At 36.0% G+C, this 72,089-nt stretch overlaps 2 protein-coding genes across 2 annotated transcripts; both read right to left on the bottom strand.

Annotated features, from left to right (window-relative positions):
- Positions 1 to 17,818: 17,818 nt before the first annotated feature.
- On the bottom strand, positions 17,819 to 32,009 carry LOC127105874 (uncharacterized). The gene is made up of 3 exons (XM_051043089.1): positions 31,797 to 32,009; positions 18,056 to 18,733; positions 17,819 to 17,872 (listed from the first exon to the last, which is right to left on the bottom strand). Exons 1-3 carry the CDS (start codon positions 32,007 to 32,009, stop codon positions 17,819 to 17,821), a joined length of 945 nt encoding a protein of 314 aa, XP_050899046.1.
- A 4,530-nt stretch (positions 32,010 to 36,539) lies between these two features.
- On the bottom strand, positions 36,540 to 52,908 carry LOC127105886 (uncharacterized). The gene is made up of 4 exons (XM_051043096.1): positions 52,857 to 52,908; positions 52,698 to 52,766; positions 52,262 to 52,338; positions 36,540 to 37,481 (listed from the first exon to the last, which is right to left on the bottom strand). The coding sequence occupies exons 1-4, from the start codon at positions 52,906 to 52,908 to the stop codon at positions 36,540 to 36,542; spliced, it is 1,140 nt and encodes a 379-aa protein (XP_050899053.1).
- Positions 52,909 to 72,089: the final 19,181 nt, after the last annotated feature.

Raw genomic sequence — 72,089 nt, forward strand, 5'->3', positions numbered from 1 at the left:
TAATAATAATAATAAAATTTCCAATTATTTAATTAAATTAATAAATAAATTATTAACTCAATTTAAATAATTATTTTATTATTATCGGGGTGTTACAACTCTCCCCCACTAAAAGAGTTTTCGTCCTCGAAAACATACCTCAAGCGAACAACTCTGGGTAAGATTCCTTCATCTTACTCTCCAGTTCCCAAGTCACGTTGCCACCTGCTGGTCCTCCCCAAGCTACCTTCACCAAGGCAATCTCTTTACCCCGCAACTGCTTCAACCCTCGATCCTCGATCCTCATAGGTGATGTTTCAACAGTCAGGTTATCTCTCACCTGTACATCATCTACTTGGACTACATGCGACGGATCATGAATGTACCTCCTCAACTGAGACACATGAAAAACCTCATGCAAATTCGCAAGCGACGGCGGTAAAGCGACACGATAGGCTACCTCCCCTATCCTCTCCAAAATCTGATAAGGACCAATAAATCGAGGTGTCAACTTCTTCGACTTCAAAGCTCGCCCAACACCAGTTATCGGAGTAACACGAAGAAACACATGATCTCCCTCTTGGAACTCAAGTGACTTCCTCCTCTTATCATGATAACTCTTCTGACGACTCTGAGCAATTCTCATCTTCTCCTGAATCATCTTAATCTTTTCCGTAGTTTGTTGAACAATCTCCGGTCCAACCACAACACTCTCACCGGACTCATACCAACACAAAGGTGTCCGACATCTCCTACCATACAAAGCTTCAAACGGTGCCATACCAATGCTCGAATGAAAACTATTGTTGTAGGTAAACTCAATCAAAGGTAAATAACAATCCCAAGCACCTCCCTTTTCCAAAACACAAGCTCTCAAAAGATCCTCTAATGACTGAATCGTCCTCTCAGTCTGACCATCAGTCTGCGGGTGATATGCAGAACTCAATCTCAGCTTAGTTCCCAAAGCCCTCTGCAAACCTTCCCAGAACTTCGATGTAAATCTAGGATCCCTGTCCGAAACAATACTCGACGGAATACCATGCAAACTTACAATCTTCTCAATATACAACTCAGCCAATCTCTCTAACGGATAATCCATTCTGATCGGAATGAAATGAGCCGACTTTGTCAGTCTATCGACAATCGCCCAAATAGCTTCAAAATTCTTATTTGTCCTCGGTAAACCAGAAACAAAATCCATACTGATACTATCCCACTTCCACTTTGGAATAGCCAACGGTTGCATTAGCCCAGACGGCTTCTGATGCTCAATCTTCGACTTCTGACACGTCAAACAGGAATAAACAAAACTCGCAATTTCTCTTTTCATTCCCGGCCACCAAAATAACTTCTTCAAATCATGATACATCTTTGTAGCTCCAGGATGAATACTCAAGCCACTACGATGTCCTTCCTCAAGGATACTCTTCTTAAGTTCGGTAACATCCGGAATACACACCCGATTACCAAATTTCAAAACACCATTCTCATCAACTCTGAATTCACCACCTTGGCCTTGATTCACTAAAGTCAACTTATCAACCAAAAACACATCGGATTTCTGACCCTCTCTGATCTCATCCAGAATACCACTCGTTAACTTCAACATTCCCAATTTAACACTATTGTGAGTACTCTCACACACTAAACTCAAATCTCTAAACTGCTCAATTAAATCCAATTCCCTAACCATTAACATAGACATATGTAATGATTTCCGACTCAATGCATCAGCCACTACGTTTGCTTTACCCGGATGGTAATTCAAACCAAAGTCATAATCCTTCAGAAACTCTAACCATCTTCTCTGTCTCATATTCAGCTCTTTCTGATCAAACAAATACTTTAAACTTTTATGGTCACTGAAAACCTCAAATCTTGATCCATACAAGTAATGCCTCCATAACTTCAGAACAAATACCACAGCTGCCAACTCTAAATCGTGCGTCGGATAGTTCCTCTCATGAACTCTCAGTTGTCTCGAAGCATAAGCTATAACCTGCTTATTCTGCATCAACACACCACCCAAACCCAACAATGAAGCATCACAGTAAACCTCAAATGGTTTCGACGAACTCGGTAATATCAGAATAGGAGCAGTAGTCAACCTTCTCTTTAATTCTTGGAAACCTTCTTCACATTTCGAGTCCCAAACAAACGCTTGCCCCTTTCTAGTCAACATCGTCAACGGTAACGCCAACTTAGAAAATCCCTCAATGAACTTCCTATAATAACCAGCCAAACCAAGAAAACTTCGAATCTCAGCAACAGACTTCGGAGCTTCCCACTTAGACACCGCTTCTATCTTAGAAGGATCAACAGCAACACCACCTCTTGAAATCACATGACCAAGAAAACTAACCTCCTCTAACCAAAATTCACACTTAGACAGTTTAGCAAATAACTTCTTTTCTCGGAGAACTTCTAAAACCACTCTCAAATGCTCAGCATGCTCTTCTCCAGATTTCGAATACACCAAAATGTCATCAATAAACACCACAACAAACTTATCTAGGTACGGATGGAAAATCCTATTCATATACTCCATAAATACTCCAGGCGTATTAGTCACACCAAAAGGCATTACAGAATACTCATAATGTCCATACCTTGTTCTGAAGGCAGTCTTCTGAATATCCTCAGTTTTCACACGTATCTGATGATACCCAGATCTCAAATCTATCTTGCAGAACACACTCGCACCAACCAACTGATCCATCAAATCATCAATCCTCGGCAAAGGATACCGATTCTTGATTGTCACTTTATTCAGTTGCCTGTAGTCCACACACAACCTCATAGTACCTTCTTTCTTCTTAACCAACAACACTGGTGCACCCCACGGTGACACACTCGGACGAATAAATTTCTTATCCAACAGATCTTCCAACTGACTCTTCAATTCAGCTAACTCAACAGCAGACATACGGTACGGAGCCATCGATATCGGTCTAGTACCAGGTATCAAATCAATCGAGAACTCAACTTCACGCTCTGGCGGCAATTCATTCACTTCTTCCGGAAACACATCAGGAAAATCACACACCACTGCTAGATCGCCAATTGCCAGTTTATCTTTAGCCTCTAAAGTCGCGAACAGCATAAACAACTCTGCCCCATCTGCTACTTCCTCATTCACCTGCCTGGCTGATAGAAACAAACTCTTTCCTTCTTCAATCTCAGGAAATATCACCGTCTTATCAAAACAATTGATAGAAACTCGGTTAAACACCAACCAGTTCATACCCAGAATAACATCAATCTGCACTAGTGGAAGACACACAAGGTCTATCCCAAAGTCTCTACCAAAAATACTCAAAGGACAATTCAAACAAACTGAAGTAGTAGTCACTGAACCCTTCGCAGGAGTATCAATCACCATACTTCCAAGCATCTCAGATATCTCTAACTTAAGTTTCACAGCACAATCCAAAGATATAAAGGAATGAGTAGCACCTGTGTCAATAATAGCTACAAGAGGAAAGCCATTAATATAACACGTACCTCGGATCAAACGATCATCTGCAGAAGTCTCAGAACCCGATAAAGCAAAGACCTTGCCTCCTGACTGATTCTCTTTCTTCGGCTTAGGACACTGTGGACTGATATGACCCAACTCTCCACAGTTGAAACAAGTCACAGTCTTCAACCGGCACTCTGCAGCCAAGTGACCACCTTTTCCACACTTGAAACACTTCATTTCAGCACTGGTACACTCATGGACACGATGTCCAGCCCGACCACATCTATAACACTTAGCAGGAGCACTAGAGTCTCCCCCACTAGGCCTCTTCATCCCACTCTGCTTCTGGAAACCTTTGCCAGCTGCATACGGTTTTCCACGATCATTCTGATTCTTGCCTTTCCTATCAACCCTCTGCTGATAGCTCTCTGCTCTGGCTTTGGAATCCTGTTCAAAAATCCTGCAACAGTCAACCAAGTCAGAAAACACTCTGATCCGCTGATATCCAATAGCCTGTTTGATCTCGGGACACAACCCGTTCTCAAACTTCACACATTTCGAAAATTCTCCAGCAGCCTCATTATAGGGAGTGTAATACTTTGACAGCTCTGTGAACTTCGCAGCATACTCAGTAACAGACCTGTTACCCTGCTTCAATTCCAAAAACTCTATCTCTTTCTTTCCTCTGACATCCTCTGGAAAGTACTTCCTCAGGAATCTCTCTCTGAACACATCCCAAGTGATTTCAGCATTCCCAGCAGTTTCCAACTCAGTGCGGGTAGCAACCCACCAATCATCAGCTTCTTCTGACAGCATATGCGTACCGAACCTGACCTTCTGGTTATCGGCACACTCCGTCACTCGGAAGATCCTCTCTATCTCCTTCAACCACTTCTGAGCGCCATCTGGATCGTATGCCCCCTTGAACATTGGAGGATTGTTCTTCTGGAACTCACTCAGTTGACGTGCAGCTCCCATTCCCACAACATTCGGATTTCCTCCAAGTACTCCAGCCAGCATACCCAGAGCCTCAGCAATCGCAGCATCATCTCTACCTCTTCCAGCCATCTCTATTCTGAAAACCCAAACAAACTAAAACAATGAGTACTGATAGGGTTACACAACACCTATACCGTACAGGGGAAATAGAATAATTACGACTCGACTCGACCGACTATGCTCTGATACCACTAATGTAACACCCTACTAAAAGAAAACCCCAAATATTTAATTAAAAATAATAAACATATAACAATCAGAGTAATTATGCCCTTCAAGGGTGTCACACACAATCTTCCACACTATTCAACAATATGACGGTCATGCTCTTTTATTTATTCAAAACATAAACATTTGCATAAAACGCAGCGGATAGAGATCTCCTCAATCATGTAAAACATGTAACATTCACATGTAAATTATTCAACAACATAAAACATCCCATCCCGATGTTACATCTATCAGAGCACGACCCACTAAGGAGACTACACTAGACTCCAAGCATTCGCTTCTACTCAACTCATTTCTCGTTACCTGAAAAATGGTTGTAAGGGTGAGTTCCTCAATCAATATAATAAGCATTATAGAATATAATGTCATGTTAAGTAACTTAACACATTAATCACCCTAATCGCAACATACAATCAGTAACAGCACATCAGCTCAACATCACGCTCAACACCAATATAAAGCACAAGTAAAATCTCAAATCATACTCCATAACAACACAAACACACGTATAATATTGGAATACATCCATTCATATTATACGCCATACATACATTATGCAATGAGACTCCACACATGCGGTACCGACTATTCTTGAACATATAGTTCAAGCTCACCGATCCCTCCAGATACGGCTACTAAGCTCACTAGTCCCACTCATTTGAGACCTAGTGACTCACTCACTAATTCCTCACCATGGGAATTAGCTACAGCCCCGAAGGCTAGACTATGCACACTAATCATCTAGCATGCAAACATCAACAACAAATCCACAATGATTCACTCACTAATTCCTCACCATGGGAATTAGCTACAGCCCCAAGGCTATGCTATGCACGCTAATCATCTAGCAATGCAGCATCAACAACAATTCACAATGGACATATGCTCACACTCTAAGCCATACAACAGTCCATTCACAGATACATGCATAATATATACATTCATAGCATCATACATCATCAACACATGTATCAACACATCATTATCATGTCAATCAATTAAACACAGTATTAGCACACTCTACTAATACCTATACTGCTCAAAACAGCGGGAAATAATCCCTATTTCATCATACGCCAACATAGGCCAACTCTCAATTATGTACACAACATTAAAAAGCCAATTTTTCCACTCTGCAACAGTGTTAACCGGTTAACGCCCTGGGTTAACCGGTTAACGCAGGCAAAACACGCTCACTGCCCAAAACTTAACAGTGTTAACCGGTTAACGCCCTGGGTTAACCGGTTAACGCAGGCAAAACAGCACCAATTCTCAATTCGTAACAGTGTTAACCGGTTAACACCCTGGGTTAACCGGTTAACGCAGACAAAATAGCAGTTCTTGCGCTAACACAAGGCAGAATGCAGAATTCTCCGCATTTTCCGCCGTTGGAGGACTTCCGGACCTCCGATTCCGATTCCGTAAAAAGCTATACGTTCGGAATTTCACAACTAACCCAAACACAGATTCAATTACAGTCTAAATACAATTTATCCAACATAATTCTTCAGCATCAACAATCCCAATTAGGGTCAAATTAACGGCTTATCACTACCCATCACATATTATCCCATAATACCCATTAATCGACAATAAACCCCCCTTACCTGATTAATCCGGCAAATCTTTGAGCTCCAAGCTTTTCTCTCTTCAACCTTCAGCCCTTGCTCTGTCTCTGTGCCCTTTTCCTCTTTCACGATCGTTTCTCTGTTTCACGTGAAAACCTTTTTCCAAAATGAGACTTTCCTCTTATTTCCAACATATATATATTTTCCAAATAATAATAATAATCCAGTAATAATAATAATAAAATTTCCAATTATTTAATTAAATTAATAAATAAATTATTAACTCAATTTAAATAATTATTTTATTATTATCGGGGTGTTACACACTATGTCCTAAATAGGCCAAGATGGGTTAAATGTTCTACGATCCTCAGCTTTTCGGACCCTAAATCATAGATAGTAATTCCTAACCACAAATAACTTATGTGACATTCATAAATCCAAAGGGTCTCAACTGAGTATATGGGTCTCAAAACCAACTTGTTAAGGACTACTCCACACAAGTCGAACATGACTATACCATCCTCATATCTTAATTGCACTCAAGTTCGGGTTAGAACTTATCTCACCACTCAGAGACCACCAAGCACAACAAGCAGATTATATCACACATATAAATATACATACATCACATACACAATTATATACACACACACACAAAAAAGTAGGCTAAACCCACTGGAGACTACTCCCCAGCAGAGTCGCCACTTAATTTCTGTAGCGGTAAATTCATGATCATCAAGCTATGGATAAGCTAGACGTCAATAAAACCAGAGTCGCCACCGCGCTTTTATTGTTTCCAAGAAAAAGGGAAAAGTACAAACAAAACCTAAAAGATAAGAAGTTTTCAAATCAAAACTAATAAAATGCCAAAGATTACAGGTAAGGGGGTTGGCTACACAGAGGGAAGGTGTTAGCACCCAAAGTGTCCTAGGTACTCCTAGGGAGCCCTTTCTTGTGCGCATATGTGTTTTTGTACAAATGATGTTTGCAATAAAATAGAGTGGAGGGATGAGAAAAGAATTCATTAATTATATTTTTGTATTTTACAAGACCTTCGGAGTTGTGCCTACGTACCAACATAAAATGAGGGATCAAAACCTCGTAGTTCGTGGTAACAATTTCAAAGTGAGTGCATTACTTTTAACAAAATTTTAAGTTTAACAAAGGCACAAAAGTTTGAATGGATTTTAGTTCTTTTTGGCTTTTGAAATTTTAAGTCAAGTATAGTTAAGTTTATTTACAAGTTTGATTAAGAAAATAAGTTTGAAAATGCAATGGCATAGGGCCAAAGTTTCTAGTTTGCAATATGGTCTATGTTTAGAAAACACAAGCAAATAAGATTTTAAAAGGAGGGAGAGATTTTGAAATTAAAGAATTGGGGAAGAGATGAAGAGACTAATCCTAAGCACAAATTTAAAAGTAGAGAGTTGAAAAGATCTGACCAATGGGTTGCAATCCAATAGACAAGAATGTCATATAGAAACCCAAATTTCCCTTAGACTTTAGAATCCAGCAATATCAATACACAAATAGAAAGATGAAGAGCAAGGCATCAAATAAAGATAGCCACATCCAAGCTTAGCAACTCCATGATCTTCTTCAAAATTTCCCATGTATCAGATGACTTCAAAGATGGCATTAGACACAGGTTCAAAATAACAACTTCAATATGATCATGTTCCAGATGAACTCAAATGGATCTTCGATATTGTATCAGATGAATGTTCACTTCACAAGCAATTGGTTTCATGAAAGTTGGCATTGACCATGTCCTTTGCATAGGGAGTGTTGGCTAAATTCTAAGTCCAATAGTCTCAGATCAAACCAACAGTCCACACCAAATGTTTTTTAGGGTTTTTGTTCTTATTATGTACATTAAGGTCAAAAGACCACATAAACAAACAAGTATATACAAACACAATATATCACAAATTATGGCCCAAGTGGGCAAAGTGAAAATGACATTAAGTAAACAAATTGAATGGTATGAATAATGGCAAATGAATTAAAAGCTCAAAATTAAAGTGTATAAAAGTAAATGATTTGAACTTAAATGTTAGTTGTTAGTTGATTAGAAGTTAGTATTGCTTTTTCTTTATTTTTATTTAAGTCATTCTTTGGAGAACACTCAACCCACTTATCACAAGCATGGATCCTTGAACCAAGACATCTTCCAAAGGAAGGAAAAAAGGCCAAGTTTCCACACAATACCATGAAAGAGGGGAGACTTACAATCTCACTTACTAGAATGCTATGCCTTTTTATGTCACAAATTTAGCGCTATGTTAAGCAATCGTAATTGGACTTATATAGAAGTCACAACTATTGGATATCGGGCAATAGAATTTTGGTGTTAATTCATGTTAGAGACATAATGTAATGGACTATGCTCAGGAAACATACCACACACAAAAAGAATATGCAAAGTGGTGGGCCTAATCTCATCCATATCATGTTGATTTTGCAATCAACTAGCCTTAGGATATAGAGATATCATAGGTCCATGATATGAATGAATAAAGAAGGGGAATAAGATGAAGAGGGAGGGGGAATGGATCAATCACAAATTGGTCAAAGGAGGACTTATAATGGTTGGTCAATTTCCTAAAACCTCATCAAAACACCAAATAAATGGCCATGAGATTTATCATAGGTCAAACAAGGTCAAAGGACCTTGGAGAAAAAATTTCATAATTTTTGGAAACTTAAAAGTATTTTTAAACAATTAAAAATATTCACAAAACTAATTAAATCATGAAAAATATTAACAATGATCCAAAAAATATTTTTAATTCAGAAAATGAAAGAGGAATTTATTTAATTTTTTTTGGTGAAACTCTCATATTTTTTTGGATCAATATTAAAACTAATATGAATTAATTAAAATAACACAAATAAAATGAAAATCAAATAATCAGAAAAAACGTGGACCACTTGATCTCCCTCATTAATTAAGGTGGCAAATCAAGTGGATCCAAATGCGCGTTCCACCAGGATTTGAGTCAGCGCGACACAAACAAGGTATTCAAAACCAACGCTCGTGATTAGATTAATTCAAACAGATCATGTGGCTCTGGACCATGCCAACTCATCACCGGAGCAAAACTCCGGTTACCTTCTCAGGCGAGCCTCACCGGACTGGTCCACTCATCACCATCACTAAAATAAAAAAGAAGGACATGATTTTAAAGTAAAAATGGCACTGATCACGAATCTGACTTCAATTCATCCTAACTCCATGTATATTGAGAGATACATGGAGTTGAAATTTGAGGTACATGATCTGAGTTGCTTCGATTTGACCTCAAAGCAACTCAATCTTCTTGCCTACATTGGTAGGACTTCAGACAACCAAGGAACCAAGAGAATTATGGAGAATTTAGTGAGAATCGAAGAGATGAAAAATTCTGGAAAATACCTTCAATGCAGTGTAGAATTCGATTGCTCTTGCTTGATCTCACTCATGAAGCTTGCAGAAGTAGATTAGAATCAACCAAAGGCTTTGGATCCCTGGAGTTTTAAATCTCAAAATAGTGAGATTCAAACTCAATTTTCAAAGAAAATTCTCAGGTTTCTCCTTTCAAATGGAAGGGTTTAGGGTATTGGAGAAAAGTTGGCGCGAGGGGATCCTCAATTCTAATGCAAATGGCTTATATTTATAGTTGTAGCTCATGTTATTTGCACCTTCAAATTAAACTTCCAAATTTGGCAATGGATGATGCATGCTTGCATGGGCATGTACATGCCCATGAAGTCACTCCTTTTGGTCCATAATCAAGTGTGAATGAGTCTGAAATCAACTTAGAATGCAAGGCAAATGTGTATGATTGTTTGAAGTTTTGATTTTGCCAAAAGATGATGCCATGTTCAAGCCATGAGTAGACCATTCAAATCTTGTCCAAAAATGGATGAAATTGGACTTTTTGGAAAGGTTAGATCAAGAGGAACAACTCTTATGTTGAACACTTTTCCATTTTAAGCTTTTATCATGGTGAATTTTGAGGTGGAAGTTTCAAAATTTTAACATATCAAAACAATTTCTAAGTGTCAAGCCATATGTTCACTTATTCCACCTTGACTAACTTTTCATGTGAGCTTCAAATGAGAAAAGTCCCTTCATCAAAGTTGTCTCTATCTCAAAGTAATTCAAAATGGTCATAAATTTGACCTCATTTGAATTTGATATGAAGGCGTTATGCATTTTTGAAGTTGAGGAAAATCACTTGTTCAATGGTATTGGTCCAAAATGACCTATAATGTATCCTCATATCACATGCTCATAAAAGTTTAATTAGCTCTTCCTACAAACATAAATATTTAATTATACACCTTGAATTTGATTTTACAACTTGTAAATCTTTCATCTCATAAAAATTGAGCAAGTTATGGCCTTGGGAAGTTGACCTCCAAATTAGGGTTTAAACAAAATGACCTATAATCTTTCACCATAAACATGACTTTCCAAGCAAAACTAGCACTAGACCTAAACATGAAAGTTGTTTGGAATGTCATTTAGAGTAACTTTTCTCTTGGAATAATTTTCATATGACAAAATTTGTAGGAGATAGGATCTAGGGAACCCTAGTTTTGATCTGATGAATTCCTCTAGTCAACCACCATGAACCAACTTGCTAGCTTGCCATTCTCTTGACTTTTGGGACTCATGGGAGATCATATATGCATAAGATGATGTATTTTTAAGTATACCTTTAATTATTTGACCATTTGTTGAAGAAGCTTGGTGAAGAAGTTACACAAGATACCCAGATGAACTAGGGTTTCCAAGGCAAACCAATCCCAAACTTTTGATGATTTAATGATCAAAATAACATATGAAGCTCATGGGGACTCATATATTAAGTCTAAAGCCATTGTGGACCATTCCTTGATTGTGCTCTTGGCAATGAGAGTTTTAAACCCTAGATGTGAGCTTGATAGATCAAAGGTGATCATGTGCCTTACCTACAAAATAGTTAGACAAATGCAAAGACATATTTTTGGTATTTTGGTTAGTAAATGATAAAATACAAAGTATAATATAGTCAAATGATGCTTGGTGATCTCTCCCAATACAAACCCATTGAAAAAGGGGTAAGGAGGATGCAAATGTGTGATCCCAATGCTAATGCATATGATGAGATAGCATGAGGGATCTTAGGGTCAAAATTGGGGTCTTACAGTAATAATTTGATGTCATCATATAATTGGTGAAGATTAAGCTTCCCAATTTTCTCGGCTTTCACCTTGAAAAGGACTCAGCTTATTCCAAAAGCCTCCTGGCTACCTTGACTTTCATCTAGAAAGGGACTCAGTTTAAATATCCATTTGGTATGTCACATGAAAAAAGTTCCCTCTATGGAGAAAATTGATTTGCGTTGCTGGTTATTGCAAGATTACCCTCATTAGCTGGGGAAAACAATATTTGTTGCTTTGCATAATCTGTTGGGAAAACACTGACACAGTGTTCTCAAAAATACCTTGAATGTATAATTCAAAACTGGTAATCGATTGCTGTGGAGTTTCTTACTCATTGAATACTTAGTCCATATGATAAGAGATTGCAAGGGGACCAAAATTCAATCCAGAAACGAGCTGGAGAGAAAGGGTCAAATAAGACTTTGGCTGAGGAAACAAGCTCAGCTAGGAGATATCCCTTTATTATTTTTGGAGAGGAATGAAACAAGACCCCGATTGGGGATTAGCCCAGACAGGATATTTGGCAGAGCATGACTCAGCTACAAACAAATGAACTCTGTCGAGATGAAAGATTATGTCGGGACTCTTTATGAGTCTGACTCTATTGGGGAGATCAATCACTGTGTATATGAAAATTTACCAGAGTATGACTCGGTGGGGGATGGTCTATTCATCCACTATGCATATGAATATGAGAATGATTTAATTAGGCAATGATTTTACTGATGCATTATGATTGTTTAATGCATGAAAATGTTATGCAAATGCTAACAAAACTGATGCAATAAATAAGCAGTAATAACAAGAGATAGTAAGGAGTATATTTCGACACAGGAACTCTACTACTTCATATATCCATGAAAGCCATCTTCAAGGGATTCAATATATCATGCTCTGCATTGGGGAATGAGTTGCATCACTTTCCATTCTTCTTGGGAAAACAGTGCGTCAAACTTTGCTCTGCTTGGGGAATGTAAAGGGAATACACCCCCTTTGCTAAGGGATAATGATGTAATATCCTCTACTCTGTTTGGGGAAAACATAGATCCAACTTCTATCCATATGGCTCGAAGGATTTTATAGATCAATTTCCAGAACTGCTGAGGATTCAGAGACTCTACCAAGGAGTATCTTGAGAGGTTTATCAGTGTTATAGGGAATTCCTATCAAAAGGTTTCCTGTCCATGTGGGTAATTCCTTATAGGGAAAAGATCCTTCAACATTGGTTCCTCTACTGGGTTATGCAAAACCTAACCACTGTATGGGGATAAGAGATATGATTTACTTTCGTTGGGGAATTTTCATAATCATCAACTGCTCTGGGGGAAAAGAAATGATCAAACTCTGAGCAACAAAGCTTGAAGAATTTTACAGATCAATTTCTAATGTTCAAACGATGTAGTTGCTGGGGGAAGAAAGGATACGACCTTTTGGCAACCCACAAGACTTCCCTGGGGAAGACATGGTTTAAGCAATCGAGACGCTGTAACACCCCTAATTTATTTAATTATTTTTATTTAATTATAGCATTTTATGAATTATTTGATAATTTATTTATGTGATATTGGTATGTTTTTAGGTGTTTTTTGATGTTCTAGAGTATTCGAGAGTATTTTAATAATTTAATAATTATTAAAATATTTGGTTAAGAGCGGTAGATTTTATTTAATTATTTTAAATAGCGATAATAATTATTTGAGGTTTATAAATATTAGTATTTAATTCTTTAAATATAGTGTGACACATTATGTTAAAAATATATTTTCTTTTTAAAATCAAATAAATATTTTGTTTAAATATTAAAGGTGTGACGCTTAATTGAATAATTATTTAATTTAATATTTATTTTATTTTATTTATCAATTAAATAAATATTTTATTTGGGACTAAATATTTGGGAATTAATCTTAACCTTTGATTAAACATAATATATATCGTATCGTAAGGGTAAGGGAGTTAGAGTAAAAATTAAGGTTTGAGGCATATCCCTAGACGACGCATCTGAGTCTAGGGAGACCATTTTGGGAGCGATCCTGAGGCAGCGGTTTGGAGAGGGAGGAATATCAAGATCTTGAAAGCTCAATCGATAAGGTAAGGGGAGAGATTGTTTACTGTAAGGTGGGTTTTAGGCAGCAGAATGATGAGAGTTCCTTTACCCTCCTATCAACGTCATGTTATTGTTATTTCCATCTCTGTGAAATGTATCAAATCAAAATACAAGTATTTTATCATGTTGATTTGCTCTGACCATATGGGGTTTTGTCCAACCCCTTTGGTATGTATGATTTTGTATGAATAATATGTTTTATATTGAAATTTTGGTTCTGGGAGTCGACCATCGTTACGATCTGTGCCCAAATGGGATAATCCCATTTGGTCACTTCTGGTGATCGATATGATTTTTGGTGATCGATATCATTTTTGGATCAATAAAATGGTTTTTGGTGATTTGTTAATAAAATTGAATTTTGATGTTAAATCACATTATAATATTGAAGGTTTATGATTGTTTTATTAAAAAGCATCGATCCCCGAATGTTTGACCAAATTGATTTTCCCCAAACCCCATTCGTCAATTCTATATGATAATATCTCAAGTGTTTATAGGGTTAATCTCATTTGGTCAATCTTTGTCCTTTATTTTTATGATTTTGTTAACCATAACTCTTTTGGGGGAAATCTAAAAACTCTAAAATTAATCTTTTGGGGGAAAATTATAACTTTTTTGAATTTGTCATTGGGAACGGTATGTTGTAAGAATTCGATATTGGGAGACGGAAACTTGGAAAATCGGAGGTAGGAGGATTGGTTGCACGTATCGAATGAGAAGTCGTGCTTCATAGCGGTTCAGCGGAATTTGTCGCAAGTTTGACGTCTGATGTCAGAATAAGTCTTATTATATCTTTTAGCCGTTTAAGCTCGTTTAAGTTCCAAAAAGAACATTTTACTATTTTCTGAAATTTTAGCAATTTATGTTTTATTTGTTTTATTTATTTATTTTGTTTATGATTAAAACTCATAAGACTCATTAGAGTTTCTTTATTTTATATATTTAAAGACCTTTGGAAATGCCATAAGGATTAACCTTTTGATTATAATAAATTTCAAAGTTTTCTACAATCTTTATGGTGAATAATAATATTTTTTATAAATTAAGTTAAAACTAACAAAATATTTGTTCTTAGTTGAAATTGTGATAAAATAATCCTAAAGTAATTAAATATATCTTTTATAAAATATTATAAAAATATTAGTATATTTAACTCACTTTTAGGAATATAATTAACTAAATAATTTTGGGTGTAAGAAAAATAAATATATTGTTTAATAAACAAAATTTTAGGTGATTTGAATTTGGGTGATCCTTATTGGATAATTTGTGGTTCGTGAATGGAACCTATTTTGGTGATATCCTTTGGGATAATTTTGGTGTTTATAAGTATTATTATACATAATTTTGGTGAATTGTGATGTGTGTCCATGAAATGCATATTCGTGATTCATATTACCATGCATTCATGTATTTTGGAGTTTAGGTGAGACTTCGGTCCATTTTGGTGGCCTCAGATCCATTGATGGGATCGTTGGTCTTGGTGGAAAAGACGAGGGGTGAGTCTCATATCCATTGGTGGGGATCGTTGGTCTAGGTAGAAAGGACCAGAGACTAGTGAAATAAAATCAGTAACATTCCTCTGATTCCACAATATATTTTTGGTACCACATGCATATAGGTGATGGAGTTGGTATATCATTTATGTATGATTATTGTGTTTCTTTAATGTCATTTTGTTGCTGAAATCACAATGTTACTATATGTAAGTATATTCTCACCCCTTTCTTGTTTGCTTGGTTTTGTGGTGTGCTTTGCACAGGTGGTTACCAGAATCGAGGTTCGTTGTTGCAGTGAGATGGCTATTGCCTCCCAGCAAACTTTTATCTTCCTTATATTCTAGTTTTCGAATAAGAATACTCTGATTTGTAACACTGGAGATAAGGGAATTCGTTTGTATTACTTTGATTTGTTTGCAATTAACTATTATGAGATTTTGATTATGATGTATTGATTCAGTTCTATTCAGACATGTTTTATGGTGTTTCTAAATAAATTTCCATTGTGAAATTTATGTTGTTTTATGATTTATGAAGTATTTATAATGGAGTAACATCCTTTTCTTGTTATTTTTATTTAAAATCTATTATCTGAGGTTTAGGATGTTACATAGTGGTATTAGAGCCAGACCTCTCCTAGTACGATGTGGTTCGAGAACGAACCAAGCGGAAGCTGGTGGACATGTAACACCCGAGACCGGAGAGGGCGGAGAGTGGTTCCATGTAATACCTGAGAGCGAGGGAGTGGTTGTCGGTGCACGAGGCATGACAATGAGACACTCCTAGTAGCTTCTAGTGAAAACCCGAATTCACATCGGAATGAGAGGGATCTTGAGGCTGTGCAGGTATGAGACTGCATGGTTGAAGGAAGGCTTATAAGGATTAATCGGTACTACCTATACTAACAAGATGCATCGTCTTTTTGGTAGCCCAACAAATAAGAACTCCCTAGTTAAGCGTGCTTGACTTGGAGTAGTATTTGGATGGGTGACCTTCTAGGAAGTTTCTTGGAAAGCGTGTGAGTGAGGACAAAACATGTTGAAAAGACTCATGTTAGTTTGTGGGGTCAGTCGGTAATCCTGAAAGCAATCTGAGGCGTTACAGACTCCGCTGGGGAAAGATATGATTTGACCGATGTTTCTATCGGGGAACATATGATTCACTTTTAGCGATCAATGGGACTTTACTAGAGATAGGTATCTTTTCTCGATTGATAGCAAAATGGATGCCCCATTACATGGCCTTTCGACTAGCTTGGGAATCACTAGTTAAGGTAGTACTAATCCCGGCGTGTAGCCATAGTGAATCGAATCCCAACAATTTTCAAAAGTTGAATCAAGACATATGATCAATTCCATCATCTCGGAAAAGTAGTATAAATTCCTTTCGACCATGCTATATTAAGTTATTTGAAACAAATTTATTTTGAAAAACAACAGACATTTTTATTAAAAATTTGTTACAAGAATTAACATCAAAGATAAAAGAAAATTTTTCATAGAATAAAAGTAAGAACATATATGAGCAGATATTTGAGTTTTATTGCAAGAATGGTAGTTCGCAAAGGGAGGAACTCCATGGATTTATACAAACGTGGAAAATGGTAATTGGGAAGGGCTATGTTGAATCGCAATGGCCATTATTCTCCCTCCTACTTTGAATACTCGAGTACAAAGTTGTTGTCTTCAATAGAAGTCTTGTCAAGATGCAGTTACTTGACATTTGTCCTTTTGTTTTGCATAGATTGCCCCAAGGGGGTATTTAATCTACCGGGATGATTATTTTGTTTTTGTCCCTTTCATTTTGACTGGACCGCCATTTCGGGTTTTCAATCCATCAGGATTGCTCCCTTTTTACTAAGACGCCCTTTCAGGTTTTTGACTTATCGAGCATTCTTTTATATTTAGGCATAGTATTTCTTGACTGCATCTGAATTGACTGGACAAGGGAGCTCTTCTCCATCCATAGTCGTAAGAATTAGAGCACCTCCTGAGAAATATTTCTTAACGACATATGGGCCTTCATTGTTTGGCGTCCATTTTCCCCTAGCATCATATTGACCGGGCAGGATCTTCTTTAGCACGAGATCCCCTTCGATTAATATGCGAGATTCAACCTTCTTGTCAAAAGCCTTCTTCAACCTTTGTTGGTACAACTGACCATGGCACAAGGCTTTGAGGCGCTTCTCTTCAATTAAATTCAACTGATCATATCTGGTTTGACACCGTGTATCAGTCAGCTTCGCTTCCATTAAGACTCGCAATGATGGGATCTCGACTTCTATTAGAAGTACTACTTCCATGCCATATAAAAGAGAGCGGGGGGTTTCCCCGGTCGAAGTGCGCACTGAGGTAAGGTATCCATGCAAAGCGTATGGCAACATCTCGTGCCAATTCTTGTAGGTGACAACCATCATTTTAAGGATCTTTTTGATATTCTTGTTCGCAACTTCAACTGCCCCATTCATCTTGGATCTGTAAGGAGAAGAATTGTGGTGCTCAATCTTGAATTCTTCGCACAGCTCGATGACAAGATTATTATTCAAATTATACCCATTATCTGTGATGATCTTACTCGGCACACCATATCTATTGATGATATTGTTCTTCAAGAACCTGACTACCACCTGCTTGGTAACATTTGCATATGATGCGGCTTCAACCCATTTATCGAAGTAATCAATTGCCACAAGAATAAACCGATGCCCATTAGACGCCTTCGGTTCAATCATATCGATCATATCAATGCCCCACATTGCAAAGGGCCATGGTCAAGTGATCACATTCAAAGGTGTAGGAGGTACGTGTATGATGTCTGCATATATCTGACATTTATGGCATTTTCTAGCATACTAGTAACAATATGACTCCATGGTCAGCCAATAATAACCATCTCTGAGCATCTTTCTTGCCATAGAATGTCCATTAGCGTGCGTGCCAAAAGACCCTTCACGTACTTCTGCCATTAACATGTCTGCTTTGTGTCTGTCCATGCATCTGAGCAAGACCATGTCAAAGTTTCTTTTGTAGAGAACATCTCCATTCAAGAAGAAATTAGCTGACAACCGCCTCAAGGTCTTCTTATCTTTGTTAGATGCCCCAAGCGGGTACTCTTTCTTCTTAAGAAAACACTTGATATCATAGAACCACAGTTTATCATCTGACACAGCTTCGACATTGAAGATGTATGCAGGTTTATTACATGTCTGGATAGTGATGGAAGGAGCTTCTCTATGCAAATTCATCTGATACATAGAGGACAATGTAGCAAGAACATTTGCTATCTGGTTCTCATCTCGAGGGATATGATGGAATTCTACTTTAGTAAAGAAAGTAGACAATCTTCTGGCATAATCTCTATATGGGATCAAACCCGGATGACGAGTTTCCCGCTCTCCTTTAATTTGATTGATGATAAGAGCTGAGTTACCGAACACTTCAAGAAATTTGATACGCATATCAATAGCCTCTTCCAAACCAAGGATGCATACCTCATATTCTACGATGTTGTTGGTGCAATCAAAATCTACCCTTGTTGCAAAAGGTATATGTGAACCTCGAGGAGTAATAATTACAGCTCTTATGCCATGTCCATACGCGTTGACAGTGCCATCAAACAATAAACCCCAAATGGATCCAGGCTCAGGACCTTTTTCAATAGGTGGCTCATCATTGTCTTTCATTCTCTAAGCCATAACATCTTCATCAGGAAAGTTAAACTGCACAGATTGAGGATCCTCAACAGGCTGATGTGCCAAATAATCAACGAGGATACTCCATTTGAAAACTTTTTGGGTGTGATACTCAAGGTCATACTCAGATAATAGCATTTGCCAACTGAAGCTAGCAGAAATATACCTGAACGTATCGCACGCTCGAACATACAACAGAGTTGCCATCGAACTTTATTTATTCCTGAAGGAAAGGGAAAACATTGATAAAACCTGGGGGAAAGAGATATGTTGGGTAAGGAAGTCAGTTATGCAAGGGGAAGGTATTAACACCCCAAACATCCATGGTACTCCATGGGAACCATTTTGATTGCTCTCGCTCGAATAGGTGTTATATCTAAAGATTACTCGTAAAAGAAAGAGGAATAGGTAAAATGCTCGGTGAGGATTGGGGCCCTCATGCCTACGTATCCTCATAGTGCAATGAGGATTTCAGAGCTCCGTAGTTTGGAGAACTAATGGTGGGAGATGAAAAGAAGTGTGATAAAGGTATGGTATGAACCAAAGAATAGTGTTTTGACTCCAACAAGGGTGAAAAGATGAACCCAAGAGTAAGGTGGCTATTACCAGTACGTGGGCTAGCAGGGCTGCCGCTATAGGGTAATTCCAAAAATACGACGAAATAAGTGTTTGAAGGTATGGCCCAAACATCTCTTGGTTCACAGGGTGACGCGAGAAGGAGCACAAAGAGGTAGTGTATTTGGCTCAAAGATAACTGGCATGTCACACGGAGTGAAGGAAGGTAGAATATGAAAGTATCATGGAGATAAACGGGATGAAGTGACCAAAGTCATAGAATTGAGTATTTGGAAATAAGTGACTGAAGAAGTATTGTTTAAACCAAAAGGTGAAAGTGTATTGGAATCCATAAGAGAAATGGGATTTGTACCATAGAGGGAAACAACTTTAACCGATACGTGGACTAGCATGGCTGCCACTATAGGATGATTAGCCAAAAACAAAGACTGAATTAAGTGTTTGGGCATAGTCCCAGACAACACTAGGTAGAAATGCGGACTTTTCGTTAGGCGTCCTAAAAGGGTGTATATGGAATTCCAAAGAAAGTGTATTTCGATGTCAAAGAGACAGTATGTCACTGGGTGAACGATTTATGATTGAAGGTAGATAATGGATTGTGAAAGGTATGAATGATGCCCTAAAGTGGAAGGAGTAATAATTAGAAGTATGCTCGCCAAGGATTCGCGTCCTCGTGCCTACGTATTCTCATCATGCAATGAGAAAATCAGAGCAATCGTAGTTCGTGGAACCACGAGAAGAGAGATAGATATACAGTGATGAAAAGTATGACTTGTACCAACAGAATGGTATCAAGGTAACCCACAAATGGATGGAACTTGGAATTGAAGAGTAAATAGGCATTTAACAGTATGTGGGCTAGCATGGCTGCTGCTATAGGGTAAAGCCGAAAACAAAGACTGAATTAAGTGTATGGGTTCCAACCAAACAACTCTTGATTCGCAAGAAGAACTGCCGCTATATCGTCCTAAAAGGGTATAGGCGGGGCCCAAGAGGAAGTATTGTTGTGTACAAGGGACAGTATATGACTGGATGTGGAACCAACCGTTCGAGATCAAGAAGGATAGTATCTTTGATCCAAGAAGGAGATAGACTCTGAATCAAAGAGCAAGGTAGGAATTTACTAGTATGTGGGATAGCATGGTTGCCGCTATAGGGTAAAGCCAAAAACAAAGACTGAAATAAGTGATTGGGCATAGTCCCAAATAACTCTCGATTGATGAGGTGGGTTGCCGCTAAATCATCCTAAAAGGATGTACAAGGAGTCCAAGGAGAAGTATGGTTGATCTCAAAAAGATGGTAATGATTGATGAATGAAGAATAATTGATTGATAAATAGTGTAGCTCGCGAAGAAACTGGATTCTCCTGCCTACATATCCTTATAGTGCAATAAGGAAATCAGAGCTTTCGTAGTTCAGCCCACTAGGGCTGAAAATAAGATCATTAAGGAGGCAAGACGAGATGATAGAATGATTGAATGAAAAAGGAGAATAATCTTGATAGTTATTGGATAAGAATCACACTAAAGTCTATGAGTAAATATGGATACGATAAGCAACGAGCCAAACATCTCGCACCTAAAGATATCCAGAATGAGTGTAGGAAAGCTCCAGTCCGATTCCTTCTTTACTACTTAAGGCTCGTGGCATGTAATTCTCATCTTAACTTTCAAGTTACTAGAGAAGAATCTTTGTTGTTGTTTTTTGTACTGAGGACCTTATCAATCGTTCGATTCGAATTGCACTAAAGTCTATGAATAGAGGTGAATACAATAAGCGCTAGGTCATTCGTCCCATACCCAAAGATATTCAGAATAGGGGTAGGAATTCTCCATTTTTATTCCTTCTCCATTGCTTAAGGCTCATGTCATACAACTTGAATCGTGATTGATAAGTTGTTGATGTAGTCCTTTGCTTGTTTCATTGCTTTGTGAAGAGAGAGAGACTTGTCATCGTATGATTAGAATTGTTCTAAAGTCTATGAATAGAGGTGAATATGATAAGCACTGGGTCATTCATCCCATACCCAAAGATATTCAGAGTGGGGGTAGGAATTTTCCAGTCTCATTCCTTCTCTAATACTTAAGGCTCATGCCACATAATCCTAACTTTGATTCGACAAGCTCTTGAAGTTTCCACCTTTGATGTGCTTGTATTATCCGTTGCTTTGTATGACTGAGGACGCATTGATTGAGAATCTTGACTTGAAGCCTCGAGCTCCACAACTTATAGAAAAAGTGTAATTAAGTGACCAAGGGTCTTTTGGTCACTCAAATTAGTTGTGGGATTATACAATATCAAAGGATTTAATTGATCAAAATTGATTTTGATCAATCTGAATCGTGGGGGTTGATTTAATTAGAAAACTAGGATTAGAACCTAATCTAATGGTTAGGGTTGTATAGACTATCCTAAGGGACCATGCATTGGTTAGTCACCAATCTTGATTAAAATTCTATGTACCAATTCTAAGGGAACATGCAATTGTATGGTTAAAAATGGTAAAATAAACCCCTAAAGGGTAAAATGGTCAATTCTCAAGATATTGATAATAGGAACCAAATTAAATTCTAATCAAAAATTCAGCTATGCCTAATATGTAAACAACTTCTAAAATTATTCTAAATATTAGAAATTAATCAAAATCAATTAAACTCTTAAATCAAATAAATTCTAAAAGATCACTTAAATCCTAATGTCAATTAAATTTTAAAATTGATTAAATTATAATGGAACCTAATTAATTCTAACTAAAACTATTAATTTTCTAGACTAGTGTAATAGATTTCTAACTAAACTAGTGGTATCATTTTATAAAGCTACTGATGTACTCATGTACGTATACTATATATTCTAATTAAGCTACTTAAAGTTAATGTACTAAAGAAGCTGTATTATTGACAAAAATATAAAAGCTATAATAAAATGAAAATATTTTAAATTAAAGCTAGGTTAACATAATGAGAAAGTATTATATAATTACCAATATGTTGCTAATATTATTATATGGAGCAATATACAAGTGCAATCCACTTCACCGGCATGACACTTTCCGAAGAAGCCGCATGACAAATTGGTACTACCGTATACAGGGGTGTGCAAAAAAACCTGGTATTCATAATCAAATTGGTATCTAAATTGTTTCATTTTTAAAAAACCGGACCAAATACTAAAATAAAAATTTGGGTATCCATTTCGTTATCCAAATATAAATTGTTACCCATTATAAAATTTGATTTTGTTATTGGGTATCCAAATTTTACTATTGTAAGATCCCAATTTTGACCCTAATATCCATCATGGCATCATATCATTGCACATTGCATTTGCCTCAAGGATCATAGCATCTTGACTCCTTAACCCTAGGGTTTGGACTTGTGTGAGTTGGTTTGAGACCACCAAGCATGCTTGAATTGTATATTATTGCTTTTCTCATTTTGTTTACTAACCAAAAGCACAAAAATATGTCACTAACTTTGTTTGTTTTGAGGTTTGAGCAATCATGTGATCCAAGGCTCCTAGGAGGCCCCTATGCTCAAAGAATGGTCAGATGAAAGTGAAAGCAAACATGATAATGGTTCCCAAAGATATAAATCATCATATATGCCTCCCAAGTATCTCAATTTTTCAATTTGATCCAGATAAACCAAAGGGCTTGAGGATTGTTTCCCAAGGAAACCCTAATTCAACTGTGCATTGACTGTGCCTTGCTCATGAAGCAACCTCAACCCATGATCAAATACAATCAAGGGAAGTTCTTTCATTCATAATTTTATGCATATATGAGCCCATGTGAGTGTCCTCAATCATTAACTCATCAAGATTTGAAGTTTGGACTTGAGAAGTTGATTAATCAATTCATCTGACTATTTTAAAATCCACTGAGACCTAACTTTTGATGTGTTTGTCAAATGAAGATGACCCCAAGAGAAAATATATTATTAAGAACCATATGAAAAACTTTCATGTTCATCAAAAATTCATTTGAAACTTGGAAGGTCATCATTCATTTCAAAACATTATAGGTCATTTTGTCTGAAACCCTAATTTTGGGTCAACGTCCCAAGGACCTAACTCCTTCATTTTTCATGATTTTGAGGTGGGACCAAATTCATTGGAAAGTTTAAGATGTCTAATTAAAATTTTATGTTAGACAAAATTTCATAATCCTAAAAGAAACACATGTGATAATGCAAAACATTATAGGTCACTTTGGACCAAAGTCATTGAAATGTGAAAAAGTCCAACTTCAAGTGCCCATAACTTTCTTATCGAAAATCTAAATGATGCAAAATTTAAGTCCAAATTTATTGTATTGAAAATATATACAATTTTTATGTTGAAGGTTTTGTCATTTGAGGCTTTCATCGTTGAAATAGAAGGGCTTGAAGTTGGTCCATTTTGGCAAAATTTCCATATACATGTTTTGTACCTTGAACTTCATGACCAGTTTTCAATATTTTCCCAACTTCAAATGTATTTTTGTTCAATATAACATTTGTTCCTCATGTCAAGATCTTTCTAACCATTACCCACATGCCTATGTTTCAATTTTGCAAATGGTATTTTCAAAGAGGAGAAGTTTTGTGATCATTTATGGAAACCATGTTGAATCTTTGTGCACAAGCCAATGCAATGAAATCTGCACATCCAAACCATCTCACTTGCATCTCAGCTTGCATTTGCAATTACATTTGGTCCTCCGATGCGCCTGTACAGGCCCATGCATGGAGGACCCAACTTCACATGCACACGAGTTTCTTCATGCTTGCATCAGCCTTGCCTATAAATAGAAGCTTCATTCCACTTCAAAATTCAACCTAAAGGAGCCTGAAGTTCTGCACAAGTGAAATCCCAACCTCCATTAAAAGGAATTCTGAGTTTTCTTTTTCAATTTTCAACTTCAATTTTCAACTTCATTGGTTGATCTTTGAACTTCAATTCCTGAACCTTGCTTCCTTGCTACCTCAAGACCAAACTGCATCAAAGAACTGGAGTAGATCAGGCATTGTAAAGCTGCACTTCAAAGGTTGTTACTCAAACAATTTTCATTCGAAACTCCTTGGATATTGATCATTTTTTGCATTGCTTGGTACCTCTGAAGTCCTCATGTGAGAGGCAATTGATTTGAGCTTTTAATTTCATGAATTGAATAAGTTCAGTTTGAACACCATAAATTTCCATCTCAGATTTCTCTCTCTATAGAGATCTTGAGTGGAAACCAAGGGTACAAGGGTGATGTACATCACCCCAGCTTTCTAATGATGTATGGATCGTGCATTTTGGTGAAGGTTTTGAAACTTGCAATTTTGGCCGGAACTGTGAGTCTCGCCGGAGAAGACGGTGGTTTCCACCACCGTCCCCACGTGGACGAGTTCATGGCCATTGGATCTTTTGCTTATGATCTAATCTGGACCTTTGGTTTAATTGACTTATTTTAATACCACATGTGACGCATTTGACCAATCCCTACCATGCGCGCGCGTCTCCCAGCCTTGTGATCAGCCACGTCAATTAATGAAATGGGATCCAAGCGCTGTGGATTTTTTGTCATTTTTAATTTCTGATTTAATTTCCTTTTATTTCATTTTATTTTAAAAATTCATAACTTCTTCATTTTTAATCATAAAAATATGGGACCAATTGCAAAAATTTCCTTTTAAATTCTAGTTTCTAAAAATGATTTTTAATATTTTTTATGATTCCATTTAATATTTTTTGTGAATTTTCTCTTTTCTGGTTATTTTTAATTCATTTAAAATACTTTCCAATATTCAAAAATGCCAAAAATATTTTCTTAACATCTTTGAATGATGATGAATCCATGAAAAATATTCTCATCAATTTCTTAATTGATTTGAGATTTATTTGAGATTTTAGTTCAATTATGTTATTTTTCTTCATTTTTAATTGTTTAAAATTAGTTTCTGTTTTCAAATAATGATGAAATTTTTTGTCAAACCTTGTTTGACCATGTTGAACTTATGATGATCCAATTGGACTTTTCCAAATTGATTTGAATTGGATTTGAAGTTTAACCTTTATTTGTTTATTTTAATTCAAGTATTATTTTAATTCCAAAAAATACCAAAAATATTTTTATTGTTTCTTGACTTCTAAGTTTCATCTCACTTCTATTTACCATTGATTGATGTTGATTCCATTCATGTTTGGTCAATGTGTGTTGGTTATGTTGTTTGACTTTTGATTATGTACATTCCATTTCTTCTTCTTCTTCTTTTTTCTTTTTGACCAATGAGTTAAAGATTGGTGGTTAGCCTTGACATATGAGGGGCTTAACCTTCCTTGATTCAAATCAAATTCGTCTTGATCAAAGATCAAGTGAATTGCTTTGCATTAAGGATAGGTTGCTTCTTGGTCAAGCAAAAAACCTAAATCCATACAAGGTAATTCTTCTTTTCTTTTGGCATGGCAAGTTGTAGGAGCTTGGCTTACTAGTCATGGTCTCTAACTTGTGTTTGTTGCCTATAGTTTTATTGACCGACCTCAGATAGGTGTAACTACTACATTAGTCCACTTACGATTGCTTAACATAGCGCTAAATTGCCTTATGGCACACTAACACTAACTACTAATTATTAACTTTTAATTCAAGCATTTAATTCTTGCAATTTACTTTAATGAAATTTAATTTCTTGCTCATTAATTCATTTGCCTTTGCCCTTTGCTCACTTGAGCTCATGTTTATGCTTATGCCATTTTCCTTTTGCTCACTTGAGCACATTATTGTGTATATACTATTGCCTTGTGTTTGTTTTGTTTTGTTTGTGTGAACCCAATGCAAATGGAGAAAGGACTTAGATTTAGGACCTTAGCTATGCTAATGGAGTTTCAAGAGCAACTAGGCCTCATGCCTTTAGAATGCTAAATATGTTGAAGAGCAACTAGGCCTCATGCCTTTAGAATGCTTAACCTTCAAAGATGAATTGAAAGGACCCCTAATTCTAAACTCACTCTTGTCCATTCTTTTATTACATTGTGGAACTTTTTGATTTGTGTGTTCTTGTGTGCTAGGGATCCTAAACTTGAGCCAATTAGAAGAACCATTGTCATGGACATCCAAGATAAGAGATACAAAAGCCAATTGGAAGGTTCCTAGGAGCTTGATTGAATATTTGCTTGATTGCTTGAGTTATTTGCTTATTGCTTGCTAAATCCAAAGGAAAAGAACAACTTGGATCATCTTTATGATCTCAAGAAGGGAACTCCAAGTGGTTTTATTTCTCTTCCCCCATCTTTGCATGTTTAGGACCTAGCCCTTCTCTTCTTCTTTCCACTCTAACCCAAGCCAAACTTTTGTGCAAACATTAACATTGTTTTCAAAGTTAGAAACCTAGGCACTATGCCTTTGATTTTTCAAACTCTTTACATAACACTTATTTTGAATTGAATCTTCAGTCAACTTTGACCTTATTTTGTGAATACTTTTCATTTGTAAATACAACTCACTCAATTGTTTTTATGGTTCCAATGACCATTTGTGTTAAAGCTTTTTATAAACATTAGCTATTAGGTTTGAGTTATCCTAGAGGTTGATATAATACTCACCTGTATCTTTAATGATAGACTATAAGTCTTCCATGCTTATTATAGGGTTAACCCCTCACTAGCATGTTGAAGCTCTCCTCACATGGTGGATTTGTGGTTTTAGGTTGAGTTTTCTCCCTTTGATAACAAAAGACCTTAAGGCTTTTGACCAATCAATTCACCAATTTCCTTTTAAGATTTATACCCCGAATTACAAGGTTTTGATCCTACCGTTTTTAAGATGATACGTAGGCAATTGGTTTATCCACTCAAACACAAAAATTGTAAATAATTTGTATATTCTTTTCTCATCTCCCCAATCATGTTTGCACAAATATTTTTCACAAATACCAACCTACCTTACAACATTTGTAAAAAGGGCTCCCTTAGAGTATTAAGGGTGTTTTGGGTACTTAAAACATTCCCATTGCATAACCAACCCCCTTACCCAGATCTCTGACATTTTTATTAGTTATTGATTTGAAAAAACTTCTCGGTTTTTGTTCGCTTTCTAACCTTTCCTTTGGATAAATAGAAGTGCGGTGGCGATTCGAATTGTATGATTTACTTTTGATTTAGTCAATAACTCTAAAGGTAACGAATACCCCGCTACAACTATACATTAAATTTTTATATTTGTCTGTTTTCATGTTTTATCACATTATAAATTAATTTTATATTTTAAATTTTTTTAAATTTTATAAAAAAATATTGTAAAAATAAAATTCAGAATTTTTTTTTCACAAAAAATATTATATTCGGATTTTTTTTTTCGAAAATTTTTTATTTTCTTCTGAATAAAAAAAATATTTTTATCAAAACTATTTTGTATTTATTTCAGTAAAAAAAATTCTTTTTTAAAAAAATTTAGATTTTTTTTAAATAATTTTTTTTTGATAATTTTTTTAATTTTTAAAATGGTTATTTTTTGAAATTTTCAGAATAAAAAAAACTTTTAGTTTCAGAAAAAAAAAAATTATAATTTCATAATACAAATTATTCTTTATTTTCAAAAAACAAATATTTTCGATTTCCATGTTTTTTTAAATAATTTTTTTCCAGTTAGTTTTATTTTTTAGAATAATTTATTTTTTAAGATTTTTTTCATTTTCAAATTTTTTTTTTCATTTTCAGAATATAATTTTATTATTTTCAATTTTATTTTTTTTATATATTTTTTTTTCTTTTTTCTGTATATTTGTTATTATTTTTATTTAAATTTTTTTTTTGTATATCTTTTAAATTTTAAAAGGAAAAATATTTTAAAACCTCATAAAATTTGTTTATGTTTTTAAATTTAAAAATTAATATTAATTTAAATTAAAACCCATTTAAAATCGGTTCGGAACCGATTCGGCATTTTAAATTAATTTTTGTAAGTAGTTTGGTTCATAAACCATAACCATAAAAATGGATTGGTTCATATTAAATGGTATCCATGCACACCTCTAACCACATCTATCAATAAACCATAAAAAAACATCAAGACAAATTGTTAATAGCACAACAATCAATACTCCAATCCTAACTTTTCCTCTATACGTATACGTAGGCATTGTGGATCAAAACCTCTACTCCAAAATCTCTAAATCACTACAAACTTTGATTCCATTTCAAACCAACTAGCTCGAAATAAAAAACAGAAACTCACATTCAACGAATAAAAAAACAACTTAGTTTGACTAATTAATCAACAAATTCTCCCAACTCCACAATTGGATCATGAACTTACAGTTGAATCCAACTCAGTTTCAACTCTCAAATCAAGATGGATAGCGTTTTGGTTCGATTAGTTATGTCATGGTTCAGAAATTGATTCGATACGGTAAGCTTTATTTCAGTTATGGTTTTGTGTTTGGATTCGAAGTTTACAGTTCAAAATCCGTTCATGTTCAGCTTCAAATTCTTCTCCTCTTTTGTTTCAATATGTAGTGTTGTTATTTGTTTTTGTTGCGGATTGGAGTTTCGTTTTCCATTGCGAATTGGTTAATGTTTTTGACGTTTCGCAACTGTATACCAAGTGTTCAGTAAAACGTTTGAACTAAGTTTCTTCTTTTTTTTGCCTTGTTTCGGTCCCATTAAGGATTCTTTTCACTCACTATTTTTGGATTATAGGTTTGGTTATTGTCTCTTAAATGATATTTTTTTGGTATTGGTAAGGGTTGCGATAATGATTCTTGATGATATTTCTTGCGGTTTATGGTGAATTTGATGAAGGTTGAAATTGGTGATGAAGGAGGTCAAGTTTTGGTATTAGTAAGATGCTGAATTTTTTATGGTTGTGTTCATGGCAAAGCTTGGATTCTCACGGTAGTTGTCCATACAAGATAAAAATCAAGGTAAATACATAAACAAGCATGCAAAGATAACTCAAACAAGCAAGCAATCATAGAAGGACAAGAAAGCAAGCATTCATGGAATGATAAATAAAGTTTGAGGCTTACCGATCGGAGACCCTCCGATGGTTCTTCAACGGCGATGCAAATTCAATACGGTAAGCAACTCTTCAATTCCTCTTCATTTCTTCTTTATCCCCTTTCTTTTCTTTCATTTATTTTCTTCTTGTTGTTGATTCTTTTACCATTTTCAATGCTTGAAACATGAAAATTATGGTGTCAAGTGTAGTGAAGGTTATGCTTAAGTTTATTGAAGTTTCAATGAGAAGCTTCAATAACCATGGATTTGAGCTCTAGTGATAGAAGGTTGGAGAATGGATAGTGAAAACTTGAGAGAAAATGGAGAATGGGGAGTGAAAACTTGAGAGAAAGTGAAGAATGCGTGAAAGTAAAAAGTGAAGAAGAAGCCCTTAGTGAGTGAGTGATGAGTGCTTATATAGAACTAGGTGAGGGATGATTAGAGGTTGAAAATTGGTTAGAAATTAGTTGGGGTTGTTTTGGACACTTTGGGCTATTGCCCAAAGTAGTTAGAAGTTAGTTTGTGTAAGTTTAAGGTAGTTAGGATGGTTAAGACATGGATGTGTGTGAATTTACATGCATGTGCATATGCTGAATTTTTTAGTGAATATGAGGGAAATTGAATGAATTTACATGACATCACTTGAATACATGCTTGGCCATTTACATGATATGAATGAATGAACTATAGATGCATTTGGATTGATGTTCATGGATGAAATGATGTATTACATGAATGCTGAATTTTTCTTTTAATGCACATGATTTATGAGGTTTTACTTGTTGTATAGAACAGGAATGAAAGTGATATATAGTATGGAATTTATTCATGGTATATGCATATAATGCAGAATTTTTATTGAATTTTACTTGTTTTAATGGTTTTGCATATGATGTGAATGTATGTGCATGTGTTGAATTTTAGAGATGAATGACATGAATTTAAAATGACTTTTCATGTGTATTTTGTAAATGCTCATGATGCTGAATTTTGTTATGTAAGTGCTGAATTTTGTGAAATTAATGTAATTTCTAACTTGTTTTTATTGTTTTCTTTGCAACATGGTACATGGTAAGGAGCATGAACAAGCATGGAGTATGAATGGAGACTATTGAAGATCTTGAAAATATTTTTATTCTTTTGTGTATGTTAACTATGTAATATGCTTATAATGTCATAAAGTGATGTAAAGTAAAGTCATGTAAACGTAAAAATAATATTCAGTGACTTTTGAACCTTATGTACATGGATTAAAAGATCATGAATAAAAAAAGGGAATTATAGCTCAAAATGTATGTATGGAAATGAATTCTAATGAATTCTTAGGGAATTTACCCATGAAGTGAAAAGTGACTTAGTGAATCACTTAGAAATTGAAAATGTATCAAAATGTAAAAATGCAAGTTAAATTGAATGACTTACAATACAAGTTATGTAAAAATGCAGCATGCGTGCTTGATGGATATGTCGTGCACATGGTACATACTTTTTATACATGACGTGATAACTTAAAGAGAGGGGATGAATAGGTTTAGGAATGCTTATGATAGTGGTCAAACGTCTGGTCAACAATGTCGACCCTACTGACAAAAAATTAACCACTTTTTTACTTTCCATTTTCCAAATTCAAGATACTTCCTGATTTAAGCAAAACATCATCACAAAAAAAGCCTTTGACTTGATTTTTCAAATGAAGACGGAATGATGAGATGTAGAGTTAATGAATGCTTCCTAAAGGCATGTAGATGAATAAAGTCGTAAACCAGGTAAAAATGAAAAAAGGTAGGGCAAATTTTGGGGTATGACACCAACGAGCAATCCAGTCGGGTAGAGCAGGTTTCTCAAAGATATACTTGATTGGATCCATTCTCGAGATCAACCAAGTAGTATGATTCACCATGTATTGGCGGAGGCGCTTGGCAGCCCATGCTAGTGCACAACAGGTTTTCTGAAGCATCGAGTACCTTGTCTCACAGTCTGTGAATTTCTTGCTCAAATAGTAAATGGCGTGCTCTTTCTTACTCGTCTCATCTTGTTGACCAAGGATACAACCCATGGATTCATCGAGCATGGTAAGATACATTATCAAAGGTCTACCCTCAACAGAGGGAAGCAGGATAGGAGGCTCTTGCAAATATTCTTTGATCTTATCAAAAGCATTTTGACAGTCTTCACTCCATACCATGGCCTGATCTTTTCTCAACAGCTTGAAGATCGGGGAGTAGGTTGCAGTCATATTTGAGGTAAACCTAGAAATGTAGTTCAACCTTCCAAGGAAGCCTCAGACTTGTTTTTTTGTCTTTGGCGCATGCATATCTCTTATAGCTTTTACTTTATCGTTGTCCACCTCGATACCCTTCTGATTGACAATGAAACCAAGTAACTTACCAGACAGTATCTCAAATGTGCATTTGTTGGGATTTAAACATGGCTAATATTTTCTCAGGCGTCCGACATCAATAGGCTTTTGCACTTCTTCCTTGATTTTGACGGACATACCAGGATGAGTTCTTCTTACCTTTTGTTTCACAGGTGGGCATTCGGGTCGGAGTGGTAACTTGTGTTCAACGATATCGGTTTTCAACCCTATCATGTCTTGGTAGGACCAAGCAAACACATCAACATACTCTCTTAGTAGTGCTGTCAACTTGCGCTTCACATCAGAGTCGAGTAATGCCCCAAGCCGCACTTCCTTCTTATCTTCCTCGGTGTCCAAGTTGATCAATTTCATCGGCTCTTTGTAGGGCTAAAGAGTCTTGTCCTCTTGTTCTAGCAATCTGGAAATCTCTTCAGGGATATCTTCAAACTCTTCCTCCTTTGCTTCATACACTGGGAACTCAAAGTCGGGAGAGGGTGCAGGGTCATTGCGTTCAATTGGTTTATTGAGAAATCTGCACATGTCTTTATGTTTTTGATTTTTAGAAACTGACTGAAATAAATTGCACATTATGTTTTTGAAAGTTATATTTTCTTTACCATTTTTCCGAATAAAGAAAAAAGGAAAAAGACATAATTGAAATCAAAATGAACTTTTATTTATGCTATTAAGAATTGTAACAAAATCCATGAAGCCCAAACAAAAACACCTCTGCTTTGGGCAGAGCAAAGGGCAACTTTTTGAAAAACAAAAACAGAAAAAATAGCAAAACATATTACTCGGACACATGCATGACTTCGGGAATATCTACAGACATCCAATTAGGAGTCCTCTGGCTCGATCCTCCCCTCGTTACAAAGCTTGGTCCTTCATCAGCATCATCTTGTAGGATATCACATGTCTGGTCCATAAACCCCCGCTTCTAAATGTCTCGAAAATCAACTTCACCTCTTGAATAGTCCTTGATGCCTTGGCTGACTGCTCATAGGGATTAAACTCAAACCCACTACGGTCTTTGTTATCACTGAGTTACACAATCTTGCCCCATCTTTAGGCTTGGCCACTGGCCACTACTTGTTGTGCATCTTTCAAAGATGCCATATAAGTTCCCACCTTATCCTCATCATCGAGGTCCTCAATCAGCACTGCATTTGCAATCTCAAGCCCTTGAAACTAGGTGATGACAACGTCCTCTTCTACGCCAATGTATCTAAAAGTAGATGATTGACTGATCGTCAGGACTTGCTCACCATAAATAATAGCAAGCTTGCCATTTTGGATAAATTTCAATTTCTGGTGCAAGGTGGATGTGATGGCGCCTGCGTCATGAATCCATGGTCTCCCAAGCAGACAGTTGTAACCGGGACTAATATCCATCACCTGGAAGAGAATTTGAAACTGCTGCGGACCAACCATCATCGGCAAGACAATTTCACCCATTACAGTCCTCCTAGAACCATAAAAGGCCTTCACAATAACCTCGTTTGTTCTGATATCATCACCAATATAGGATAACTTAGCAAGCATAATCTTCGGTGTCACATTCAACGAAGAGCCGGTATCAACCAAAACATGTGAAATAGAGTCTTTTTCATATCCCATGGATATGTAAAGAGTGTTGTTATGCGTTTTACCCTTAGCGGGAAAATCATTATTAGAAAAGCTTAGTGTGTTGTAAGACATAATGTTTCCAACTACATGGTCAAACTGATCAACTGTGACATTTGGATTTACGTAGGCTTTCCCCAAGACTTTCAACAAGGTCTTGCGGTGCACTTCAGAGTTTAAGAGTAGAGACATAACAGATATCTTTGATTAGGTTTGAAGAAGTTGATCCACCACCTTATAATCACTCTTTCGTATCAGGCGTAAAAAATTTCCAGCCTATACATCCTATATGGGTCTACTCTCAGGAATGACGGATGGAGCTTTACCATTGTCAGGCTTTACGACCACATGCTTACCCCCTCTAAGATTAGAAGGAGTGAAAACCATACCGCTTCTCGTGATACCGCTTGCATCGGCAATATTAGTGATAACTTTGTTGTTGACCAATGGTTTCTCAACACCATTCACGGTGATAGTGGGCTTGTACCCCCATGGTACATCTTTATCAAATTTGTAGGGGAAAGGAGCTGGCATTTTGATGTCCAAGCGCTTAGCAGAGTCGGCAGGAGGTGTACTTTCTATGGGTGGGCAAAATATCTCAAAAGCCTTGGGCTTATTGAAGATAGGAATTATGAAAGACACTTCATCATTCTTTTTATTTCCACTAACCTGTAACACAACTTCGGAAATCAGCATTTGTATATCTTTTTGCACATAAAAGCAACCTTTAGAGTTCCTCAAACAAACAGAGCACTTCTCATGATATTTCTTTAGAATACCGACCTTGAATAACTTGAGGTGCACAGGAACTAATGAAGTCTTCACTTTCAGGACATCCATAATCAAGTTCTCATCTTCAGTAATCATATTTACTGCCCCATGCTCAGGAAATGGGTTAGTGGTCACATTTAGCATATCACCGAACTTAATCATTCCCAATCTCACAAGTTCTTGGACTTTTCCTTTGAATACAAAGCAATTTCCAGTGCCACGCCCTGACGCGTCAGAGTGGAAAGCACAACGTTGATTAGGTTCATACCATCTAGGCAACTTGTCAGGCACTAGCGGTGCGACATGCTTTTCTATGAGATTTTGGGCGAGTAGAGAAGGTAGTAGATCAGTGTATGTCATCGAGATTAGATCAAACTAGAATTGAGTCTTTGGAGGACGTGGATTTTGCTGAGTAGCAGATGTAGATGATTGCTGTCTTTGTTGTTGTCGTTGTTGCTGTTGCAGCTAATACTGAGGCGGTGGTTGTTGTGGATAAGGCTGATATTGTTGCGGTAACTGAGGATATTGTGACGGATAAATAGGGAACATCGGGTGTGGTGGCATGGGCAGATTTGGCATTATAGGTGCCCCTGGTGCCACTGCGGCTACCAAGGGTTGTTGATAGTAGCCTGGCATAGGCTGTTGTACTTGTGGAGATGGAGTTGCATGGACAACTGGTTGATGTTGTTGTCTTCTATTATTTGGTCTGTGGTGGGAAGCAGCATTAGCATCTCCTTCTTTCTTTTTCTTCCATCCACCACTCTTTTTGGTGCCACTAGCAAACGCAGAATTATCACGAGGCATTATTCCTACTTGTAGCCCTTCTTTGAGTTATACATCGACCCCTACCATCTCGGTGAAGTCACGAGGCATGCTCGAAATAAATTTGTTGTAGTAAAAGGAGTCTAAGGTCCTCAAGAATAATTTGCATAGTTTTTTTCTTCAACAGGAGGAGTGACTTGGGCAACAACTTCCCGACACCTTTGTGCGTATTCCTTAAATGATCCATGCTCTTTTTGGGACATGTTTCCCAATTGAGTATGATATGGTGCCATGTCCAGATTATACTTATATGTTGCACAAATGCCTCATCGAGATCAAGAAAGTTTTGAATTTTTGCACGCTCCAAGCTCATATACCATCTTAATGGAGCACCAGACAAAGAGTCTTGAAAGTAGTGATTCAAGAGTTTGTCATTATCTATGTAGGCAACCATCTTCCTACAATACATGACCTGGTGCGTCTGATGGCAGGTAATGCCCTTATATTTATCAAATTCTGGTAGCTTGAATTTAGCAGGGACCCTTACATTTGGAACGAGGCACATCTCGCTTGCGTTCTTGCCAAAGAGATCCTTCCCTTGGAGGGCACTCAGCTTCTTGCTAAGAGCTTGGATTTGACCTTGTACTACATCCTCGGCAGCGTCTGAATGGATGCTCGGGCCATGATATAAATTAGTGAGGTCCTCTTGAAGATGGTAAGTAACCACAGCAGCAGGTGATATAGTATAGCCAGGGTTTCCCATGGACACGAAAAGTTGAGCTCCATAGGGGTTGGCGCCATAGTATTGAGGAACGAAAACCTGAGACACAATTGGTTTCAAAGTGAGCGGCTGAGAAACCAGGGGTGGTGACTCAAGTGGATGAGATCCATAAGGACCATAGGGACCAAAAGGGCCGGTGGGGAAGCCTTTAGTCAATTCTGGGGGAGGAATGAATCCTTGATATCCATGAGGAGGGCCATAAGGATAACCAAAGGGGTAAGCAAATCCAGATGATATACTGAAGCCGGTAGTTGCAGCAGCAGTAACCACAGTTGTGATAGGAATTGTAGCAGGTATAGTAGTATCAGAAACAACTGGAGCAAACACTGTTATACTCAAAGGAGTTAATGGTATGAGCTTCAACCTTGCCATCAAGGTGTCAATTAATGCAGCTTGTCTCTCCTGGCTGGCTCAGAGAGTAAAAATATCTTTATGCAGTTCACGGTTTGCTTGTTCGAGAGCATCCATCCTCAATTGAATATTAGCCTTTGTTGGATATATGTGACGGGTAGCATGCACTTATGAAGAGGAGAATAGACAAGAATGAGACTTTTTGAAAATTATTCTATTTTGACAAAATATGACAACAAATGATAGTGCAAATGATGCATGGATGCACAGGATTTTGTTTTTAATCACTTCTTATTTTCAAGGACTTGGTAAGTTTTAAACATTTGCCAACTTCTTTCAAACTGAAAGTAACATCGCATTACAAGGAAAGACAATAAGTGTTACAAATAAAAGCAATGAAGAAAAGTACAAAACAAAAATACAATAAATCAAAGAACCATAGGCCTAGTCTTCAACTCAGCCTTCAGAGCGGTAATCTCTTCCAATGCTTGTCCAAGAAGTCTTTCGGTATGTAGCAACTTCTCCTTCTATTGATAGGAAACAACCCAAGATGCCTTGAGATATCTATCTAGCCTTTTCCTTTTGGCGACCCCTTCTTCTAGAGCTACCTTTTATCGAACAATAACATCTTCCTTCTCTTGCAGTTGACTACAAAGTTTAGAACATTCTCCATTAACAAAGTAAAATTTGTTCTTCCAAATGTCTCTATCTTTCACTAACTGGGAATTCTTTGCCTTTAGCTTCTTGAATTCCTCAAAAGAGACACGAGCAGGTCCCATAGGATCGCTACCCAAAGGTTGTGGAGGGAGGTATGGCATTTTGATCTTAGAAGCCCAATTTTTAACCCAAGTGGTATAAGCCTCTTCTACCACACAGTTTCGAGGACCTAACTCAAACATTTTCTTGCGAGAAATATGAGACCAAGCCTTCACAACATCCCTTTTAAGATTCACATTCTCTTCACCTTCTCGAATGACAACAGGAGTAACCAAGAGAGACTTAGGCTTATCATTCATGGAATAGCCAAGCTGACAGTATGCTAAAGATGGATTGTAGGTGATAACTCCCTTGGTACCAATAAGATGTACGTTGGGGAATTCTCCATAACTCACTACAATCGTCCCAATATCATAGGCTGAATTATACCATACTATGTCCCCATTAGTAAGAGCCATAAGCCTTTTTGACCATATGAGAATGTCCTTGTTGTATAGAGTGGACTGCGACAAGTGCGAAATAAACCACTTGTACAATATAGGTGCACAACAACGGACCCATCCATCCTTTTTCTCGGTCCTAGAGTGGATGGAGTAATAGACATCTCCTAGAAGAGTAGGAACCAGATTACAAGTCATGAAAATTCGAATAGTGTCCATATCGACAAAGTCTTTGAAGCTTGGAAAGAGTAGAATCCCATAAATCATCAAGGCCAAGATTGCCTCAAAAACATCATTACTCCTCATGTTGGCATAATGTGAAGCTGTTTCCACAAAGTACTTGATGCGGAAACCAGAAATTCCTCCTTTAGTGGTGAGACCATTTTCTACTTCAACCTTTGGAACATGTAGAGACGCAACAATAATGTGGGACTTTGGTACCTCCTATCCTCCAACAAAATGAGCCTTATTACGGATTGGAATTCCCGCAATGTAAGCGAATTCTTCGAGAGTCGAGGATAATTGATAATCGGGGAAAGTGAAACAATGATATGTTGGGTCATAAAAATGTGAAAGAACCCTAAAAGCCATGCTATCCACTTTCACTTTCATCAAATATAAAAGATTGACATACCTCTTTATAAAACCATCAAGATCTTCCACACGAGCGGTCAAGTCTTGCTATAGTGACAGATCTGGATCGGGAAAACTGAAATGGAACTGACTCCTAGTTTCTTTCTCCAAATACATCCTCTAAACAAATGAAAGGAGTTTACAGATGAATATACTTTTGAATCCTTGAAACTAAAATGATAACCAAAGTTTTTCTTTATTGACAATTTTCAATGCAAATGCTTTATCCATATTCAAGGATCACAACCCGATTTATTGCAAACATGGAGAATAATTCGAACATCGCAACCTTTAGGGGATAACCGGTGTAACATTAATCCGAGGGACAACCGAGGGACATACCGATATTTTTTTATGGAAGGGACATCAAGGGTCAAACTAGTATAAATATTCCAAGGGACTTTATTTGTCCAAGTTTGCAATAATCCGAGTAATTTCTCCTTGAAAGTGGATAAAGGATGTTATGATGCATGAATGCATAAAACTACAATGCAAGGTTATTGGTTTAGGATCACAAGCATGGAGCCAAGGTGGATAATGTCAAATCCCCCTCCCACAAGGTATGTGATATAAGTTTAGGAGATATAACAAGTAACCGGGTTCTACAAAGGTGCTTGAATGTTAACAATCCATCTCGAAGTTATTACTGACTTATCACGTAGGTGAGGACTGACAATAACCTAAAGAGAATCTCCTTCAAGTGCGGTATTATGTATCAATCCCATGAGGCCTAGCCCAAAAGGGTATTATCACACCACGTTCCTAAATAGAAAAGATGGGTTAATTGGGTTCTATGGTTCTCGGTGTTCAGACCCTAGGGTCGTCCTTCTGTAATACCATTACGACTGGATCATAAGGCCTCGAGAAATTGGGGGGAATCTCCACCAAGTGTGAATCTCATGTCAACCCCGCATCACCTAAGCCAAGGGGGTCTTTATGACTATATCACATCATATTCTTATGTCTTTGCTCAAGCTCGGGTCAAACCTTTTCTCACACGACATGTATCACCCATAAAACAAACAACAATATATAAGCAATTTTAATTGACTTTTCTATTGGGGATGCAAATATGAAGATCCCCAATAGAGTCGCCACCTGTTGCGGTGAGATTTTTAAATGTAAGATATTGGATTATATTAACTCAATTGAATCACTAAGCATGAGTCACCATGGAACTTTATTGTATCTAAAAAAACATGGAAAGGGAAAATATCGATAAAATCCTAAGAAAGAGATCTAGGTAAGCAAGTCGTTTATGCAAAGGGAAGGTGTTAGGCACCCTTTGCATCCTTGGTACTCCAAGGAAACCATTGATCATATATTGTTTGCCTTATTATGGGTATTAAAAGGTTAGTGGGTTTAAAACAAGAAAAGGAAGGGGTGAGGTTGTATTTTTTATTATGCTTGCAAAGATTTGTGTGAACATCTCATGCCTACGTACCCCCCAAGTAGAATGAGGGATCAAAGATTCGTAGTTCACCTAAGAGGCTGTTTTTATTTGTTGGTGGATTTTATTAGAGAAGGTGATAATAGGCCTTATCACTTAAGATAATTTCCATTATACATCATTTTATTCTTGCTTTCTCTTTTGTGGTCCACCCTTGTGGTCGATTAATTGTGAGGCTAAAAAGACAATCGGCTTACAACATTGGTTGGGTGCTTGGTATATGGACCAAGTAAATGCGGGGTTTTAAAATAAAGTGACTTTTGTGTTTTTTTTATCTTTGATTAGGTTAAAGCCTTTATTAGGTGTTTTACAAAGTTTTTTTACATGCAAAAAGGGTGGTTTACTAAGTTATGGACAAGGGAGGTGAAAAGTTTTTCATGCAAGAAAGTAACTTTAGTTTTGAATGGTTGATTTTAGGTTGGTTTTAGTTTAAGGTATTAAATCCTAAAACCTCTAACCTACCCCTCATACAAAGTCCTATAGCCCTATCTAAATATAGTGTTCATAGTATCCTTATTACATCATTTTGAAAAGCAAGAAAGATAACCTAGTCCTAAGGTGATATTTCCCTTCCACACATGGAATCTCAAAGACAAAAAAATGGTTTGATCCCTCAATCATGGCATACATTGACACACACACACACCACACAATTGGTATGTAATGGAATGGCATAAAAAATTGAGCTCAAAGAGGTGTAATTTGGAAAATGGCTATGCACATGAATGGATAACTTGAAATGCAAGGTACAAGATTGTCAATTTGAGTTTTGGTTTGAATTAACCTAAAACAATGATGCACACAAGTCATATGAACCATTTATGAGGTGTTTGAGTTGGAAAAACACCCAAAAAGCCTTTAGATAAAAACCTCATTTTTTCACTTTTGGAAAATTTTAGCAACTTTGAGGTTTGCACTACAAGTCCTTGCACTACATTTTTGGCCTTTGGACAATGAATTAAAGTTATATATAATGGAAAAATAACATCATATCAAAAAGAACCAACTCAATTGGGTGAAAATTGAGAAATTCATAGGGTAGTGAAGTTGGCAAAATGACCTATAATGTATAGACCTCATTCACCCTTTTGATATGTGAAGATAAAATGGTCAAAATAGTTGTAAGATTCATTTTGCAAAAATAACCACCTCATTTGGACAAACATTGAAGGAGTTATGATATTTTGAAGTTTGGCTCAAAATCACTAGGAACCAAGGATGACCTATAATGTTTTCCCAAAATAAATGGTCTTCCACTCAAAATTGGACTTTGTGATCAAAAGAAAACTTGTTCGGGATGAATATTGATATGGTGAAACTAATCACTCCATTTGGATGAAAATTGACCAAGTTATGGTCAATTGAAGTTGGGCAAAAATCAGGGCACTGAATAGGGGGACTTTCACACTCAAGTGCTAAACCAAGCAAAATATCTTCTTGAACAATGAATAAAACTTGTATAGGGTCTAAATTTGAGCATATGATAAAAATAAAGAGCTCCATAAGATAAGTATTGCCCAAGTTATGACCTTAGGAAGTTCAACTTGAAAATTAGGTCAAAACTCTAGACAACTTGAGATGTTTTGCTTTTAAAAATGGTTTTCCATCCACAATTTTCTCTTAACATGTGAATATAAGTTGTATATGATGAAGATTAGAGTCCAATGCAAAATGATACATATCCATAGCTTGCTTGGTGAAAAATTTATGACCTTTAGAGGTCAACCTATCAAGTCTTAGAGCCAACGAAGAAATTCCTTGTGATGACTTGTGTAAGACCCTAATTTTTACCCTAAGATCCCTCATGGAATCATATCATTTCTCAATGTATTTGCCTCAAGGATCATAGCGTGTGTGGCTCCTTACCCTTGGGTTGGGACTTGTGTGAGTTGGTTTGAGACCACCAAGCATGCTTGAATTGTATATTATTGCTTTTATTATCTTGTTTACTAACCAAAAGCACAAAAATATGTCACTAACCTCTTTTGTTTTTGAAGCTCAAGTGACCTTGTGATCCCTTGCTCCTAGGAGGCTCCTATGCTCAATGAAGTGGCCAGATGAAGATGAAAGCAAGCATGACAATGGTTCCCAAAGCTCTCAATCATCATATATGTCTCCCAAGTATCTCAATTTGCCATTTTGATCAAGATAAACGAAAGGGCTTGAGGTTTGTTTCCCAAGGAAACCGTAATTCATCTGTGCCTTGCTCATGAAGCAACCTCAACCTATGATCAAATTAAATCAAGGGAAGTTCTTTCACTCATTATTTTGTGCATATATGAGCCTATGTGAGTTTCCTCAATCATTTATTCATCAAGATTTGTAGTTTGTCCTTGAGAAGTTGACTAGTCAAGTCATCTGACTAAACTGACGATCACTGAGACCTACCTTTTGATATGTTTGTCAAATAAAGATGGCCCCAAGAGAAACATTGTTCTTAAGAACCATATGAACAACTTTCATGTTCATCAAAAATCCATTTTAAACTTGGAAGGTCATCATTCATTTCAAAACATTATAGGTCATTTTGACTGAAACCCTAATTTTGGGTCAACTTCCCAAGGACCTAACTTCTTCATTTTTTATTATTTTGAAGTGAGACCAATTGAATTGGAAATATTAATATGTCTAATTCAAATGTTATGTTGGACAAAATTTCATAATCCTAAAATAAACACATGTGATAATACAAAACATTATAGGTCACTTTGGACCAAAACCATTGAATCTTGAAAAAGTCCAACTTCAAGTGCCTATAAATTTCTCATCAAAAATCCAAATGATGCAAAATTTAAGTCCAATTTGATCATCTTGAAAATATCTACAACTTTGGTGTTGGAGGTTTTTCCATTTGAGGCTTTCATCATTGAAACAGAAGGGCTAGAAGTTGGTCACTTTTGGCAAAAAAAAAATCAAAGGGAACTTATACATGTTTTGTACCTCAAACTTCAAGGCCAGTTTTCACAAATTTTCAAACTCCAAATGGATTTTTTCCCAACATAGTTTTTGTTCCTTATGTCAAGTCCTTTCCAACCATTACTCACATGTATATGAATGTGTAGGTCCAATTATGCAATTCTCATTGAATCTTCATGCACAAGCTATTGCAGTCCCAGTTGCACGTCCATTTCAACTTCAAATGATCTCAGCTTGTGATTACACTCAAGTTTGGGCCTCACATGCGCCTGTACAGGCCCATGCATGGAGGACCCAAAGTTTCATGCACACGAGTATTTCCTCACTTGGCATCAAGCTTAGCTATAAATACATTGCCATGCTCATTCAAAAACCAACCTCAAGGCAACCTGAAACTCTGCTGAAGTGAAAACCTAACCATACTCAAAGGAAATCCAATTTTTATTTCTCAAATTCAAGCTTGAATTTCAACAAAATCAGTTGATCTTCAAGTCTTATTCCTTAGCCTTGCATTCATATCACATCTCAAGATCAAATTGGAAGCAAAAGCTTGGAGGAATCGTGTTGATCAAAGATGCACTTCAAAGGTTTATCATCTAACTATTTTGATCTAAATCTTGCTCCCTGATATGAATTGCTTGTGTTCAAACTGTTTTCTGAAGTCCTCGAGCAAGAGGCAGGCCAGTGGTGGTCTTGATATCATGTTTTGAAGCATTTCAGTTTGCACACCTTGAATTTCAAGCTCAGATTTCTCACTTGATAGAAATCTTAAGGACAGTCCAAGGTTACAAGGGTGATGTACATCACCCCAGCTTCATTTTGGTACCTGGCTCGTGCATTTTGGTTGAGGTTCAAAAACCTGCAACTAGTGGCCAGAGTTGGTTGGTCCACCGGAGAAGATGATGGTTTCCACCACCATCCCCATGTGGATGACTCCAAGCCCTTGGATCTGTTTTAAATGTTCTAATCTCAGCCATGCGTGTTGTTGACTTATTTTAATACCTCATGTTACGCGCTTGACTCAAGACTATGGTATGCCAGCGCTTCTGATCCACTGGATTTAGCCACGTCATTTAATGAAAGTCATCCAAGCGCTGCTGATTTTTCTCATTTTCTAATTTCTGTTTTAATTTCTTTTAATTTCTTTTATTTTCAAAAATTCGTAACTATTTTATTTGAAGTCACAAAAATATGAGACCAATGGCAAAAAAAATCTTGAAAAATCTAGTTTCATAATCTGATTTTTAATTATTTTTGTGACTTCATTTAATATTTTTTGTGAATTATTTTGTTTTTGATAGTTTTTAATTCATTTTAAATACTTTTTGATATCCAAAAATTCCAAAAATATTTTCTTAACACATATGGATCATGATAAGTCTATGAAAAATATTCTCATCAATTTCTTAATTGATTTGAGATTTTAATTCATAATATGTTATTTTTATTGTTTTTAATTGATTTTAAATAGTTTCTGTTTTCAAAAAATGTTGAGAAAATTTGCCAAACCTTGTTTGACCATGTTAGACCTATGATGATTCAATTGGGCTTATTGAAGTTGATTTGAATTGAATTTGAGGTTTGACCATATTTTGTTCATTTTATTTTGTTTTATTTTAATTCCAGAAAATACAAAAAATATATGTTTGACTTTGTTGACTTCTAATCTTCATTTCTCTTCTGTTTTACATTGGTTGATGATGATTTGGTTCACATTTGATCATTGTGTTTTGTTTATGTCATTTGAATTCTCCTTTTATCCATTTCATTTCATCTTCATCTTCTTCTTTTTTTTTTTTGGCCAATGAGTTAATGATTTGTGGTTGGTCTTGACATATGAGAGGCTTAACCTTCTTTGATCCAAAACAAACTCAACTTAATCAAAGATCAAGTGAGTTGCTTTGTGTCCAAGATAGGTTGCTTCTTGGTCAAGCAAAAAACTTAAAGTCCATACAAGGCCTTCCCTCTTTTATTTTGGCATAGCAAGTTGTAGGAGCTTGGCTTACTAGTCATGATCTCTAACTTGTGTTTATTTACCTATAGTTTTATTGGCCGGCCTCAGATAGGCGTGACTACTACATTAGTCCACTTACGATTGCTTAACATAGCGCTAAGTTGTCTTATGACACACTAATATTAACTCCTAACAACTAACTTTAATTCAAGCATTTAATTTCTTGCAATTTACTTTAATGCAATTTACTTTCTTGCTCATTAATTCATATTGCTTTTTCCCTTTGCTCATTTGAGCATATATTTTATGGTTATGTCATTTTCCCTTTGCTCATTTGAGCTCATTATTGTATATAAATGTATTGTTGCTTTGTGTTTGTTTTGTCTTTGTTTGAGTGAACCCAATGCAAAAAGGAGAAAGGACTTAGAATTAGGACCTTACCTATGCTTAAAGGAGTTCAAGAGAAACTAGGCCTCATGCCTTTAGAATGCTAAAAATGTTGAAGAGCAACTAGGCCTCATGTCTTTAGAATGCTAAATCTTAAAGTTGATTTCAAAGGACCCATAATCTAAACTCATTCTTTGTCCATTCCTCTTATTGCATTGTGAACTTTTTGATGTTTGTTCTTGTGTGATAGGGATTCCAAACTTGAGGTAGTAAGGAGGACCATTGTCATGAATAGCCAAGTTAAGAGAGACAAGCCAAATGGAGATCCTAGGAGCTTGAATGAATGTTTGTTTGATTGCTTGAGTTAATTGCTAAGTCCAAAAGAAATGAGCATCTTGAGTCATCTTTATGATCTCAAGAAAAGGAACTCCAAGGGTTTTATCTCTTCTCTTATCTTTGTATGTTTAGGACTAGCCCTTCTCTTCTTCTCTCCACTCTAACCCAAGCCAAACTCATTTTGTGTAAACTTTGACATTATTTTCAAATTAGAAACCTAGGCCTTATTCCTTTGATATTTTCAAAACTCTTTTCACTAATACTCATTGTAAATGAATCTTAAGTTAACTTTGACCTCATTTTGTGAATACATCTAATTTATAAATACAACTCACTTCAAGTTGTTTTTGTGGTTCCAATGACCACCTTTGTTAAAACCTTTTTCATAAACATTAGCCATAGGTTTGAGTTATCATAGTGGTTGATGTAAACCTCACCTTATCCTTAGTGATTGGACTATAAGCCTTCCATACTTATTATAGGGTGGATCCCTCACTAGTATGTTGAAGCTCTCCTCACAAGGTGGATTGTTGGTTTAGGTTGAGTTTTCTCCCTTTGATAACAAAAGACCTTCAGGCTTTTGATTAAATCAATTCACCAATCCTTTTTGAGATTTTTACCCCGAACTACGAGGTTTTGATCCTACCTTTGTGATGGTATGTAGGCAATGGGTTCATCCATTCAAACAACAAAATTGTAAATATGTATATTCTCTTCTCATCTCCCCAATCTTGTTTGCACAAATATTTTCACAAATATCAACCTACAATACACACTTGCAAAAAGGGCTCCCTTAGAGTACTAAGGATATTTTTGGTGCGTAAAACCTTCCCATTTCATAACCAACCCCCTTACCCAGATCTCTGACATTTTTATTAGTTTTTGATTTGATAAAACTTCTTACTTGGCTTTTGCTCGCTTTTTAGCCTTTCCTTTGGAAAAATAAAGAGGCGGTGGCGACTCGAATTGTATGATTTACTTTTGATTTAGTCAATAAATCTAAAGGTAACGAATACCCCGCTACAACTTGCACAAATAATGACCAAATGATGTTGAGATCCATGAACATCATGATATTCAATTCCAAATGATAAACTTGAATGATTAAGACCACAATTCCCTTTATTTTGATCTTCAAATTTCTCAAACCTTGCACCATCTAACTATAAACGATACAAGCACAATACAAGAGCAAACATCTATCTAAATGCATGAAGTTAGTGATGAATGATGCAAATGAAAAGTATATAAATTTGAGCTAAGTACATAGTGATAAGAGACCAAGCAAGTTAAAGATAACACAAGTAATAGTACAAAGCAAAGCAATGGATGATAGAATGAATGAGATACCAAACCCTAGCTTGAGCAAACAACCAAGGAGAGGTTATCAAGACCAAAATCACTTAGATCTATGCTTGTGATCACATTAGGGTATTGATGAATTGAAAGTATGAATGCAATGCTTGATTAAGATGCTATGAAGCTTAGGGGTAAAATTGGGGTATGACACATGCACATGAACATACGTAACATAACATAGAATTTGTGACCGCTCCTAGAAGTCCAATCCCCAACTATACCAGTACAATTCCCCGAGTCGGGATACTTATTGGCCTTCCCTAGTAATTAACCTTTCCATGAGCGCCTTTCAACAAAGGATATCCCCAACAAGCTCATTCACCACGAGTCTTCCAAAGATAACATATCCAGTAAATCGATCATCTCGAATGATCGTTATCAAGCAGTGAGCATATGATCATCTCTCACATCCCCAATTTAGCAACCTATCCCTCATGCGGGATAATTTCCATCAAATACAGAGGGTTTCATCAAGGTTTTATCAAGAGAGTTTACACAGGGTTCAACCATGGTTTCATCAAACAACGATCAGAGGATCGTTCGAGTCCTACCAAAATTCCAAAGTGATCAGATGATCATAGGAATTTCAACGATCGGAGGATCGTCAGAGTCCTACCAATATTCCAAAATGATTGAATGATAATAGGAATTACAATGATCAGAGGATCTTCAGAGTCCTACCAAAATTCCAAAATGACCGTATGATCATAGGAAGTGCAACAACCAAGGGATCATCAGAGTCCTACCCGATTTTGGTAAAATGATCGAATGATCATAGAAATCATATGCCAATTTTCCCCTAATGGGTTTGAAACTAATCAAAAGAGTATCATCGGGGTTCCGTCAAAGGTATCATCAGGGTTCCATCGAAGGTTGGTTTGACTACCAGCAGAGCATCAAAGGTTGTTCAATCCTTGCTCATCCCCATAATCTACTAACTCCGACGTCAAAATTAGGCCCCATCTCTATATTTAATCATCTCCTCCCTGAAAAGATGAAGGCTCATCGTTATCATCATAATTTGAAGCTGATTAAATAAGGACAACTGTCATACCCAAATTTTGACCACCATTTTCATCTAACTTTAAGCTTAGACTATCAACCTGTCCAGTGTCCTTACAAGTCCTTTGATCAACCCCAATGACATAAAAAATCAAAGGAGACCCTTTTGACTTTTTAGAAATTGTTATAGTTAGTTGCTATTAGTTGGACTTTTAGGACATCATTCAAGTTTCTATTTACTAACTAGGATATCATATTTTCTTTCTAGGATACCATTTAAATAAATAGCTTTATTTAATAATGTTAGAGGGCATTTGAATTAACTTGCTAGAAAATATTTTAGTAAGAGTGCATTAAAATATATTTATCATTTAAAATATTTTAGGCTTTAGAGTTTAATTCATATTAGTGTATGGTCATTTATTTAATTAACATTTAGAATTACTATTTTATTAATTATTCAATATTATCAACCGAGCATAATATAAATTATTTTTGTTTTAAGCTATTTAAATACTTACATTATGATGGATTACTTAATAATTATGAGTTGATTACTATTTATTTAAGTAATATTATTTAAATGATTATGGTTGATAATTAGTAATTAAATATATATTTAGTCATTAATGTTGTCATTTTTATAGTATTATTGAGTCATTGAATTATTTAATTGGCAGACTAATTATTTTTAGTGGAGGACTTGGTCCACTTTAGGATCAGGTGCGGTAAGCAAAGTCAAAAGCCCATAAGTCCAGTCACAAACCCTAAAACGTGCATAATCAGAAACATAAAGGATCAAACTTTATTGGAAATTATTGAATCAAATATTTCTATACATCAGAAACAATGAATTTACAATCAAACCAGGGCACGTACATCAGATCCTAAAAACCCTAATTCCTAAAATCTAATCAAATCATTAATCAAATAAAAACTTTCTCAATTATAACAATCAAAATAATATAGAGACCCTAATAAAAATCTATATAAACCTAAGGTAAGATCAACAAGAGAGGACACAAAAATTCAGAAAACCCTAGAAAGTTTTGCTCCAACAAATCCCAAAACCTCAGTCAAAGTTCAGAAACATAGTTGGTTAGGATTTCACATTGAAGCCCTAGTACTACTTGGACTTGGCCTTCATCCCATATCCAGAGTACCTTACACAAAGAAGAAGAGAAGGAGTAAGAAAAGTATCAAAGTAAAAAAGGAAGGAGAAGAAAAGTTAAAGAAAGTTGTTACCTTTGTTGACCTGAGAATCCCTCATTTCCGTAGGTTGGTTGCACACACCTTTTTGCTTAATTATAATTGCATACTTTGTGTTGGTACTTGGATTTTTGTTTGAACTTGACTTAGGGATTTATGATTTGTTTATGTTTAATTTGTGTTTAGGATAGGTTAGTTTTGTTTTAGGAAGGGTTAATTGATGGTTTAGAGTTTGATCTAAGTAAGACTATAGGTTTATGGGTAGTGTTAGGGTTAGTGTTCTTCGCAATTAGGGCTAGGGTTCATCTGGTGGGCTAGAGTTCATCTGGGGGGTTAGGGTTCATGTTGAACCCAAGTTAGGATTCATGAGGGTATGAAGATTTGGGAAGGGTTCGTGAGGGTATGAAGATTTGGGAAGGGTTCGTGAGGGTATGAAGATTTGGGAAGGGTTCGTAGAGTTGGATGAAGTTCTCGGTTGAACTTCAATCGGGAATAGGGGAAGACGGTGGTTCTAAGGGCGGACATTCAATGTTTAAAGATTTTGTAGTTTGGGTTTTCATTGGATAGAAGAGAATAGAGAGATAGAGGAGTGAAAAGGGAGAATAGAAATGATAAAATGAAATGCTTCTGAAGGCATTTTGCTTATATACCCCCTCAATCAACTGCCACGTCAAGATTGTGTGCCCCCCCCCCCCCCAGATAATTAATCTGCTAACTCAAGTCAGTAAGTGTACATATGTGCTTATAGTGCACCCTTGTTGACTTTGCATCACGTCCATTCAATCTGACTACTTTGACCAGTAATCTAAAATAGGGGTCAGGATCTTACGAAGTAAGATCCTTTTGATATTGATCAAGAGATCTAGAGAGAGTCAATCGTTGACTCTCTCCCTCTATACGCTCCCTCCAGCGTGAGCCTCTGAAGACTAATGGACATATTTTCATTACTATTTGCACACCCCGTCCACTGGCTCATTGCTAACGTAGTTAATTTTGCACCCCCCCTTAGAATTATTTAAATTTTAACATTTTTCTTATTTATTTTATATTGTTTTCTATTTTATTTTATTATTAATTATAATTATTAATAAAGTAATTATGATTAATTAAGCTAATAGTATTAATTAATTAGTTTATTAACTTAATAAAAAATACCAAAAAATATATAATTAAGTTTTTAATTAGGAATCTTTATTAGGATAAGGTAAAGGTTAATTTTATTATGATATTAAGATCAATAAAGTATAATTAGGGTACTTAAGCATAATTAGGTTTAATTAGTTAATAATTAGCTTATTTTAATTATTCTCTTATAATTAGCATAATTAAAAATATAATCTTAATATTTTTGTTTTTAACTTGTTTAATATTTTTCAACTACAATAATTATATATATATATATATATATATATATATATATATATATATATATATATATATATATATATATATATATATATATATATATATAAACTAATCATAATATTTTGCAATTAATGAATCAACTAAAATCAACATAACACATTCAAATCTTAAGTCATCTGCCCTTGTTCATTGAAGCGTTTTCAAATCAAATATTTCTCCGCCCCCGATGCGTTGAGAACTTTAAAAATCTAAAAACAACAAACAAATAAAAAATTTCTAGATGAATTATGGTACTATGATCCTTCATAATGCTTCAGGGTACGTAGGCACAAAGTTGTAACCATCTATAGAGTACAATTATAAAAAACATTTTTCCATTCTTTTTGTAATTAAATCTCTTCTTAAAACATTCTGAAGTAATTTTCTTGTAAATAAATAAATAAATAAATAAGTAAGAATAAATAACAAAAACAAATATCCCATAGTAACCCTGGAACTATATAAGGTTCTCATTGAGTATAATGGAGATGAGGGGTGTCTAACACCTTCCCCTTACTTAACTGACTCCTGAACCTTAGTGTTTCATCCTTAACATTATGTTTTATCATTATTTCCCTGTTCCTTAGAAACAAATAAAGGATGATGGCATCTCTGTAAATTTTCCAGCCGTGACACCCTCCTTCATCGTGACTTCTATAAACACTCAGAGAGCATCAAATTGATTAATATCATCATAACTTTCCTCTTTCATGTTCTCTTTTGAAAATAACTCCTATAGGTAAAATAATGAACACTAATATATAACATAGAAATTATTTCATTAATTTAAATATTTAAACAATAAACCTATAAGAGAGATAAAAAGAGAAAGTCATAAAGCTTCAAAGTTACCCAATCTTAGTTCGTATTTGTTGGGGTTTCACTTGTCCATTCAGATTTAAAGGGCACCTCATTCGCGTCCATATCATTCACATTAATGGCTTTATAATTTTACCGTGACAATAAACAACACCTTTGTAATTCATATATCATAAAATTACAATATCAATAAACACAAGTATTTTTTAAATCTCAATTAAATATATTGTTTAAACCTAATCTCATTCAACAAATATATTTTCAATCTCAATTAAAATCATATATCATAAATCAAACAAGAAGGAAGAGATGAGAAACATACAACTTTGTGAGATTCAAAAAATGAGTGATAAAGAGAGTTTTGAATCTAAACATATTTGAAAGAAAATGTTCTTGTTTGCCTAGTGGGTGATTGTCGTTGATGATGTTCCTTGAAGGTGATGGTGGGTCAGAAAGAAGAAATGATTTTTTAAAAATAAAATTATTGAGAGAGTTTTATTTGTGTTTGGAGAGGTTTAAACATTCTCCTTTTTAATTTGTATAGATCTAAGCCTTTAACAATGAACCTCCATTACAATCCAAAAAAAATGAAGAAGATAAAGATGAAAGAATGAGGAGATAGATAGATAGATAGATAGATAGATAGATAGATAGATAGAGAGAGAGAGAGAGAGAGAGAGAGAGAGAGAGAGATTTTCTAACTAACTTTCTCTATTGCAAAATCTGTTACAGATTTACTTCTATTTGAGTTTATATAGATTCACCAAAACTCAAATGCAAATGTAAACTTAAATGCAAATGAAATTCAAAGCTAAACTAACTTGAATGTTGCATACATTCAACAATATCCCTTAATTCACATTCAAGTCTAAAAATCAACAACACCAATTCCATCCCTCAAATTGATAAAGTATTCAATTTTGATTGCTTTAGTCAGCACATCTGCAAGTTACTTCTGAATTCTGACATGAACAACATCAAGTACTCCATTCTGAACCTGATTGCATGGAAAACGATACTTGGTATCAATATGTTTTATTCTTCCATGCATCACTAGATTCTTATAAAGTCTTATGGAATATTTGTTGCCAATCATCAACTTGACTGGTTTGTTCACCTTGAACTTCAGTTCCTGTAGAAAATTCATCAGCTATACAGATAGACAAGCTGACAAAGCACCAACTAATTCACATGTTGATAATGAAATCATTGGTTACTTTTGGAACACCAAGAAATAGGGGCTCCCAAATACATAAACATGTATCTTGTAGTGCTTCTTCTATCTACTATGTATCTACACCAATCAAAGTCTGAGTAGCATATCAGCTCAGCATCATCTGATACTCCAAATGGAAACAAAATTCCATGCCTTTGAGTTCCTTTTACATACCTCAAGATCCTAATTGTATCTTGGTAATATGATCATTTTGGTTTACTCATAAACCTACTTACTATTCCAATTGCATATCATATGTCAGGCCTGGTGTTGCACAAATATCTCAGGAAACCAACCAATTATTTGATGATTATAGCATATTCATCCTCACCATCAGAATCAGAGTCCAACTTATGATTTGTCTTAGCAGGTGTGACTGTTGACTTACAATTCATCAATTTAAATCTCTTCAGCAACTCAAGTTCATACTTCGTTTGGTGCACAATAGTTCCCTTCTCAGAATGCAAAATCTCTAACCCTAGAAAACATACCATATTTTCAAGGTCAGTCATATCAAATGCATTCATCAGCATCTTCTTGAACTTGTATATCTCAAAAGTACAACTCCCTGTCAAAAGTATGTCATCCACATAAAGACACACCAAAATCACATTTCCTTCAAAAGTATGCTTCACATAAACACCATATTCCATTTCACAGTTTTTGAAGCCCAGATGCTTGAAAAATGAATAAATCTTCAGATTCCAAGCCCTTTGAGCTTGTTTTTAGCCCGTACAAGGCTTTATGAAACTTATACACCATGCCTTCTTTGTTCTCTTTCAAAAATCCAGGAGGTTGTAACACATAAACTTCTTCTTGCAATGGACCATTTATAAAATTTGAATTTACATCTAAGTGTATCAAGGTCTGCAAGTCTCCTTGGTATCTTTTTAACTCTCTATGGCCTCTAGGAATATGCAAGTTCACCTTCAGAAGCAGGACCACCTTTAGAAGCTCCACCTTTAGAGGTTGAACCAACTTCGTAGGTTGGATCACCTTTAGAATCAGATCCACCATTAGAGTCAGACACACATTCATAGTCAGAGTCATCTTCAGATTCAGACTATCCTTTAGAGTTAGAATCACCTTCAGAGGAAGAGTCTCCTTCAGAGGCAGAATCAGAATCTAATGTTGACATTGCACTAGAGTTATATTGAGACTTTCTTTAATCCCAAATTTCTAATTCTTTTACTATGACATCTCTATTAAATTCAACTTTGTTGTTGATTGGGCAATAGAGCTTATAAACACTTGTATTGTGGTAACCTATAAGCACCCTGACCTTACTTATGTCATCCAATTTCCTTCTAGTGGTATCTGGTATATGTTTGTAACATACAAAACCGAACACATTGAAATGGCTGACATTTTGATTTCTTCCGGTCCACTTCTCAGTAGGAACTACTTCCTTTAACTTCTTTGTTGGGAATCTGTTGAACACATATACTGAAGTAGCAATTCCTTCACCCCGCAATTGCTTAGGCAGATTCTTCTCCTTCAACATGCTCCTTGTCATGTCAAACAGAGTTTTATTCCTCCTTTTAGCAAGACCATTATGTTGTGGAGTGTATGGAGCAATCACCTTATTCTCAATACTTTGTTCCTCAAATTACTTCTTGAACTCTATTGAGTTAAACTCACCTTCATCATCAATTCTGAGGATCTTTAACCTTTGTCCACTTTGATTTTCAGCCTTCACTTTGAACTTGTGGAACTCATGAAACACCTCATATTTGTAGTTAATTAGTGTTACCCATTTCATTCTTGTGAACTCATCCATAAATGACACAAAGTACTTGTTCCCTCCAAGTGAAAGTACCTCAAGTAGACCACATACATCAGAATGCACCACACCTAAAGCATGAGTTTCTCTTGGAGGCATTTCTAATGAGAATGACAATCTTGGTTATTTTCCTCTCATGCATGTATCACGTGATTTCTCTGGTGCCACAATCTTAGGAATTACATATACCGGATTGAGTTACCCTAAATGCTTGTAGTTCATATGGCCCAATCTCTTGCGTTACAACTCATTTTCCCCTTTAGTACTTCTTGCTATAAGACATTGGGTGTCTGTTGTTGTAACATTCACCTTGAATATTCTATTTCTTCCCAGTTCAAACTGCATAATCAGCATCTAATTACAGTTATACAACTTCAAGAGATTGTCCTTCTTGGTAATTGAAAAACCTTTTTCAATTAGATGGCATACACTAATGAGATTTCTATCCATTCCAGGAACATACCACACATCCTTGATTAATACAGTTTCACCATTGTTCAACTTAACTCTAACATTTCTCATTCCTTTAGCATTCAAATACTTATCATTAGCACATCTGATCTTGGTCATTTTACTAGAGTCAAAATCAACCAGCCATTGTTTGTCTCTAGTTAGATGGTTTAAGTAGCCACTGTCCATATACCACCTGCCTACCATTGGTCCACCTACATTCTCAGATGCCATTGATAACATAGGTTCATCATCAGAATCTGCTCTAGCTATGTGTGGCTTCTTCATCCTTGCTAACCTTGTTTGACCATCAATCAACAGCAAAATGGCCAAATATGTTGCAACTGTAGCATTGAACATTTCTCTTGTCAAACTTCTCCTTTCCATTTTGAACATTATGATGTTTCTTATTAGAATTGGAGAGTTCTGACTTCTAAACAGCACCACCATACTTTTTCTTGTTCTCTAGCCATGCTTGCTTCTCATTTTTCTTGTCATAATAAGCTTTCAGATTTTGAGCCTTTAGAGCATGTTCTAACTCTTTTTCAGAGTTTCTTTTAGTCAGACGCAACTCTTGTGCCTCTAAACTACTATGAAACTCTTCAATTCTCATAGTGCTAGTGTCTTTAGAGTGTTTTAGGGCTATAACTATGTAATCAAACTGAAGAGTAAGATATCTCAATACCTTTTCAATGATTATTTGTTCAGAAAGTGTTTCTCCACAAGACTTCATCTCATTCGTGACCACAATCACTCTGGAGATGTAATCAGGCACCTTCTCATTGTTCTTCATGTTGAAATTTTCATATTTCTTACGTAGGGACTGCAACTTGACCTTCTTCATTGATGCGTCACCACCATAGCACCATACCAATGTATCCTACGTCGTCTTCATCGTCGTTGAATCAACAATTTTCTCAAACACCTTCGTATCCACACACTGATGGATATATAATAACGCCTTCTGATCCTTTTTCCTCGTTTCACGTTACACATTTTTTAGCGCTTTTGTTGCATTTTCTACAACCGGTGTATAACCATCATTGACGAGATCAAGAACATCTTGAGCTCCAAACAACACACGCATCTGAATCGGCCATCAATTCTGGTTCTTTCCTTCGGATACTGGAAGTTTTCTGTTCAAGCTACCGTTTTCCCTGTTCATCTTCGTTCTTGTGAAAATCATTTAGCTCTTACCAACAATCGTGTTTCCCAAACTCCGAGAATCAAGATTTGTGATTCTCTCTAATTTTGAACTTCAACTCAACGCGTACTTCATAACTGAAATCAATCACACAACTCGCTACACTTGTGTTTCCATGTGAATCGAACCGGAGCTCTGGATACCAAACGTTGGAGTTCAACAATGAACCTCTATTAACAATGCACAAGAAAATAAAGAAGATAAAAGAATGAGAGAGAGAGAGAGAGATGAATTTTTTAACTAATTTTCTTTATTGAAAAATCGGTTACAAATTTACTTCATTTGAATTTTATATAGATTCACCCAAACGCAAATGATCTACAAACAATTTAAATGCAAATGTAAACTTAAATGTAAATGAAATTCAAAATTAAACTAACTTGAATGTTGAATTTCATTCAATATATATATATATATATATATATATATATATATATATATATATATATATATATATATATATATATATATATATATAAGTGCATTTTAAATTTGAAATTAAAGTTAAATTTTAATTATTAAACTATTAAACCAAAACAATTAAAGATATTTTATTTAAAACAAAACTGTTTTTTAAGATAGAAATAGTATCACTATCACTAGCAAAGCCCAATCAAGAAAACGACACGATGAAAAAATTTCAATGATGTGGACTCACGTGGCTACCAAATGCCAACCAATAAAATGGAGTTGGAAAACACCTCTCATTCCCAAATGCTAAAAACAAAACAAATGGCTGTATGTCACATTTAATTTTTGGTTAACTTAAAAAAGAATTTAAATATACTAATTGTAGGTAGTGAAATAAATTTTAATAAGTAGATATATACTAATAAAATTTATAATAAGTTATGTCAATATCCTAAACTGTCCATTTTTAAAAGCATATAAAAGATACAGAAGATATTTTTATAAAATAGAAAGAGAATTCATTGAAATCTAACATTCCTCGTCGCGTTATCGTTTAATTTGGGTTTTATTAGAATTTCATCTAATTTATTTTTATAAAACTGACGGGTATCATTCTTTATAAATTATTTTGAAGTTTTATGTTTAATCAATATGTGATTTAAAATCTTTCAAATATACCCCTCACATTCAACACTCTTTTGAATTTGGTGCATAGATACAAATGGTGAGTGGTCAATGGTCCAATCGATAGACTCTGATACCATATTAGAGTTTGACATAACTCATATTTACAAAACACCGGGCACACGTGCATGATTCTTGGACCAAACCTCGTCTCATGGAGCTCCAAAAAGCAATCAATGGTAGCACGTTCAGTCACTCAGGAAAAATATTGTGTCATTGCCCAAATCACTTTTGAGTTTCTATAGATTGAATCTCTACTCACGGAACTCATGTTGAATTTCAAGTCCCAAAGTTAATGTGTGATAACATCAGTGCAGTCATGGTGTCGCACAATCAGGTTCTTCATGCAAGAATAAAACACATTGAGTTTGACATTCATTTTGTGTGTGAGTCAGTAGCAACCAACAGTATCATAGTCCAACCCATTCTTGGAACGTTACAAATTACAGATACTCTTAAAAACCACTTTCACACGTGTGTTTTTAGAATTCAAGACCAAGCTCAAAGTTGTACCACTACTTCAACCATGAGCTTATGTGTGATGGGAGGAGGGTATTGGAGTCACATAGAATAACCATATAGTAATAGCAAGGAGATAGATTCAGTTAGTCATAAGAGGAAGTTTAGGAAGTTGGTTAGGAGTTTAACTAACTTTCATATCATATCATGTAACTAACTATAAATAGCAAGCTTTGTACATCGTTCAACTCAATGAACTATCAATAGCATCACAAGCTAAGTTTGTTAAATCACAGGCTGTAAATAACCAGCATTCCAAGAGAATTCTCTCTACCCCTCACTAGAAAAAACTTATCTCCAATATTTATAGTTATTGGAGTGAGGGGTAAAAAGACCTTTTTTTTGTCGGTTGCGCGGGGTCACCCAACTACCTTTCTCCAGTTTTGTAACGAAGAAGAAGAAAAAGAAAAAGACCCAAGTAGTCAAGTTGATGTATAACTTCTCGCAAACCATCTTGAAATCCCTAATGTAACCCCAACTATCCGGAAATAGTTGAGAAGGAGAAACATTAAAGACCTTGAGGATTTATGTGGAAAAGATAGAAAGAGGAAAAATGACTCACATATCCTCAATAAAGGGAGGATAAAATGAGAGATACGGTGATGAGGGATCGGAGGAAACAAGCAAAGTCACCCTCTCATATGGTAGACAAATATCTATGATGCCCCGATCCCCATTCCCCGAGGAAGATACATCCACTCTTGTCTAAAAGACGCGGATCTGTTCCTCAAAATTGTAAATAGATACGAAGTCGCTCGCGCCTTCGGGAACAACGGAGAAGGAAGATATTTTGTTCTTGAGAAAATAGTAGAGCAAAAGGAAGTCACCACCATCGCAATCGTTAGAAAGAAACTATCTATCTAGAAATCCTAGTCCTAACACAGAGACACCTTTTTCAAACAGATCTCTTAAAATCTAGTACCACAAATTAGGAAAGATGAAGAAGCTCGTACCTAAGAAGAAGTTGAAAGCTTCGTTAAGGGAACGAGAGGAGATATCCTGAGTAAAAATTGTAGAAAATAAAATAGAACATGAAGAGAAAAACCCTTCTTATAGGGAAATTCTATGAGTTTCCCCGGGGTTATATAAAACTCGGCACGATACCTTCATATGCCATTAACGTTGGAGATTTCGAAGAGCATGTCATCATTGATTATATTAAATTGAGAAAACATGTCCATAGCGTATTTGATTGATGTCTTGGGTTAATATACCTTTGTTAAACAAAGGAGACCTGGACCCTGACTCATCAAGCAAGAATTATAATCGAAGATCATGCCTGCTATCTCACACGCTTTCGGCTGAGGGACTCACCTATCATTCTACTCGCCCCTTTGGTTGAGGAACTTGCCTATGCGGGGAATGCCACCCAGCAAAATTGCTCTCAGCTAAATAAGGCGAGGGGTGCATCCCAGAAAAGAAAAGTAATTTTAAACATTGCACCATTTAGAGGAAAGTCCTAGTACTTGGTAAAACCCTAGACTAGGGAACCCTTGCCTAAACAACGAGGTTTCCCATACGGAATCCAAAAGGGTCGCCCAAAGGGTCTCACCAATGTGGGATTCAAGCAAGAAAAAGCCATTGGTGACTCCGAGAAGTTAGGCGGTCAATAAGTTCCCTTAATAAAAGTGGAATGGTTAAGACCGCGTCTAGAAGGTAAAAGTACTAGGCGACAAGGACTCATATAAATATTTTACCCCTCAAGGGGATAACTAGACTCTTAGGTCATACACATTTACCACAACTCATAGAGCACTACGCTCCTAGTGACCTTAACACACCGTCAACCTAATCGCATGCCTGCAACCTTGCAGCGTCGGCTACCAACAGGGTATCTCACCTCACAAGAATTGATCCCTTAAATAGACTCTAAAACCACCATGCATTGCTTCTCTTCACTATGAGTAAGCCCTTACAACTTAAATTTTAATACAACTACAAAGGCCTTTGAGTCCCCCAGCTCCCGTAGAGGGAACACACATTGTACTTTTTGACAAGTACAATAATCAAAATAAAATTTGAGATAATGATAAAGATAAAAACATATATAACACTAAATAATATATATATATATATATATATATATATATATATATATATATATATATATATATATGTCATCAAAAAGAATTGACTTACGACACATAAGTTCTGTTAAATCTAATTAATCATGAAGACTAAAAGTCGAGACCAAAAAAATTGAATCAAAACTTACTAACAAAAGTTTTAAGAATCTAAAACTAAATATTTAAAAGAATTATATATATATATATATATATATATATATATATATATATATATATATATATATATATATATATATATATATATATATATATATATATATATATATATATATATATATATATATATATATTCATTGATGAATGCAAAAACACATAAGGAAATGGGAGGAGAGAAAGAGGAATCACGCGTGGAGAAAGTTGAGAATAACAAATTTGTTGAAAACGTGGAAATGAGACGTGGGAAGAGAGAGAAGAAAGCCAGTTGGAAGGTTGTTACAAGAGGAGAATAAATAGACTAGTGGTGTTAATGATTAGGCATGTGATATGATGTATGACCTCTAATTTCTCTCTGATCTTTCTCTTTCCAAATATGATAGATCTTGTACGGGTACTCTGAGTTTATTTAAAAACTTATAGCTAATCCTCAATAAATATTTCCTCATTTCTAACTTTTGTTATTTCACTGTTACATTCATTTCATTGGCGCTTTCATCTTACCATGGGAGACAACACCTGAGTGAAAGAAATATTCGCATAATTGAAAAAGAATGATGAGGCAATCATGCCGGTTAGTGATGAAATACATAAGAAGATCGAGCGCTTTGAAGGTTCTAATAGTTCTCACATGGAACATATAGAGGCGATACAAATGTCCAACAAATCGCAAATCTTATAGCTCAATTGTGCGATGACACAAATCTTGCAGCAGTTGCAGAACATGCCGACGTCATCCCATGGTGGAGCGAACTCATACAAAGAACAACTTAAACCTTCATTTCAGATGATATCTGTCAAATTATATTTTCCTCGATTTGATAGAAAAAAATGTAATGGTTTGGATATTTAAGGTTGAATAAATCTTCGACTATTATGGTACCTCTGATTCGGATAGATTAATCATCATTTATGTGCATTTAGACCAGGGTGTTATTCCTTGGTATCAGATGATGCACAAGACTAACCTTGTGTTATCCTGGTCGGCTCTAACTAGAGCCATCGAACTTGATTTTGGACCATCAGCGTATGACTACCCTAGAGCTACATTGTTCAAATTAGCTCAATCGGCATTTGTGAATGAGTTTTACGTGTAATTCACGACATTGGGGATTAGGGTTGATGGCTTGAATCCTAAAGAAAATTTAGGTTGTTTCATCAATGGATTACAAGATGAAATTGGAAGGGATGTAAAAGCAATGGAACCTAGAACACTGAGTAAAGCACTAGCATTAGCCAAAATATTCGAAGAAAAATACTCCACCAACACTAAGCCCAAACAGTTCCCAAACACCACTAGAAATTTTAGCCAAAACACTATAATTACCAACAAAACCAATCAAGTCACCCCAAAACCAACTGACGCCACCCCTAAAACAAATCTACCACCACTACTTCCCACACCACATATAAAACCATTTAACCTCAGCAACCAAAACATCAAAAAAAAGTCTCCAATAGAAATACAGTTGAGAAGAGAAAAAAATTTATGTTACTTTTGTGATGAGGAGTTCTCCCCATCACATAGATGTCCTAATCGACAAGTCATGTTATTACAACTTGAAGATGAAGAGGAAATACAATCAGATTCTACAGCAGGTGGAGTAGAGGAAGAGAAGACAGGCCTATACAACCATCATTTATCACTGAATACCATGAAAGGCTTTAATGGAGTGGGCACTATTAGATTTACAGGGGAAATAGGTAGTATCAGGGTCAAGATTCTAGTGGATGGAGGTAGCTTAGATAATTTCATATAACTAAAGGTTGCATAAATGCTGAAAGTTCAAGTCGAACCGACTTTAAACCTTAGAGTTTTAGTTGCCAATAACCAAATACTAAATTCAGAAGGTTTGATTCAACGACTACCACTAGAAATCCAAGGATAAGAAATCAAAGTCCTTGTCTATTTGTTACAAATTTTGGGTCCAGATGTCATTTTGGGATTAACTTGGCTTGCAACACTTGGACCTCATGTAGCAGGTTATGCAACATTGACCCTCAAGTTCTTCCAAAATGGACAGTTTATCACACTTCAATGAGAAGGAAGCAGAGGACCTAGTCCAACTCATTTTCATCAATTCAAAAGATTGCATATCACTAATGCAATAGAACAATGATTTTCTATCCAGATACTTCCAAAGGAGGTGCTAAAGGACATACTAAGAAACTTAGCAGCAGGTGTTGACCCCAACATAACCATGTTACTACAAATATATGACAAGGTTTTCAAGGTTCCTTCCGAATTACCACCTAAGAGAGAGAAAGACCATTCCATTCCATTACATCCTGGTACATGGCCAGTGAAAGTGAGGTCTTATAGATATCCACATACACAAAAGGAACAAATTGAAAAGATGGTTCAGGAAATGTTGGAGTAGGGCATCGTACAACCAAGTAACAGTCGATTCTCTTCCCCAATTATATTGGTCTGGAAGAAAGATGATAGTTGGAGGTTTTGTACTGATTATATGGCCCTTAATACTATTACAGTCAAGGACAGTTTCCTTATGCCCAATATGGATGAACTGCTCGATGAACTGCATTGACCCTCAAGTTCTTCCAAAATGGACAGTTTATCACACTTCAAGGAGAAGGAAGCAGGGGATCTATTCCAACTCAGTTTCATCAATTCAAAAGATTTCATATCACTAATGCAATAGAACAATGTTTTTCTATTCAGATACTTCCAAAAGGAGGTGCTAAAGGACATACTAAGCAACTTAGCAGCAGGTGTTGACCCCAACATAACCATGTTACTACAAAAATATGACAAGGTTTTCAAGGTTCCTTCCGCATTACCACCTAAGAGAGAGAAAAACCATGTCATTCCATTACATCTTGGTACATGGCTAGTGAAAGTGAGGTCTTATAGATATCCACATACACAAAAGGAACAAATTGAAAAGATGGTTCAGGAAATGCTGGAGTAGGGCATCATAAAACCAAGTAACAGTCCATTCTCTTCCCCAATTATATTGGTCTGGAAGAAAGATGATAGTTGGAGGTCTTGTACTGATTATATGGCCCTTAATACTATTACAGTCAAGGACAGTTTCCTTATGCCCAATATGGATGAACTGCTCGATGAACTACATGGAGCCCAATATTTTTCCAAATTGAATTTGAGGTCGGGGTACCACCAAATCATGGTTAAACAAGAGGACATAGTTAAAACTGCTTTTAGAACACAACACAACCATTACGAATGGTTGGTCATGCCCTTCAGATTGACCAATTCCCCTGAAACTTTTCAAGCATTGATGAACAAAATTTTCCAACCTGCTATAAGGAAATCTGTTTTAGTTTTTTTTATGACATATTAATCTATAGCACTTCATGGTGTTAACACCTTAATTACTTAGATTTTGTCCTCCTCACCTTGCAACAACATGAATTATATGAAAAATTGTCCAAATATTCTTTCTGAGCATTGGAAGTGGATTACCTGGGGCACAAGGTATCTGTTGGTGTAAGCCCTAGAGGCCAATACTTTTGGTACTTGTATCAGAGTTATTTATTAATAATAAAAGGCTTTTTCTTTATTATGCTTGTTTAATAAAGTCCCTAGAATAGCTAGTTCGTTTAATGTATCAAGTGTGCCTTAATCATGAGATCACATTAAACATAAGGACATTATTCTTAAAGTATTTGTAGTCGAGCTTTATTGTGAAGTGGGATAACATTAAAGCATTAAGACTATTATGTATATAGACTGATGATCACATCTCATAGATCATGGATAAGGAGTTATCAAGTCTTAAACATAGATATGAATATTAAGAGTAATATTTATATTGGATTGACCCGCTATGAGAATACTATATAGAATGTTATGCAAAGTGTCATAAGTTATTCTCATGGTGATAATGGTGTATACCACCCTTCGACCTGAAACCACTATGGACCCTAGATATAGAGTCGAGTGCCTTATTGCTGATCAAACGTTGTCCGTAACTGGATGACCATAAAGACAGTTGATGGGTACTCCACGAAGCATGCTAAGGGACATGAGTGACCTAGATGGAATTTGTCCATCCTGTGTAACAGGATAAATGTCTATGGGCCCAATATTGAATTGGACAAGGATGATATGGTTTATGCCTTATGTTCAATATAGACATAAGGGAAAAAGGGTAATTGTATACATAAGTATTATCACAAAAGGATTTTCCAGATCACATGACATTTTCGTGTCTTGGGTAGCAGTGATGTGTTGCTAGATACCGCTCACTGTTTATCATGTTAAATATGTGATTTAATATAATTGCCAATGCCTCGAAAACCTACAGGGTCACACACAAAAGGACGGATTGATGAGAGATAGAGTAACTAAGAAACACCGTAAGGTACGGTGCACTTAAGTGAATTGTAGAACATCGTAAGGTACAGTGTAATTAAGTAGAATACGAAATATGGTAAGGTACCACATGCTTAAATGATTTTGGCATATTATAAGATATGGGCCACATACACTTAAGTGGGCTTTTTAGCTTGCAGCCCACACAAGTGGTTCTATAAATAGAACCCTTGTGCTGAACCATTTGTGTAGTTGCAATTTCGTTTCTCTCTCTCACACTCACTCAAAGCCTTCATTCGTAGCAACTAACACTGAGATTGAAGGAATCCGTTCGTGTGGACTGAGTAGAGGCATTGTCATCGTTCAACGTTCGTGATCGCTCCGTAGATATGCATCAAAGGTTACAATCGCCACAAGAGGTAACGATTCTATCACTGATCATGCACATTCGTAAGGATCACTAAAGGAGAAATTTTTTAAATTCCGCTGCATTTTGGATCGCTCTTCTCCTTTAGTGGTATCAGAGCCACTTACGAAACCATGCATCTGATAGCTGTTGATTTTCTATATTTTCTGTATTAATACGATTAAAAGACAGAATGAATCAAAGAATAAACAAGTAATTAAATTTGGCATCATGTGTGTACGATTTGGATGATTGATGTTGACTATGCTTTGGAATCCGACGTTAGTATGGTGAAGCAGCGATACATCGATCGTCCATAGGTTACGCAATTGAGATCGATCAAGTTATATATATGATATAAGTAATCCTGATGCAAAATACGGTATATATGATATACTGTTTCTGTTTCGTTCATTCAAACACTTAATGGTTGTTTTCCTTTGAGCGATCAATGGTCATTTGCTTCTTGATCCGACATTAGTATGGTGAAGCAATGACGTGCTGATCAATTATATTGAATTAACAATCGAGGTGTGTTTGACGGTATGAAATTGGTGCATTAGGGTTAATGACGGCACAAGGGTTGTGTTGTCAAAGAGTTATGCGATTAGGGTTGTGACTGCGCAAGAGTTGTGCTTTAAAGTATCAAGTGTTGATGCAAAAAATGGTGTCGATTTCAAATGAATTGTTCATTAAAAATTTGAGTAGTGTGATCGGTCACCGAAATTTAATTTGGTTTTAATTAATTAACAGAATTTAAATTAATAATAATAATGTGTTTATTATTATTGTCTTATGGTGATCGGTTATGGCCTTAGTTTTCCTTTATTTTGTTTTGGGATTTTAAAATACGACCTGCGTGTCGTGCCTCTCTTTTAATCTCTTAATGTAACTTATTTTATCATCTCACTCCCTCATATGTAAAACGAGTTTCTTTTATGTAATGTAATGTTATGAAGAAAGGGAAGAATTCAATATCAAAGGAGGACAACCTTGAAGATCTTACTTGGAGAAGCTTAGATCATTATTAGGTTAGCTTAGGTTCTCTCATTGGCTTGGGAGAACAATTGCGCTAGGGGACATAACTGTTTCATTATGTATGTTGATGCATGTGAATGTATGTTGATGCATGTGAGAGACGATTTATATGATAAATAAGCTGATGAGATCAGAATAATTGCAAATTCCCTTAAATTAAATATTAAGTTTATGCTTTCCAAGTTTTAGCACTCATCAAGACTAGTATCGGAAAATGTAGGTTTCGCATACGCGAGGTGTATGTTCTATATTAGTAAGGTGCGATGGGATAATTGTAATATCCAATTGCTAAAATAATGGGTCAAACTTAACTAAACAAATTATAATAAGATTATATATGTTTAGAAGCAAGAGTTGGAAATGATCCATGTGATGGATTGGAATAAGGAGTTATTCACCCAACTAAAATATTCGAGAGTTGTATTAGATACAATTGGAAGAAGTTCCTATCTAAATAACCTAGTTTTGTGTAATCCGCCTACGCGGACTTATAACAAAGTGAAATCTGGATCTCGACTCACTAGAAAATCTTCCAACGGGATTTTCCGAATCAAATGGTGAGGGTCATTTGTTTTAAGTAAAATAGTGGGAGCATATTTAATTAAAAGCCTAATTAAATATGTTATTGATCCTTATATTTTCATTATTTTCATGTAGATTACCATGACAACAAACACCTCTAACAACATTTTGCGATCAATCCTTGACAAGGAAAAATTGTTTGGGACAAATTTTCTGGATTGGCACCGAAATCTGAGGATTATCCTCACACATGATAGAAAGTTGTATGTCTTGGAGAAACCTGTTCCTGAAGAGGAACCTCCTAGTTCTGCACCTAAGGCGAAAATAGATGCTTATAAGAAGCATGTCGATGATGCCAATGAAACTGCTTGCCTCATGCTAGCTACCATGAACTCAGAGTTGCAAAAGCAACATGAGAATATGGCAGCTTTCGATATGATTGAACACCTTAAGATGCTCTATCAAGAGCAAGCAAGGCATCAAAGGTTTGAAGTTTCAAAAGCCCTTTTTCAAGGCAAGTTAGCTGAGGGAGCCCCTGTAGGTCCCCATGTGCTCAAGATGATTGGGTATATGGAGAACCTTGAGAGATTAGGTTTTCCCCTCGGAAAGGAACTTGCGACTGATTTGATCTTGTAATCGTTGCCAGATAGATTCAGTCAATTTGTCCTTAATTTCAATATGAATGATATGTACAAATCTCTTTCTGAATTGCTAGCCATGTTAAGAATTGCTGAGAAGAATCTAAAGTCAAAAGGGAAGTCCATTCTGATGATCAGCAATGGAAAGAGACATAACAAAAGACCCACCAAGCAGGGTGATAAAGGGAAATGCAAGGAAGTTGCCAAACCCAAACCCATTGTTGCTGCTTTGAAGCCTAGTGGAGGCGTAGCAACGGAAGGCACCTGCTTCCATTGCGGTAAGACCGGACACTGGAAGAGAAACTGCCCAAAGTACCCGGAAGATAAGAAGAATGGAGTAGAGACTTCAACTTCAGGTATTTTTGTTATTGAAATTAATTTATCTACTTCTGCATCATGGGTATTAGATATTGGATGTGGTTCTCAAATTTGTACCAATGTGCAGGGGCTAAAAAGGAGTAGAGATTTGGCAAAAGGTGAAGTTGACCTACGAGTTGGAAATGGAGCAAAGGTTGTTGCTTTAGCCGTAGGAACTTATGTATTGACTTTACCTAGTGGTTTAATAATTCAGTTAGAGAACTGTTATTATGTACCTGCAATTAGCAGGAATATTATTTTCGTTTCTTGTTTGGACAAGTTTGGTTTTTCATTTATAATAAAGAACAATTGTTGCTCAATTTATTTGAATGATATATTCTATGCTACTGCACAAATGAACAATGGATTATATGTCCTTGATCTTGAAATGCCTATTTATAACATTAATACTAAAAGGATGAAACCTAATGAGTTAAATCCAACTTACCTTTGCCATTGTCGATTAGGCCACATAAATGAGAAACGCATTTCCAAACTCCATAAATATGGACTCTTGGACTCTTTTGATTATGAATCATATGAGACATGCAAATCTTGTTTAATTGGAAAGATGACAAAGTCTCTATTCACAGAAAAAGGTGAAAGAGCTAATGATCTTTTGGCCCTCATACATACTGATGTATGTGGACCACTGAACATACCAGTCAGAGGAGGTTTTCAGTAATTCATCATATTTACTAATGATTTCAGTAGATATGGTTATGTGTATTGAATGAAACACAAATCAGAGTCCTTTGAAAAGTTCAAGGAATTCAAGAATGAAGTACAAAACCAACTAGGTAAGAATATTAAAACTCTTCGATCAGATCGAGGTGGTGAGTATTTAAGCCTAGAGTTTGATGACCATCTGAAAGAGTGTGGGATCCTATCCCAACTTACTCCTCCTGGAACACCCCAATGGAACAGTGTGTATGAAAGAAGAAATCGAACCCTGTTAGACATGGTCCAATCCATGATGAGTCACGCCGATCTTCCAAACTCCTTTTGGGGACATGCACTATTGGCAACAGCTTACACACTTAACTGTGTTCCATCCAAAAAGGTTGAGAAGACACCATATGAGATATGGAGTGGTAAGAAACCACATATGTCTTACATGAAGATTTGGGGTTGCGAAGTTTATGTGAAACGACAAATTTCAACTAAGCTTGAGCCCAAACCTGACAAATGCTTATTTGTGGGGTATCCTAAAGAAACAAGAGGGTATTACTTCTGCAATCCTTCTGAGGGCAAAGTGTTTTTCACTCGAACTGGATTTTTCCTAGAAAAGGATTTTATTTCTAAAGGAATCAGTGGGAGGAAAGTAGAGCTTGAAGAAATTAAAGAATCACAAAGCATTGATACACCTATGGAGGAATTAGAGCAGGAAACACAGGTAGTTATGGAAGGGCAACCTGCTCAAGTAGAACAAGACCAATGTAGGTCAAGAAGGATATGTCACCTACCTGAGAGATATGGATATCTCATAACTGATCAAGGTGACGTATTAATCATGGATCAAGATGAGCCTGTGACCTACCAAGAGGCCATAACTGGTCCCGAGTCTGAGAAGTGGCTAGAAGCCATGAAATCTGAAATGGATTCCATGTACACAAACCAAGTTTGGACCTTGGTAGAACCTCCTGTATGAGTTAACCCTATAGGATGCAAGTGGGTCTTCAAAAAGAAGACTGACATGGATGGTAAGGTACATACCTATAAGGAAAGTCTGGTTGCAAAAGGATATAAACAAATTCATGGGGTTGACTATGATGAAACCTTTTCACCAGTTGCAATGCTTAAATTTGTTCGGATTTTACTTGCTATTGTTGCATATCGTGATTATGAAATATGGAAGATGGATGTCAAAACTGCTTTCCTTAATGGGAATCCTCTTGATGATGTGTACATGACACATCCTGAAGGATTTGACATTCCAGAAGAAGCCCAAAAGATATGTAAGTTACAAAGATCAATCTATGGATTGAAGCAAGCTTCCAGAAGCTGGAATCTTCATTTTGATGAAACAGTAAAACAATTTGGATTCATCAAGAACGAAGATGAGCCTTGTGTCTACAAGAAGATTAGTGGGAGCATGATCGTTTTCCTGGTATTATATGTAGATGACATATTACTCATTGGAAATGATGTCCCTACCCTACAACAAGTAAATTCTTGGTTAGGGAAATGCTTTTCTATGAAGGACATGGGTGAAGAAGCCTATATATTAGGAATCAGGATCTATAGAGATAGATCACAAAAACTGTTTGGCCTAAGTTAGAGTACATACATAGACAAAGTGCTGAGACGCTCTAATATGCATGATTCCAAGAAAGGATTCATACCTATGCAACATGGCTTGTGTCTATCAAAAACACAATCCCCTTCAACTAAGGAAGAAAGGGATCGCATGAATAAGATTCCATATGCATCTGCAATAGGACCTATCATGTATGCCATGTTATGTACTCGTCTAGATGTCTCGTATGCTTTAAGTGCAACGAGTAGGTACCAATCTGATCCCGGTGATGCTCATTGGGTAGATGTCAAAAATATCCTTAAGTATTTGAGAAGGACTAAGGACTCATTCTTGATATATAGAGGTCAGGAAGAGCTTGTTGTAATTGGATACACCGATGCTAGCTTCCAGACAGATAAGGATGACTTTAGATTGCAATCTGGTTATGTGTTTTGCTTAAACGGTGGCGCTGTGAGCTGGAAAAGTTCAAAGTAAGATACAGTTGTTGATTCTACAACTGAGGCCGAGTATATTGATGCCTCAAGTGCAACAAAGGAAGATGTTTGGATCAAAAAGTTCATTAGTGAACTTGGCATAGTTCCTAGAATTGTGGATCCCATTGGTCTCTATTGTGATAACAATGGTGCTATCACACAAGCTAAGGAGTCTAGATCTCACCAACGATCCAAACACATACTTAGACGTTATCACCTCATTCGAGAGATAATAGATAGAGGAGATGTGAAAATATGCAGAGTACCTACACTTGACAATATTGCTGACCCACTGACAAAGCCTCTTGCGCAGCAGAAGCATGATGGCCATACTAGATCTATGGGCATTAGGGGTATGCCTGATTGGCTCTAGTGCTAGTGGGAGATTGTTGGTGTAAGCCCTAGAGGCCAATACTTTTGGTACTTGTATCAGAGTTATTTATTAATAATAAAAGGCTTTTTCTTTATTATGTTTGTTTAATAAAGTCCCTAGAATAGCTAGTTCGTTTAATGTATCAAGTGTGACTTAATCATGAGATCACATTAAACATAAGGACACTATTCTTAAAGTATCTGTAGTCGAGCTTTATTGTGAAGTGGGATAACATTAAAGCATTAAGACTATTATGTATATAGACTGATGATCACATCTCATGGATCATGGATAAGGAGTTATCAAGTCTTAAACATAGGTATAAATATTAAGAGTAATATTTATACTAGATTGATCCACTATGAGAATACTATATAGAATGTTATGCAAAGTGTCATAATTTATTCTCATGGTGATAATGGTGTATACCACCCTTCGACCTGAAACCACTATGGACCCTAGATGTAGAGTCGAGTGCCTTATTGCTGATCAAACGTTGTCCGTAACTGGATGACCATAAAGACAGTTGATGGGTACTCCACGAAGCATGCTAAGGGACATGAGTGACCTAGATGGAATTTGTCCATCCTGTGTAACAGGATAAATGTCTATGGGCCCAATATTGAACTGGACAAGGATGACATGGTTTATGCCTTGTGTTCAATATAGACATAAGGGAAAAAGGGTAATTGTATACATAAGTATTATCACAAAAGGATTTGCCAGATCACATGACATTTTCGTGTCTTGGGTAGCAGTGATGTGTTGCTAGATACCGCTCACTGTTTATCATGTTAAATATGTGATTTAATATAATTGCCAATGCCTCGAAAACCTACAGGGTCACACACAAAAGGATGGATTGATGAGAGATAGAGTAACTAAGAAACACCGTAAGGTACGGTGAACTTAAGTGAATTGTAGAACATCGTAAGGTACGGTGTACTTAAGTAGAATATGAAATATGGTAAGGTACCACGTGCTTAAATGATTTTGGTATATTATAAGATATGGGTCATATACACTTAAGTGGGCTTTTTAGCTTGCATCCCACACAAGTGGTTCTATAAATAGAACCCTTGTGCAGAACCATTTGTGTAGTTGCAATTTCATTTCTCTCTCTCTCTCACTCAAAGCCTTCATTCGTAACAACTAACACTGAGATTGAAGGAATCCGTTCGTGTGGACTGAGTAGAGGCGTTGTCATCGTTCAACGTTCGTGATCGCTCCGTAGATATGCATCAAAGGTTACAATCGCCACAAGAGGTAACAATTCTATCACTGATCATGCCCATTCGTAAGGATCACTAAAGGAGAATTTTTTTAAATTCCGCTGCATTTTGGATCGCTTTTCTCCTTCAGTATCAGACAAAGCGGTTTCAATGGAAACCACCAAATTCCAAGTAGTTGTGAAATGGACGACTCCAGCCAACATTAAACAGTTGTGAGGGCTTCTTGCTCTTCTAGGATACTATATATGATTCATTAAAGGTTATGCAAAAATCTATGCACCCCTGACATATTTACTAAGAAAAGATAGTTTTAAGTGGAGTGAGGCCGCAAAAGCGGCTTTTACACAACTCAAAGTAGCCATGACTAGAGCAACGGTGTTGGCATTGCCAAAATTTTCACAATAATTTATATTGGAGACAAATGCACTGGAAATTGGAGTGGGAGCAGTGTTAGGTGAGAATGGACACCCTATCTCTTATTTCTTAAAAAAATAGCACATCGAATGTAGAAACAATCAACATACATTTGATAATTATTGGTAATCATAGAGGCCCTAGCCAAGTTCAAAAACTACTTGTTGGGAAACAAAATAATTATTCGAACCGATCAATAAAGTATGAAAAACCTGATGGATCAATCATTGTATACCCCTGAATAATAGGTATGATTACATAAATTTTTGGGGTACGATTTCAATATTAAATACAAACCTGGTAAGGAAAATCAAATAGTCGATGCCTTATCTAGAATGTTCACTTGTCATGGTTTAAGTCGTATTCTTTGTTTTTGGTAGAACTCAGACATAAATTGATTACTAGCCCTCAACTTCAACTGATGATGACAGGCTGTCATAAATCAGAGGAAGCTCATCATTATGCAGTGGGAGTAAGTCAATTATATTAGAAAGACAAGTTGGTCATTTCAGTAGAAGAGGAGCTAATATAAATAATTTTGCAAGAGTACCATAGTTCTCCTATTGGGGGTTATGCGGGGATCACCAGAACTACGACAAGACTGAAAACCCAATTTTATTGGCCAAAGCTGTAGGACAATGTCAAAGATTTTATCCAAAACTGTGTGGTTTGTCAACAAGTAAAATTTAGCAACACATTGCCATTGGGATTGCTACAACCATTACTGATATTGCACCAAGTTTGGGAAGAAGTAGCCATGGACTTCATAACAGGCTTTCCTAGTGTGAATGAATTTTCTGTCATCATGGTGGTTGTGGACAGATCACCAGGTATGCTTATTTCCTCCAACATAAGGCTGACTATAGTAGCAAATCATTTACTAAAGCCTTAATGAGAAACATAGTGAAACTACATGGTATACCAAGATCTACTGTATCAGATCGAGATAAAGTTTTTACTAGCTCCTTTTGGTTGGAAAATGGATATTTCCACATTGGACCAACCATTATGAGGT

Source organism: Lathyrus oleraceus, chromosome 1, assembly GCF_024323335.1.
Source record: "Lathyrus oleraceus cultivar Zhongwan6 chromosome 1, CAAS_Psat_ZW6_1.0, whole genome shotgun sequence".
NCBI lineage: Eukaryota > Viridiplantae > Streptophyta > Magnoliopsida > Fabales > Fabaceae > Lathyrus > Lathyrus oleraceus.

What these genes read in the sequence shown, in the direction of transcription:
- LOC127105886 (XM_051043096.1), bottom strand. Translation starts at nt 52,908, where the DNA reads ATGTCAACATTAGATTCTGATTCTGCCTCTGAAGGAGACTCTTCCTCT. An exon ending in AGGAGACTCTTCCTCTGAAG is followed by an intron (nt 52,767 to 52,856) that starts GTGATTCTAACT and finishes CTGATTCTAAAG; the next exon opens with GTGATCCAACCTACGAAGTT. An exon ending in TGACTGACCTTGAAAATATG is followed by an intron (nt 37,482 to 52,261) that starts GTATGTTTTCTA and finishes CATGTTCCAAAG; the next exon opens with GTTGAAGTAGAAAATGGTCT.
- LOC127105874 (XM_051043089.1), bottom strand. Translation starts at nt 32,009, where the DNA reads ATGAAATTGATCAACTTGGACACCGAGGAAGATAAGAAGGAAGTGCGG. An exon ending in GCCCACCTGTGAAACAAAAG is followed by an intron (nt 18,734 to 31,796) that starts GTAAGAAGAACT and finishes GTTATGGCTTAG; the next exon opens with AGAATGAAAGACAATGATGA. An exon ending in ACAAAAGAAACTTTGACATG is followed by an intron (nt 17,873 to 18,055) that starts GTCTTGCTCAGA and finishes CATAAATGTCAG; the next exon opens with ATATATGCAGACATCATACA.